Source organism: Armigeres subalbatus, chromosome 3 (genome assembly GCF_024139115.2).
Source record: "Armigeres subalbatus isolate Guangzhou_Male chromosome 3, GZ_Asu_2, whole genome shotgun sequence".
NCBI classification, from domain to species: Eukaryota; Metazoa; Arthropoda; class Insecta; order Diptera; family Culicidae; genus Armigeres; species Armigeres subalbatus.
The window spans coordinates 124,497,482-124,569,570 of NC_085141.1; the positions used below are offsets into that span (position 1 = coordinate 124,497,482).

Below are 72,089 nucleotides of genomic sequence, written 5' to 3' on the forward strand. Positions count from 1 at the left end.
GTTATTAGCTGGGGCTGCAGTATCTATCCTTAGATACGGCGGCCCAGCTTGGGCCTCGGCGCTTAGCGTCGAACGTAACCTGCAGAAGCTGGAGAGTGTACACAGGCTAGCGTGTCTCAGTGTGATAAGTGCCTACCGCACGGTATCACGGGATGCTGCTTGTGTGATTGCGTGTATGTTACCCATTGGACTAGTCATACGGGAAGACGAGGAGAGTTTCGACATGCGCGGAACCAGAGGAGCCCGTAAAGACATTAGAGTCACCTCGACTATCAAGTAGCAACGGAACTGGGATAACTCTTCTAAGGGTAGGTGGACCCATCGGCTGATACCTAGCGTATCAAGATGAGTTAATAGGAGGCATGGGGAAGTTCACTTCCATCTGACACAGTTCCTGTCAGGCCATGGCTGCTTTAGGTGGCCCCTACATAGGTTTGGGCATACGGACTCTCCCGTATGCCCAGGGGTCGACGAAACTTTCGAGCACGTACTATTCGTATGTCCTCGTTTCGTCGATGTTAGGATCGGAATGCTTGAGGTGTGCGGGAGGGACACTACTCCGGATGATCTTATCCAGAGGATGTGGCAAGAGGTTGAAAAGTGGAACGCGGTCTTGGCCGCTACCACTCAGATTGCCAGCATCTTTCAGCGCAATTGGCGCGCCGAGCAGCAGTCGGATAGCGCCGACTAGTGGGTGAGGTACCAGCGAGTAGTCAGTTAAGTAGTAGAGAAACTAGTGGGTAGCTAGTTACGAGGTAGAGGAACTACCCACAAGATAGTTGAGATTTGAAGCTAGTAAGTAGCTAGTATGTGGGCGTGCGTTGTCGCACGGACCCCTCCCAGAAGTAATGCCGCAAGACTGTTCCGGGGAGACTCAGGGTCTGTGAACAGGGTGGTTTTAGCGGGTCGGCAGTAGCTAAACCCCGTTCACCGGTAGCCTACCGGTGTCTGGATGCAGATTTCCACCCTACTGAAAAAAAAAGACCAACAACATGACTACTGCAAAAAATCACTTTTTGGGTCTCTCCTTTGTGAGCGGCTTTTATACTGCCCCTTTCATTTCAACTGTAACCGAACCATCACTAGAGGTCGTTCCACTTCATCCCGCACTAGTTATCACGGTCAAGGATTATAGCTCTCTTGAATTCTCCATCACTTCAACGGCATACTATTTTTGGAAAGCAGATCATCATATTAGGCCAGCAGTATTATCTAATTTCTTCTTCTTCTTCTTATTGGCATTACATACCCACACTGTGACAGAGCCCCCTCGCAGCTTGGAGTTCATTAAGCACTTCCACAGTTATTAACTGTGAGGTTTCTAAGCCAAGTTACTATTTTTGCATTCGTATATCATGAGGCTAACACGATGATACTTTTATGTCCAGGGAAGTCAAGACAATTTCCGATTCAAAAATTGTCAAAACCGGCACCGGGAATCGAACCCAGCTACCCTACGCATGGTCTTGCTTTGTAGCCGCGCGTCTTACTACACGGCTAAGGAGGGCCCCTATTATCTTTTTTAGATTGGGAGCATATTCTGGATCCTGACGACTTCAATCGCGCAGCACAAACTTTCTCGTACGTAATCTGACCGAATAGGTCATTTGGCCGAATTGGTCATTTGACCAAATAGGTACTTTGACGTCTCGCTTCCACTTTTAAATCACCATTTCTCACTTCCCACTGCAAAAGTGGGAGATAAGAAGCTAGAAATGATGAGTGAGAAGAAAGGCGTCTCCTTTCTTACTTCGCTCTTCCCACTTTTCACAGTGAAAAGTAAGAAATGATTAGTGAGAAGTAAGAAGTGATACGTCTTCTCACTGTTCATTTATCACTTCTCAAAAGTGCGACATTTCACTTCTCATTAATCATTTCTTACTTATCACTTCTCACTGTGAAAAATGAGCAGTGTGAAGTGCGATGTCTCACTACTTACTTCAAACCTATCACTTTTCACAGTTTACATTTAGAAGTGAGAAAAGATGATAATTGATAATGTTAAATGAACATTTTGCCAAATGATTTAATAATTTGTTTGGCCAAAAGGCGTATTCGGCCAAATGACTTATTCAGCGAACTGACCTATTCGGCAAACTGACCTATTCGACTAAATGACCTATTCGGCCAAATGACCTATTCAGCTAAATTACCTATTCGGCCAAATGACTTATTCGGTCAAATTACCTATTCGGTCAAATGACATATTAGCCAAATGACCTATTCGGCGCACTGAGCATGACCTAGACCTATTCATAAAAATGACTTGTGGCCTAGTGGCTTTCGGCCAAGTGGCATTTGACCGAATAGTTTTCGGTCAAACGTCCCTTTCCTATCAAAAAGCAACCATTCAAGATACCGATCTCCGGGATTTCAAAGAAAATGTTTCATTTCTGAGTAGGGACACGGCAGGTATTTTCGTCTGTTCGTCATAGTCTCGAAAACCAATAAAAGAGACGCTTTTTTGTAAAACTTATACGTACCAAATCGTAAGCTCAGGAGAAACGTTCTGCTATAGTGGAATTCTAGCAAATGTACGTTGCTTTCGTTGGTTTTAGCCCATACGACGATGGACAGAAATACCTGCAGTGTCCCTATCAGCAGTTATGTTACATGAGTGTAAGTCCAATGCTAATTTTAATTCAAATCAGAAAATAAAATCCCGAGAAGATATAAGGATAAGTGCAATTGAAATGAAGTAACAATAAGAATATTGGGCTTTCGAAAATTGTACCAATCTTAGAAGAATTCAGGGGTATAAAAAAACTACCAAGATGCTGACATGCGGTCTGAGATCATTAAAACATCTTTCAATCTAAATGCAAACACAATATGAACACAGCTGAACAAAAGTAAGTTTGGAAAACAAATCTGAATTCAAATTATTTTTGGAATTAATTCAAAAACTTTACACTAATGAGATCGCTTTACCAGTTTCTGCAGGATTAACAAATATTTTGGGTTTCTAACTATTTACATATATTTTCTTGCTATTCTCCTAAGCTTCTTGAGGGATTCAACTCCATGGAAAAGGATAATTCTATTCACACATGAGAATCATACGAATTATTTAATGTTTACCTAGAATATGGGAGTTCATTCTAATATCATTGCTGTTTTCCTAGCCGTGTAGTCACTTTTTCGTTATTCTGACGATTCCGGACCTCCCAAAGTACATACACACAGACAACAAGTATACACTCAACAGCACTAAAGTACCTCAATGGAACACAAGTGGTAAGTGTCATGTATATATGTATGGATAAAGATTTCCTGTTTTTCCTTGCAACTGGATTTAGAATTTTTGACATTTTAATTTGTTTGCGGCTCTAACGACTCTATTACACACTTGATGCGAACAAACGGGAATATATCTCTGTTTTTTGGAAAGGAAAAACTACACTCAAGATGCACACTCACGCAGCAATTTTGCAATTGAACATCGGAAAACTTACAACTAAAACACACAATTAACATTAGGCTTCTCAAGATTACGTTTTCTAGTTCTTCTTCTCGGTTTATTCTAGTTCATAAACTACCAAAGCAAAATAGATATTTCATGATATTTACTGCATCAGGCTTCGTACTATTTCCACTTGGTTCCAACATTTCTACTGCTATCGGCTTGGAATGATGCTACGTGTCCGACACAACCTCTTCCTCTAACCATTATTGCGATGCTAAGAGTTTCGGTGCCTTTTCCCGAAACGAAATGAATACTTAAAAAGACTTGGAAATATTTGCTTATACCAGAGTAAATGAAGTCTTTTGGTTTCTTGATTATTAAAACAATTTAAATACCTATTAGCTTCGATTCCTTTGTGTTTGCTGACAACTGCTTCGGAATTACTTTCAAATTATCCATTCTATAGAGTACTGATATAGATATTCGATAGTCTACTAGCCACAGTTCCGATTAGTTAAAACTGAAATGCATCTAATACCTAATGTACCTTCCTATCCGACGCTGGTGCTGCCCAGATCTTTGATTGCTTGCAGGATACGTTTCACGTGACCCACCTTGGTGACTCCGAGATCCTTCAAATCTCGCCGAGCCAACGTGAGCAGCTCCTTACCCCGTATGTCATTCTTAATGAAACTATCCACGTACTCTGTCATCTGCATGGCTTCCAACCATGTTACCACTTCGCCCACTCCCCAGTTATTGACCAGATCGGCGTTCGTTTTGACTTTTCCACCGCCGACTCCGGAGCCGCCTGGACCGTGGTGACCACGGAAACGCAACCAGAATGGTTTCTGCTTCTTACGATGATGGTCGACGTCCTCGTTCGGAGCCAACACGTTCAGATACACCTTCGTATCGCCGTCACTGGTTTGCTGCAAACTGCACTTACCCAGCTCCATTTCCATGTTGGCGAGCGATACGCTCAGTTTCGTTTCCAGATCTTCCCGCAGAATCAGGCTGTGGCTACGCTCCCGCAGCAGGTCACAAGTGTTCTCGTACAGCTGTCGGGCCGCGCGGACCTGTCCGGAAATAGATATGTGGTTAGCTCACGGATGTTGAACTATGGCTGTGTTCTACAGAACTGAGGAAGGTTTGTTAAACCAAAAGTCATTTGCCAATCAGACGTATGACCGAAGAAGCTATTTAGCCGAACAAATCATTTGGCGAAAAGAGAGGCTTGGCTGAAAATGTCCAAACAGGTCCTACGGCCGAAATTGTTGTTTTGGTGGAATAACAAATTTCGGCCAAATGACTTTCGGAAAAAAGGACCTTGTCCACATTGCTCACCAATTCAGTTAGCTGTCGTCTCAAATCCGGCCCGTCGATGATCTTACCACCCGGATGGATCGATTCCAATGCGTCGGCCGTTTTGGTTGCCACCGTGTACAGATCCGGTTGGAGCGAAGGGTGCGATATAATCAAAAACTTGACCCACTTCACCAACGTACTAACACACTCGATAAAGTTAAGCAAAAGATACGTCTCCCGTTCGTTGAACAAATCGTCCGATACGGATACGAGCTGCTCCGAAGACGTCGTCGACGGCTGTTCGCGAGCTATAGAAATACTGTGCTGGCGCTGTTTCTCCTGCCAGCTCTTCAGTGACATCTCTAAGCAGCGATTGCGGCACAACATTTGAACTCGATTTTTGTGAATGATACGAATCATTCCAGGTGGCTGCAACCATGCCTCTCCATCCACTTGTATAGGAACGCATTCCTCACCTAGAATAGTAAACAATGTGTAAATAACAAAATTGATAAAAATCCTTACAAAACTAACCTAAAATGTTAATCTGTACGCTTTGGCACTGCGCAATCCGGTGGTGCTGGAGATTGATCAACCGAGATGCAGCCATCTGAACCGAACCGAAAACGGCCACCACCTCCAGAATACGATCGTCAAAGCTTTGCACAAGGAAACAATCGTCCTCCTTTTTCGTTCCCCAGAAGTTCGTACCGCCCATAAAGCTCGGAATGTTCAGAATCACAATACCCTGCAGCGATGGCAACGGAATACGCTGGCCATCGCACTCGAGCTGAACCTTCTGCTCGAGATTTTTGTACGTCTTCTGAAGCCACTGCTTCGATCCCAGCACTCCGTACCACATGTAGTTCTTGGCCCGGGATCTACACTTCTCCGGATGTTCCTCTCGTTTGTTATGGAAGTCCAAGGAAATCTTCGCATCAATCCCGATGCCAAAGTAGTTATTCATGACGGCCTTCTCCGAGTAGCCTTCCATCAGTGTTTCATCGGGATCCATCAGAGGGCTTACAGCCGCGCACAAGGTATCGGCGTTCGCTAACAAACACTTCGAAATGAATCCCGTTCCACTACTCACGTTTGGCCAAGATGGTAACCGCACCAGTGGATTGATTATCGGCAACTTCTTAACTTTCTCCTCCTTCTCATCCTTTTTCTTTTTCTCCTCTTCTTTACTCTCAGAGTCACGATCGAAGTTGAACAAACCCAGATTAGAGCTAAACATATTGCTTTTCGAGCTACCCAGCGCTTCCGGTTTAAAAAGCAAACTTCCGCTGCTGATTCGCCGCGTCGCGGCCGGTGAGCAGTTCAGGAAGCGAATGTGCTCCGAGTCCAGTCCTAGCAAATTCGGATTGTTGCCCGAATGCCGCCGGTTAACGTTGATTTCCCGCGGTGCCAGGGTGTTCGGCGTGTGACTCGAGTGCCGCCGTATTTCCGGCACCCGCAGCGATCGTAGTTCGTCGCTCATCGCCGGCGATGGTGGTTCGACGACTACGTTGATTGTCGGAATTCCTGTCATGTATAGTGATTGCTCATCGTCGTTGGGTTCGTCCTTGATCTCTTCGTCTTCCGAGTGACCTCCGGCGGCGCCTTCAGTGTCTTGGTCATCGTCCGATTGTTCTTCCTTGTCGTCGAAGTCTGTCAAACTATCCTCATCCACGTTGGTACACGCTGAGCTAAGTATTCTGTACTGAACGGTGTCTGTGTCGGAGGCAGATACGTCCGATGGAGACCCATGTGGCTGCAGATAATGTTTTGCCAACATCTTTGTGTTTTCGTACTCGTTTTCTTGTGCTTTGTAAGCCTGACTCGCTAAGCTTCTTGAAGGTATTCCTGCACCCGACGGGCGTTTGAAACTCTTCCTAGCGATGTCATTTCCTTCGACAAATTTGGCCAGACTGCAGTAACGAGGTTCGCGTACTTTCTGGTCATCACACCGGTTGTCGATGTCGAACACCCGATTCTCAAAACCACACTGCTCCGCTTCGATCACTCCCTTTCGTTGTTGTTGCTGCTGCTGCTGTTGTTTGTTCTTGAAGCTACGCCGCTTGGTATGATCCAGCGTACAGAGGGTCGTTGTGTCTTCGGTGATGGTGTTGTCCATCAGGGCTCCCAGCAGTTCCTGACCCAATACCGAGCTGATGTCATCCATCAGACTTTCGCCATGCAGCGCTTCGGTGGTGTCACTCGTTTCCGGGGAGTCGATGTGGCTGAAGCGATCCGTGTCTAGATCCTGTTGAAGAATGAGAAGAAAACATCGATTGGAGATAAACGAGATATATGATAGATTAACCGCGCTTCAATCGAATCCGGGCTCACCTGTATCAATTCGGCAGTCGGTATTTGGGAGTTGCCCTCGGACGGGCGGTCCAAAATTTCGGAAGTCACACTGCATTCCTCGTTACTGATGGCCGATAGCACATCGCTAGCTTCTCCTGGTGCTTCGTCCGACGATGACCGTTCCTGCAGAAAATTTCAAATTTTTAATTTTGTTTACTGGTCAATTCAATAAAGCAATCTTACCGGTAGATCTGTATCGATGATCGTTATGTTGTCGCTAAAGTACATATTTTCTGGCGGTTTCTCCAGGGATGGCAAGCAGATACTCGGTACCTGCAACATATTGGAACTCTTCTGTTCGACTACTTTCCCATTCCCATGTTCAGAATGTTGCTGCTGTTGCTGCTGAATACGGTACAAGTTCCGCTCGTATACCTCAATCGGTTGGAAGTGCATATACTCCGCAGGATCGCTCCTCTGCTGCTGGAGCTGTTGTTGGCGCTGCTCGATGCCTTTCTTGAATGGTTTAAACCCTAAGCGTTCGAATGCGCTACTCGCATCTTGGTCGAACTTTACAGTCTTTGTGTCGGATTCGAACGAAAAGTCGTACGGAGCCGTCGTTGATTGCGAGTCCGAAGTGGTCGTTGTGGTCGATTTCTGGTTCAACGTGTCGTCCTTATCGTCCCTAATATGATTGTCTACGTTTTCTTCGATGTTGGCGAGGCTTGCTAATGCAGCGTTCAGTGCGTCGTACTTCTCCGTGTGGATGCTGTTTTCCTCTAGTTCTTCGATGCTGGAGATTCTGTAGTTTTCCGGGATGCCGGAGCTCCGACGGCTACTACCATCGGCGAACTGCTTCGGGACCGGCAGGTTAACATTGCTCAGGAAATGCTCGTCCATGGAGTCACGCCGCAGGTCCGGCAACGGTGATATGCATGTAAGTCGCGAGGTGGATACCGATGGCGAGATCGATGATGATGGTGCCGATACTGGGATGGGTGAATTACCGGGGGATGTATCTGCTTGAGGGAATTAGAACCATAAATGCATAAATGTTAGATGGAAATAGTCACAGAAGGTACCTTTCGGGTTCATGGAAATCGATAGTCGCTTCGGGGGCACGTAAAGCAAGCTAGTTTCGCTGTACTTCATTACGTCATGTATGGCACGCTTAAGACTATTGGCCCGGCACATGACTGCCTCCTTCTCCGATCGGCTATCAAGTCTACTTATGCGTTCCCTGGAATTCAGTTTGTCTTTTTCCTGTTTTTCTATCGTTCTATGTGAAGGGAAATCACTGTGGAAAAAATAGATCATTACTCAATATTTCGTGGCATTTGTAGCGAACACTCACGTATCTATTGGTCTTGCAGAGGCACTTTTTTGAGCAATTTCTTTAAGTGTTCGGATTAATTCGTCGTCACCGTGAAGACCAGCTTCTTCTTCCTTCAGAGTATCTAATAACATACCTAATTTTTGTCTGTGCGTACATGGAGAAGAAGTCTTATTTTAACAAGTGTTTTCAAACGAACAGCCCTTACTACTTACCTTAAAATATCACATTTTATGCTTAATTGCTCCTCATCGGAGCTGTTTTCTATTACTCTAGTGATAAAGTCGTTGACCGTTTTGACCAGATCCCGTGTCGATTGTAGCATGGTTTGCGTGTCGTCGTTGGTGACAATTGACTGTAGGTGGCTGAGAACTTCATCCTCGTACTGGAACAGAACCGGGTCCGGGTGATGCGAAATCGACATCTTCGGGGTTCGGGTTGGAACTGGTGGCGCAATGCCAATGTCCCGCTCGAACACCATTACGCTCCACCTGGAAAACATAGACAATTTACTTAGGTTAAAATTAAGGGCCTTCCGTAGTCGTGCGGAAATATACTCGGCTACAAAGCAAGACCACGGCAATGGAAAATGCTGGGCACGGCAAATGCTGGGTAAAGCGTACCATTGCGTACCTGAAGGAATAAAATAGACCCCATCTCGCGGTCCTTAGCCTCTTACCCAGCAAGTCCTATCCCTACCTCCCCGTGGTGCTGGCCAGGATACGAGCAACCTTAGGGAAGATCGGGTAACCAACCCCGGTGGGAACTATGGTCGTATGCTGACAGGGAAGGGGGGATTGCTCCTCTCCGGAGGTGCAAATCTTATTGAGCGTCTGTTCTCCATGTTAGTGGCGGCTGATCATCGTCCGAGTGCCAGCGAGGGACTCTAAGTGAAACTGTGCACCATGGTTCACCGGAAATAAGGAGGAATGGTCCCCCGGAAATTTAGGGGGCTTGGTGTCAGGCCCTGCAAGCCAGCAAAAAAAAACTCACGCAACGAACAATCAACAAGAGAGTACGGACCGGAACCATCGGCGAAGACCACTGCGACGAAAAGGGACTAGCGATTGGAAACTCGGTTTGTGGAACTGCAAATCTCTCAACTTCGTCGGGAGCACACGCATACTCGCCGATGTGCTCAAGGACCGTGGATTCGGCATCGTAGCGCTGTAGGAGGTTTGTTGGAAGGGATCAATGGGAACATTTAGAGGTAATCATACCATCTGTCAGAGCTGCGGCAACACACACGAGTTGGGAACAGCTTGCATAGTGATGGGCGACATGCAAAGGCGCGTTATCGGGTGGTGGCCGATCAATGAAAGAATGTGCAGGTTGAGGATCAAAGGCCGGTTCTTTAACTTCAGCATAATCAACGTCCATAGCCCACACTCCGGAAGCACTGATGATGATAAGGACGCATTCTACGCGCAACTGGAACGTGAGTACGATAGCTGCCCAAGACACGACGTCAAAATCATCATAGGAGATTTGAACGCTCAGCTTGGCCAAGAGGAGTTTAGACCGACTATTGGAAAGTTCAGCGCTCACCGGCTGACGAACAAAAACGGCATACGAATAATTGATTTCGCCGCCTCCAAGAATATGGCCATTCGCAGCACCTACTTCCAACACAGCCTTCCGTATCGGTACACCTGGAGATCACCACTGCAGACTGAATCACAAATCGACCACGTTCTGATTGATGTACGGCACTTCTCCGACATTATCGACGTCAGGACATATCGTGGCGCTAACATCGACTCTGACCACTATCTGGTGATGGTTAAACTGCGCCCAAAACTATCCGTCATCAACAATGTTCGGTACCGACGACCGCCGCGGTACGAACTAGAGCGACTGAAGCAAACTGATGTCACCACTGCATACGCGCAGCATCTCGAGGCAGCGTTGCCGGAAGAGGGTGAGCTCGATGGGGCCCCCTTTGAGGACTGCTGGAATACAGACAAAGCAGCCATTAACGACGCAGCGGAGAACAACGTCGGGTATATGGGTCGAAGTCGACGGAACGATTGGTTCGACAAAGAGTGCAGACAGATTCTGGAGAAGAAGGACGCAGCGCGAGCTGTCGCACTGCAGCAAGGTACCCGGCAGAACGTGGAACGTTATAGACGGAAGCGGAGACAGTAGACCCGCCTTTTCAGGAGAAGAAACGCCGCCTGGAAGAAGCGGAGTGCGAGGAGATGGAACAGCTGTGCCGTTCTAAAAAAACACGCAAGTTCTATCAGAAGCTCAACGCATCCAGCAAAGGCTTCGTGCCGCGAGCCGAAATGTGTCGGGATAAGGATGGGAGCATCTTGACGGACGAACGTATGGTGATCGAAAGGTGGAAGCAGCACTACGAGGAACATTTGAATGGCGCTGAGAGTACAGGCAGTGAAAGTCAAGGCAGCGGAGGAGATGACTACGTCAGTTCAGCGGACGATGGAAGCCAACCAGCCCCTACCTTGAGGGAAGTTAAGGATGCCATTCAACAGCTAAAGACCAATAAAGCAGCTGGTAAGAATGGTATCGGAGCTGAGCTCATCAAGATGGCTCCGGAAAAGCTGTCCACTTGCCTGCACAAACTGACAGGCAGTGTAACGATAGACGGGGATACCTTCGAGGTGGACGAGGAATTCGTCTACCTTGGATCCTTGCTAACGGCTGATAACAATGTTAGCCTTGAAATACGAAGGCGCATCATTTGTGGAAGTCGGGCCTACTACGGGCTCCAGAAGAAACTGCTCATATTTCTTCTTCTCCTACTTCAGGATCTTCTGTGGTTCCATCAGGCTCATTTCTGAAGCGTTATGCATTCAATTCATTTTGGACAATTTCTTGGGGTGATAGTCATCGAGATATGAGGCCGCCAGGATTGCCTATTCTGAATATATGACACAAAATCCATCCATATGTGCCTGGCAGTGTCCACAGTTATTGCATAAGGATATACGCAGACGCCGCGGGGGTCAAAGAGTTTGGCGATGAGCGATAGGATAGGACGGCTCTAAGTGAGTGGAATATCCGAAGTAATCTATATCATTTGGTCGAAAGACATTTCGTCGAATGACATTTAGTCGAATGACATTTGGTCGAAAGGACATTTCGTCGAATGGACATTTGGTCGAAGGGACATTTAGTCGAAAATGAATTTTCAATCCACTAGAGACGTATAACAGTTGGTCGAAAGGACACTACGTCGAATGGACATTTGGTCGAAATCAGAATTTAGAATGAAGAATCTTGGTACATTTGGTCGAAAAGGCCATTTAGTCGAAAGCGGATTTTCGAATCAACAATCTTGGTACATTTATTCCAATGAAGTTCCGTCGAATGGATATTTGCAAAAAGGAACTTTACTCAATAACAATTAAAAAATAAATGATTTATTGCAGTGTTTCTAATAATCACATAATTATTGCTCCAATTGTCCAAAGAATGATGGGTTCATAAAAAGAATAAATGATACGAAAACGGTGAATATGCCGAAAATATTGCCGACTGGATATTGACTTTGGTGAACCCCTCCAACCGACTAACATGAATCTATACCCTATATAGTCGAATGATGTTTTGTCATAAGACATGACGTCAAATAGACATTAGGTCACAGAGAACAGACAAGGAAGCTAGAATAAAATTTCTTGCAAAACATGTGACAACAAATAAACCGATCCTCAACGCCATTGACGTCGACATTGCAAGTCATAATCTCATTTTGACGACATGATGTCGCTGGTATACTCTTGCATGCATATTGACACTAGCGCACAGTGGCATTTTTAAATGATGCTAGCGTCAACAATGCACGTGAAAACGGCGACATTCCAAATCATTTCAAACTTAACAGTAAAAAGTTATCACAATATAGCGTGTGCAGCTTCAACGTCTGTTCTCTGTGATTAGGTTATATGACCATTTGGTCGAAATTGAATTTTCGGACAACAATTAACGAATTATGTTTGGAAGACAATTTTATACTGAACTGATTATTGTTTAATTGTTGTATAATTGGTGTATAAACATAAATTATTGTGTATCATTTGACCAAATGTCATTCGATTAAATGCCAAACAACGAAATGTTCCAAAGCCGACTTCGATGAAGTATTGCCAAAATAACATTGATATTGTTAATTTTTGACCAAGTGCCGAAAACTAGAATTGAGAATACAGTCGACTCGAAAAATAGAATAGAGAATACAGTCGAGAATACAGCCGACAGTCTCAATGTTATATAACTCGATATCTCTCCCTATGACGATGGTTTCCTAAGTCTCTTCAATCTACATTCATTCGGACTTTCTACGTCTCGATAACCTCCCTATCTCTCTATCTCTCTAAATCGATATCTCTCTATTTTGATGTGTTCTGATCATATTTTGTTTAGGATTATGTTTAAATTTTTAGGCTACTAGACCATCTCTGGACAATAAGAAACACATCCACAACAGGAAACTACATTTGTTTTGTTGTCGTTTTTCATAGCAACTAGCTTTTTTGTCTCGAGTAACCATTTCAATTTTCCTTCCATACCTCAATATCTCCCTATCTTCTATCTCGATGGTTCCTATTTATCTATTACCGACTAAACACTTTTAACATTCGACTGAATTTCTATTCGACTAAATATCCTTTCGACTAAATGTCCATTCGACTAAATGTCCATTCGACCAAATGTCCTTTCGACTAAATGTCATTCGACTAAACGTCATTCGACGAAATATCATTCGACGAACTATCCCAAAGCCTATCCGAATCTATACAATTTCATCGAAAGACATTTCGTCGAATGACATTTAGTCGATTGACATTTGGTCGAAAGGACATTACGTCGAATGAACATTTGGTCGAAGGGACATTTAGTGTCGAAAATGTTTTTTTAATCTTTCGTCGAATGACGTTTGGTCGAAAGGACACTCTTTGAATGGACAATTAGTCGAAATCAGATTTTAGAATGAGGAATCTTCGTACATTTGGTCGAATGACGTTTGGTCGAAAGCGTATTTTTGAATTAAATATGTTGGTACATTTAGTCTAATAACGTTCCGTAGAATGGCTATTTAAAATAAAAAAACGAACAGTGGGTAATGTCTGTGACATAACCGCTTAGTGGACGTAGGACTTGACCATGCCTTTCAGATACATAATATGTCACAATTTCTCACATCAACTATTTTGGGTAAATAATCGGCGTTGCATACCATTCCTTGGCAAAATCTTCTCATCAAACCGACACAGAAATCAAATCTACCTCGAACAAGAATCATGCACTTTTCTTTTATACCTTATTTTGAATCTTCTCTGCTTCCCAGTCAACACAAAATCGTATACGCTACAATATACAATGCTAAGGTGGAGGCGATATACGTACATATTGTATGGGGAAGTACCTATATGGCCTCCACTTTAGCATCTTATGTGACATCATATACGATCTTGTGCTGGCTGGGTTCCCAATTGGTGGGCCAATCAGCCAGTGTCTTGTATCCCGCTTCTTTGTCAGCCAAAGCGTCATCATCATCAACGCGTTCGAGAAGGGCTTCTTCTTTTTTACGCTTGTTGCTCGCTGCTGGCGTCTATTTCCTAACGGGACTTTTCGCTTGATACAGGCCAATAAGCCGGGCAAGCGAGCTTAGAATTGCAGTTCAGGTGAGAAGTACGTGTTCTTTTCTGAGACAACATTGTTAGTAGTAGATGGAAGGAAACACCCGGACATGGGATTTCGGGTGATAAGATTTAGAATTGGTAACATGGGACGATCATTCAGTCACGTTCGCTTTGTGTGCGGTCAGTATCAAACAATGTTTATCTAGATATTTCTTGATCAATGCCAAAAAATCCAACATTTGATGAAAAATCGATTGATAGTTTATTAATGTTTGAGCTGTTATCGGTGTTTTTTTAAATCCAAATATCCAAATATTATGTGAGAGATTTGGACATCTTATGTTTTTTTTAGGCATGGTCAAGCGAAGTGCTTCGTCCACTTCGCGGTTAAATCAGAAAAATTATCCACCGTAGGTTTTGACGCTTTTATGAAAATCACGCATAAAATTTTATCACTAGAATATTGGATTTGTCACCCAAGTACAATTTCTATCCCGAAGGGTATTGAAAGCATTGATATTGATCTCTATTATTGGCTCTCTGAAGAACCGTTTGTTTTTTGGACATACATGCTGCATCATGTGGCTTTTCTTCAGCCTGTCTCGGCTCATCACCGATGCCGGCCGGTCTCGGCTCGACTCTGCTGCTGCTGCCGGTATCTGCTCAGCATTGCTGCTTTGTCGGGTCTGTAGGGTGGACTGCTGCTGTACTGGCTAGATTTCGGCTGATGATGGTGGCTTCGATGGTGTCGAGCCGAAAAAGCGGTCGGTGCAGACTTCATTCCCTTCTAAAAGGTGTGAGTGCTGTTCAATTAATGATGCGGTTGCTTCGCTTGTCCCGGTCAGAATGAAAGGAAAAAATCGTGTTGCGCTATTTTATGCCTTCTCGGCAGACCCAGCGGAAGCTCATTTGCTGGTGTCTGCACCAATCAGAACGTGGTAATGGAATGATGCAAGAATTATGCGGTACCCATATTTATAGGTTCCCTTGATCTCAATGTTTTTCATTGAAAACAGTTTCATGCCTATTGAAACAAGTTTTTCGGGTCTTATCAAGCATGGACATGGAAGGCATACTTGAAATCTGTCGATTGAGGGGCTTACCGCAGAAATTCGTCCATTGAGACGAACGCTATTAACGTTTAAAATCTTTCAACACAGCGTAACGCGGTCGATTTGAATATTTTGAAATGACACCCGGTATAGTAAAGAGAGACGTAAGTCCTACGTCAAAACTTTAGTCAATAACAATTAAAAAATAAATGATTTATTGCGGTGTTTGTAAAAGTCACATAATTATTGCTCCAATATTGTCCAAAGAATGATGGGTTCATAAATAGAATAAATGAGTCCATATTGAAGGGACAGTGGACTCATGGTAATATCGTAGGGGCCCGGGAAGGGGCACCTAACATAGCTCTGGTCCTCACAAGTTCCAATACTCACGCTTCCACGGGTCTTCCGATGACAATTGACCGCCAGCTAAGGGTTGCGTACTTAGCTGGTAGATTAGTCTGGGCACTGTTGTCCTTCTCTAGTCTCCTGACATCAACTAGAGTGAGAGGGTGCGTCCTGTGGGGTCTGCCTAGGATGTGGTGGGGTTCGACAGTGGGCTCTGTTGAACTTCTATAAAAAGCTGCATGTGCGGATTCGTCGGCAGGAGGAGAGAGTTGGACGACGATTCAACACACGCCGACTGGAAGATGCCACGGTGAAACGGTCCTTCGTTGAAGAACTGGAGACGCGTGCTGCAGATATTCCGGAAGGTCGAGAACAATCTGGGCGAACTGCGCACCCAGAGAACACAATGGATCACCGATGAGACCTGGAGGAAGATAGAGGAGCGAAGAGAAGCCAAAGCCGCGATAGAGCGATCAAAAATCAGAGGAGCCAAAGTCTTAGCCCGTCAACGATACGCGGCTGTTGAGAAGGAAGTAAAACGCTCATGTCGACGGGACAAGCGAGCGTGGGCAGACTCTCTGGTCGACGAAAGAGAGACAGCCGACGCAACCGGGGGCATTCGCCTCATCTACGATGTCTCACGACGCTTAAGCGGGGCGAAGATGAATACAAAGATGCCTGTGAAAGACGCGAATGATCAGTTATTGACCGACCCAACTAACCAGCTGAAACGCTGGTTCGAGCACTTCAAACAACTTTTTCAAGTGCCAGCCAGGCCATCACCACCTCGGCATGATCTGCCTAGGATCCGACGTATAAAACGCGTCAATACAGAAGCTCCATCGCTACAAGAAATTAAAACAGCCATCCAAAGCATGAAATCGAATAAATCCCCAGGGGTCGATCGCAAATCAGCCGAGATGACCCCATGACATCCGCTCAACTACTGCATCGTTTATTTCGTAATATCTGGGACACCGCAACTTTCCCGGTCGACTGGATGCAAGGTATCTTAGTGAAGGTGCCCAAAAAGAGTGACCTGACTGTATGCGATAACTGGCGAGGCATTATGTTGCTGTGAACCGTACTCAAAGTTCTATGCAAAATTATCCTAGCCCGGATTCAGGAGAAGATCGATGTGACTCTCCAGCGGCAGCAGGCCGGATTCCGTGCCGGAAGATCCTGTGTGGACCATATAGTCACGCTCCGCATCATTCTGGAGCAGGTCAACAATTCCAAGAGTTCTTTTACTTGATTTTCATTGACTATGAAAAAAGCTTTCGACCGTCTCAATCACGAGAATATGTGGGGCGCCCTGAGACACAAGGGGTTCCTGAGAAAATCATTGGCCTCATCGAAGCTCAGTTCGAGGCCTTTTCGTGTAGAGTGCTGCACAATGGGGTCCTGTCCGACCCAATCCGGGTCGTAGCTGGTGTGAGGCAAGGATGTATTCTATCACCGTTACTGTTCCTCATCATAATCGACGAGATTCTGGTAGATGCGATTGACCGTGAACCAAACCGCGGGCTGTTATGGCAGCCTATAACCATGGAGCACCTAAACGACTTCGAATTGGCTGATGACGTTGCACTCCTCGCGCAACGGCGCTCTGATATGCATAGTAAGCTCAACGACCTAGCCGAGCGTTCCTCTTCGGCAGGTTTAGTCATCAACGTCAACAAAACCAAATCGTTGGATGTAAACACGGTGACTCCTTTCAGTTTCACAGTAGCCGGGCAACCAGAGGAGAATGTTGAAAGCATCCAATATCTTGGTAGCCAAATGGCGTCAGACGGCGGTACCAAGATTTACATAGGCTCACGGATCATGAAAGCAAGGGCTGCCTTTGCGAGTTTAAGAAATATCTGGAAAACAGGCAGATAAGTGAACGCACCAAAATACGAATTTTTAACTCTAACGTGAAATCTGTGCTGTTATACGCTAGCGAAACATGGTGTGTATCAGAGGAAAAAAACTAAACGGCTGCAGGTGCTTATTAACAGATGGCTGCGGTATATAATTCGGGCCTGGTGGCCTCACAATTGGATCTCAAACAACGAGCTCCATCGTCGTTGTCACCAGAGGCCGATAGCAACAGAAATTCGGGATCGGAAGTGGGGCTGGGTCGGCCACACTCTACGTAGGGGCGGAAACGAAATCTGTAAACAAGCATTAGACCCCGGGCAGAGGCCATGAACAGAATAACAAAACATGATATGGACTTGATTGATATAAGAGATAAAAGAACAGGCAACAATATCAAAAATTTGCACCGAAATATCATTTAAATAACAAGATATGCTATGGATAAGAACAAACTAATGGCACTTGATATTGATCACTTATTACAAATAACATATATTGATATCCCTATGATATTTTAGTGCAAAATATTGATATTGTCGTCTGATCTTTTATCTCTTATATCAATCATATCCATATCTCATTTTGCTATCTTATCAACATTTGATATTATTGAGCTATTTTCGTCTACTCGGGACTGGAACCCAGCGGGACATCGCAGTAGAGGCAGACCCAGAGGCTCATGGCGGCGAAGCCTCAATAAAGAAATAAAAGAAGTCGCCCGAAATCTACCCTGGCAACAGGTTAAAGCGATAGCCGGGCAACGCTCAGAGATCTTTCATTTCGGCCCTTTTTTTTTTTTTTTTTTTTTTTTTTCACAAGGGAGAATGCATTTACACACTAACCCAGTACACGTGCATTGTAGTTGCCAAACTACCACACGGAAGTGTACTGGAGTGTCGGACTCGACCATACCGGTAATACCGACTAAACTCCCTTGGGCTCCACCATCGTTTCCCCAGGAACTACCTCGCAGTACTACTTCTGGGGGACGGCAGTACTAAGCGTACTCGCTCATTATCGCTCACACAGGCACTCGTCCCACGCGAGACTGACTTGGGTGCTCGCTCTATCGCACCCTCAAACACACCCTACATACTCTTTTGCACCTCTGTCATGCCGTGCAGGTCTAACTTGTGTGTCCACCCCTCTCGTGCCATGTGGGTCTAACCTGTGCGCTCACCCAAACCCTTGATTCATGCTCATACGCTCCATGCTTGCACACACATTAACGCTCCTATGGGTCTGACTTGTGTGCCCACCCTTCTCATGCCGTGCGGGACTAACTTTTGTGCCCACCCTTCTCATGCCGTGCAGGACTAATTCTATGCCCACCTTTATCGTACCATGTGAGACTGCTCACCTCTTTCATTCAGTTCGCGCTGACACATACTACTCGAGTCATTCGACCTAACACTCCCTCTGGCATCCCTTGTGGGACTCTTCGCTTAGGTTCCCACTTCTGACATACCATGTGAGTCTGACTCACCTCATTCATGCCATATGAGACTAGCTCAACACGACTCAACTCATTCCTTTCGTACCATGTGAGACTGACTTGGATGCTCCCCACACTCCTCTGCCACGCCACGGGGTATCAGTAGTCGTAGGAACCAACATTCCTGCGCTACTCCCAGCGCGGCGTGTGCAGTCCATACATACACCTATTCATTCACCCTTCTGCCATGCTTCGAGGTGACGATCTCGGTTGCCACCCGCTGCGCCATTACCTCTGCATGGGCAGACCATTCACACACTTCTTCGCGTTCGGCACTTTCGTTAGTCATGCTTGTCGATTGTTGCTCGGCGCGCCAGATTCTCTGCAAGCTGCAGGCAATCTGAGTGGTTGCAGTCGAGACTGCGTTCCACTTCTCCACCGCTTGACACATCCTTTGGACAAGATTATCCGAAGTTGTGTCCCGGCCGCAAACGTCTAGCATTGCTCTTCTTTCGACGTCGAAACGAGGACATACGAACAGTATGTGCTCTGCAGTTTCGTCAACACCTGGGCAGTCAGGGCAGACGGGGACCTCCGCGTGTCCAAACCTGTGGTGGTACTGTCGGAAACAGCCATGGCCTGACAGGAATTGTGTCAGATGGAAGTGAACCTCCCATGGGGTCTCCCCACCCAGCTTGATATGTTAGGAATCAGCCGGTGGGTCCACCTACCTTTCGAGGAGTTATCCCACTCGCGCTGCCATCTGGCAACCGAAGTCACCCTGGTACGCTCGCGGGCTCCTCTGGTGCCACGTAGGTCAAAACACTCCTCGTCCTCCCGGATGACCAGCCCGACTGGCATCATACTCGCTATCACGCAGGATGCGTCGCGCGATACCGTGCGGTAGGCCGATATCACCCTGAGACACATCAAGCGGTAGGTGCTCTCCAGTTTCTGCAGGTAACTGGTTACCCCCAGTGCTTTTGCCCAGGACGGGCCGCCGTACCTAAGAATAGATGCGGCAACGCCTGCCAGTAGCCTACGTCTACTGGCGCACACCTTGGAGCTGTTGGACATCATCCTCGATAATGCCGCCACAGCAGTCGAAGCCTTCTTGCACGCATATTCGACATGGCTACCGAAGGTAAGCTTGTCGTCTATGATGACCCCAAGAATCTTCAGACTCCGCTTTGAAGTGATCGCGACGTCTCCCACGTGTACAACTGCATGTTGTGCCGACTTACGGTTGCTGACGATAACCACCTCCGTCTTATGTTGAGCGAGCTCAAGGCCTCTCGCACTCATCCAGTCCGCCACAGTGCTGATCGCGTGTTCTGCGGTTAGCTCTACTTCGGGATTGACTCCCCGTAGACCTCTAAGGGTTACATCGTCAGCAAAGCCGACGATCTTCACACCAGGAGGGAACTTTAGCTTCAGAACCCCGGACCCAGGATTGACCCTTGCGGGACTCCTGCGGTAATAGGAACACTTTTCTGACCGGCATCGGTCTCGTATAGCAGCACACGGTTCTGGAAGTAGCATTCCAAGATCCGGTACAGTCCCACCGGCAGGCTAAGCCGGTGTAACGAGAGCGCGATGGCATCCCAGCTTGCGCTCTTGAATGCGTTCTTCACGTCCAGTGTCACCAACGCACAGTATCGAATTCCTCGCCTTTTCCGTTGGATCGCTACCTCTGCAGTTTTGAGGACTGAATTGATAGCGTCCACCGTGGACTACCCTTCCGAAAACCAAACTGGTTACTCGACAGGCCATCCGTACCCTCTGCATGCAGGGGTGAGCCTGTTGAGGATGATCCTCTCGAGCAGTTTACCCGTCGTGTCGATCAGGCAAATTGGTCTGTACGCCGATGGGTCACCCGGAGGCTTCCGGCCTTCGGCAGCAGTACCAACTTCTGCCTTTTCCATCTCTCAGGGAAACAACACTCATCCAGGCATCTCTGCATAGCTAGCCTGAACATGTTCGGGTTCGCTATGATCGCTGCCTTAAGTGCACTGTTTGTAACTCCATCGGGGCCTGGAGCTTTGTTCATCGCAAGGGTGTTAGCCACTGCGAGTAACTCTTCGTTCGTCACCGGAGCCACCATTTCGGCCACACTCCCAGCGCCTTGCAGCGCAGGAGGAGGCCAGGGACTTGTGGCTCGGGACGGAAGAGTACTTCGATAATCCTCGCCAACCGGTCCGGTGACCGTTCGGGGGGTGAAGAGCCCCCTTTGGTCTTGGCCATCACGATCCTATAGGCGTCACCCCACGGATTCGCATTGGCACCCTCGCACAGGTTGTCGAAGCACGCTCTCTTGCTGCTCTTGATGGCCTTGTTAAGGGCCAGTCTCGCAGCTTGAAACACTTCCCGTCGGCCCTTTGTACCACCGGATGTGTACAGGATCCATAAGTAAGTAAGTAAGAATAGAATATCCTTGGGAAGTTGTTTGAAGTTACCATAACAGTAACCCAGAAAATATTTTTAAATATGGCTTAATTTGCTTCCATGAGTCGATGTCGAGTCATAGAACATCGACTAGTGGAGGTTTGACTGTGACATTCCCGACGAGAATATTACCGACTATATATTGACCCCCTCTAACCCCCCGAACCCCTCTAACCGACTACGATGCATCTATACCACCTGGTCAAAAGAAATTCAGTCGAATGATGTTTCTTCATTAGACAGATTAGATCATATGACCATTTGGTCGGAATTGAATTTTCGGCCAATAATTAACGAATTATGATTGGAAGACAATTTCATTCTGAACTAATTATTGTATACATGTTGAGTGAAAGAAAGAGTTTCAATGAAAAGAATAAGAAACCATTTCCATTCGTCCAAATGTCCCTTCGACTAAACGTCTTTTCGACGAAATGTCATTTGACCAAATGTCATTAGACTAAATGTCAATAAATGAAATATTCCAAAGCTGATTACGATGAAGCATTGGCAAAATAATATTGATATCATTGGTTTTTGATAATGTGCTGGAAATAGAATAGAGGGTATTTCACCATCAGTACCTAATATTTTGCTATTTCTGTAGGTTTTCAATTTTTCCATAATCCACCAGGATCTTCAGAAGTTTCTGTTAGCTCAGGTGAAAATTCCTCATTGGCATTCGTATTCGTTTCTTCCGCTGCTGATTGAATTTCCTCACACCCACTGAAATCCTCTATTCAGTTTATCCATGTATCTTGTGGATTATTTATTCAAATCTAACCAAAAATCTATTGATGAATTATCCATTTAACTAATTACCTATTACCGACTAAACACTTTCAACATTCGACTAAATGTTCTTTCGTCTAAATGTTTATTGGACCAAATGTCATTCAACTAAATGTCCCTTCGACCAAATGTACTTTCGACTAAATGTCATTCGACGAACTGTTCCAAAACCATGTTATCTATATTGACCTCTTCGAGGGGGGGGTCCGTAGAGTAGTTGTCTACACGTCTGACTCTGAATCAGATGGTCATGGGTTCGATTCCCACCCCCTCCACACAACCCCAAATATTGGGATAAAAGTCTACACGACTATAAAAGAAAGCCAAGTCTACGGACGTAAAAATAAAAATAATTATAAGTCGCTTTGTGACACATCGACAAAACTGCCGATAAAGAAGAATGCAATGATTGTAAACTCCACGGAGTATAAATAGAAATAGGTTGGACATATGGCCTGCGATGCCAGTCCAGTTAGGTTGGGTGTGTGCGCAAAAGAATAGCACCACCCAAAAACAGAACGAAGAAGAAGAAGAAGAAGAAGACCTCTTCGAGAATTACCCTTGCTGCGAAGTGGGAAATGAAATGGGATTCTTCATAAATAGCATACTGCTGAAGCGTGTGACTTGCTAGGAAGAGATCTGGGTTTGTTCCAGAAAACGTCGGAATGCTATGTTTTAATACTCCACCCAGTTTGGAAAGCGCGTATTTGCTTTTGGATGGGAAGGATTTTTCTGGAAAATACATTTTCGCTTCCGAATAATGGTGGTTTGGGAATCCCACCTCTTCGCATGGCCAGAACCGCTCTATTATTTTTCCTAGCCTGAATATGACTCAAAAAGCCGGCCTACATGAAGGGATTTGGTGGAAAACAAGCCATCACAGATTATCCAAATGGGTACCGTGGGGGTACCGAAATCCATCCACCTTATAAGATATCAATAAATTTAAAAGGGTTTAAGGCATATTTAGTTTATAAACTATTTATCTTATCTGGTTCATATGCTCGACAGCAACCTTTTTGGTCATTGAAATTGAAAAGAGGCTTTGAAATTTAAATAACTAAAATTAAAAACAAATCGCTCCCCATCAAACGTGAAGTTTCAGGTGTTTACCTTAAAAAGCCTCAAAAGCATTTGGAATAGAATTTCAAATAGCTATGCATATATGTAGTAAGATCAGCGGAATAAACATCTAAGTGAACGTTTCTCAAGATGCGTATTGAACTATTTGCATTAGTAGTTAAGTTAATCGATCTGACTCAATTCGAATATTTTGACAAAAAATAACTGTTCGGATTTCGATTCTATGATTCGAAATCCGTCCACAGTGAACCCATTAAAAATCGTCATAGCTCTACATAAACTTTCCTCCATGATATGCCAGATTTTATTAATTTACAAGGGTGCACATGACATGACCTATGAAGTGATAAAACCTACATAATCATTTATCTAAGCTAAAGAGAAACTGTATGGATCTGAAAAAAACAAACTACCAGTGACATAGTCAAACTATGTAGCCCCACTCTTGAACAAAGGCATCGTCTTCTGCAGATGTGACTGGTTTGATTTTAATTATGTCCACCACGAAAACCTCAGACGCTAATAATGTCCCACGCTTGGACCTTTCTTCTTGAACCACTGAAAAAACTCAAACCTAATCACTCCTGCGATTTCAATCTCAATATAAAATAATGAGGACAAGCATATGTCCTGAAAAGGGTTACGCTTCTGTATTTGATTCCATGAATTATGTTAACAAGCAATTACTATTTTTATAAGTTGGTTTCCATCGCTCTGATAATCCATCGTGCGTTCAGGCTACAGTACACAGGATTGCAGGGAAAACCAACTCTCACGTGCTTGACAGCACAGCCCAGCACCGTTCCCTTCTTTCGCATTTTATATGCACGGATGTGGAAAGCTTGCGAAATGGCAAAGGCTCATCTATTTTGCATCAGCACATCCCCAGTAAATGGATTGCTCGAAAAACGGTAAGGTCGGTAGCACGCCGTCATATACCCACCGATACAAATTTGCAAACCTGGCATGGTACGCTTCGGTAGATAGGTGGGTACCCATCTTCCCTGATACCATCGCCGCCGTGCCGTGCCAAGCGAGATGAAAGAAAATCAAAAGCAAAACTCACCTATCCAGCATCTTGGTGCTTGACTTTTCGTACCGCTCGAGCAGCTGCGGCAGATGTGCGTCGTCATCGCAGGAGCTGCCCCAGCCCAGAACCCGGGCGAGGTCATTCCCAGTGCCCAGGGGAAGCACGGCTATTTGGCATTGTTTCTGCAAAAAGAATAAAACGAATCATAATAAGGTGCTGCCCTGGATGGCTTTAATTCATTTTGGGTGATGGTCACTGTGTAATGTTTGTGGTTCCTAGGAGTCGTTCGATTACTTAGTATATCTGCGTTCTTACTATCCCTATACAAGTTTGAAGAAAACGTTTTAGCTATGAGATAAATGCAATGAGCATTGTAAAATAAAAGAAAACGATCCGATTTCTGTTCGGATATACATTATATCATTTAAAGAGAGTAGATAGCAGAGTTGATAGCAATTACTACACCCAACCGGGGATTGTGAGATTTACAAATATTGTATGAGACCTTAAAACTCAACAAGTTCTTCTAACAATATTTGTTTGTGAACTTACACTTTTTGTATAAGAATCTAGAAATTTCACAATCCAAGTTAGAGGTTTTGGTAGGTTCTTATACAGAATTATTAGAAAGAATGGGAAATGTTCTGAGTTTTTGACAAACAAACAAATATGAAAACTCACAAAATTGAGAAAATTTTCTATAAACATAAACGTTGCAAAGAATGAGACATGTATGGAAAAGTTGCACAACTTTAAATTTGATTTTTTCTTTTGAGATTTTTTTATTACTTTTTATTTTTAGTTAATAGATTTTTTTAACGTTTTCATGAAAAATATATTTGTACATTTTGGTTTTATTTATGGAAAGTTTATATTTATTCTATGGAACTCTTTGTTGTTGTACTTTGAAACGGAATTGGCTGCCGAACCTAAAAACACTAATGGTCTACAGTCCCTCGAATCAAATAATCAACCTGATTTGAATCTGCCTCGCCCCATTCCAGAAAAGACACGTGACGAATTAAATTTCCACGCAAAGTACAAGGAACCGCGCGATTATGACCCACTATGGCGCTGGAAAGGGAGGTGGATATGGAAACGGGACTGGTCGGAGTTTGATGCATGCATTCGTCGACAGAAGCAGAAAAAACAGACAGATCGCGTGATAAGCAGAAACATAAACGGAATTATTGTAACAATAAGACTGATCAACACCACCATACTACCCACCGTGGCGCAGTGACAAACAAAACAGCCATACACCTATACTTCCGCGCGATAGAGAGCTGCTCGCGGCGGCTAAGGAACACTTTTCGCGACCGCCAGCACCATCAAGCCAACACCCGTACCGCCCAACCATCGCTTTTCGGAGAGGAGAGGTGTTAAATCCATACTTTGCTGCTAACCATTCAAGAACAACCAACGCAATATCTCCATCGCCGAGGCCCTGTGTCTGTCAGTGTTTTGCCAGAATTGACGAACTCCTTAGAGGAAAGCAATGGTTCTTCATGCTCCTGCCAACAGACGGGTTTTAAAGGAATTGACGCAGTCAGGAGATGCAGAATGTGACCAACAAATAGTACTTCCGATCAACTTAACGCACTCATTGGAGGAAGTCGTAGAAAATTGTAATGGTATTGACGAACTACCAAAAACTTCATCAAACGCACAGGCAACAGAACTACTTGTATACTGTCAGAACTTCAATCGTATGAAAAGTGCTATCAAAATGAACGAAATACATAAACAAATTTTGAGTTCCTCTTTCTCGGTTATTTTAGGAACTGAAACAAGTTGGTCAGAAAGCGTTAAAAGCGAGGAAGTGGTAGTGATTATAATGTTTTTAGAGATGACCGAGATCTCGTCTTAGCGCAAAGAATGTCTGGCGTAGGTGTTCTCATCGCAAACTCCTCAAGGCCTAATTCGGAGCTCATTGATTCTACAAAATTTAATGAATTTATGCATGTGTGGGTAAAACGCATATTGATGGTGAAACTCACATTTTTGCAACAGTGTACTTTCCTCCAGATCAAGCTTGTAAATCCTCATATGAAAAGTTCTTCCATAATGCCGATGAAATTATTTCCCATTTTCCTCCTGAATTCAAAGTTCACATTTACGGCGATTTCAACCAACGTAATGCAGACTTCATTCCAGATTCTGAGAATGAAAGTATTTTGCTGCCAGTTGTCGGTGAAAATGAGACTTTACAATTTATTTTTGAAAAACTGCATGTTTAGGCTTGAATCAAATCAATCATGTGAAAAATCGACAAAATTGCTATTTGGACTTTTATTCACAAACACTCTCGATGATTTCTGTGTAAATGAGTCTCTATCGCCGTTATGGAAAAATGAAGCATTTCACACAGCAATAGAATACTCTGTATTTGTGCATCGGAACCATGATCCTTATGGCTATGATTTCGAAAATATTCTCGATTATAAAAATGCAAATTTTGACAACATTAAACAAAAATTGAACAGAGCTAATTGGCAACAAATTTTACAAAATCAAACTGACATTGAATGTGCTGTTACAGACTTTTATGCAATTTTATTAGACATTGTTCGGAATGAAGTACCATTCGTGAGGAAACGTCGCAATTATAACTCAAAAACCCAATATGGTTCAACAAACAAATCAAAATTTGAAAAACCGAAAGCAAAAGGCTCATAAACTTTATAAACAATACACAAGTCAAGAAAATTTAGAAAACTATTTGAATATTTGCGATCAACTTAGTTTAGCCATGTCTTCGGCTCTTAAGGAGTATAATGCTAAAACCGAAAATGAAATCAAATCATGTCCAAAAAACTTTTCAAGTATGCCAAAACCAAGCTAAAATCCAGCAATTTTCCATCGAAAATGGCTTTAGACGAAAAATCAGGAGACAATGCTGATGAAATTTGTATTTTTTTGCAACATTTTTTCAAGAGACATATACCGAATATTCCGAAAATGATCGTGATTATGAATATTTTCACATTTTCCTGACTATTTAAGCAGTGTTGGTGTAAACCAAATTAATGCAACGGAGATTTTGGCAGCTCTACAGAATTTAGATGTCTCAAAAGGATCCGGACCAGATGGAATTCCACCTATGTTTTGAAAAAGTCGGCGAGCGAATTTACGACACCTTTATTTTGGTTATTCAAGCTATCTTTAGAAACCAGTAGCTTTCCAAAAGAATGGAAGAAGTCTTTTCTAATACCAATTTTTAAATCAGGGAAAAAATCTGATATTAGAAATTATCGTAGAGTAGCCATTATCTCATGTATTCCTAAACTTTTTGAATCAATCATCAATAGAAGGATGTTCAACCAAATAAAACATATAATAACAGATGCACAACACGGGTTCTTTAAAGGACGTTCGACTACAACCAATCTTTTAGAATTTGTAAATTACTCATTGAATGCTATGGACAAAGGTAGTCATGTTGAGGCGCTTTACACAGACTTTAGCAAAGCATTTGATAGACTCGATATTCCTATGATGATTTTCAAGCTTGAGAAATTGGGAATTGAGATGAGACTCCTTAAATGGATTAAATCGTATTTAACTGACCGCCAACAAATAGTACGATTTGAAGGAAACAGTCGCTTCCAGTCAATGTAACATCTGGAGTTCCCCAAAGGCTCGCATATAGGACCTCTTCTATTCATATTGTTTGTAAACGATATATCACTCATTCTTAAGCATCTTAAAATCCTTATTTATGCGGACGATATGAAACTATTTATGGAAATCAAAAATACTGTTGACAATGACATCTACTTGAACGAAATACGCATATTTGATAACTGGTGTAACAAAAGCTTACTACAACTTAATGTCAAGAAATGTAATTTGATCACTTTCAGTAGAAAACGGAGCACACCATCGATAACTGTAACTCTAGGAAATCAACCAGTACAAAAATGTGAAAGGGTTAGAGATTTGGGTGTAATCTTAGATGCTAAGCTAACCTTTACTGACCACTACAACACTATTATCCATAGAGCAACAAATATGCTCAGTTTTATTAAAAGATTTAGTTATAACTTTCAAGATCCTTATACAATTAAAACTTTGTACGTTGCGTATGTCAGATCAATTATAGAATATTGTAGCATTGTATGGTCTCCGTATATGAAATCACATGATGATCGAATAGAATCAATTCAAAAGCAATTCCTTTTATATGCCTTACGCAAATTAGGGTGGACAACATTCCCACTTCCGTCGTACGAGGCGCGATGTATGCTTATAGATATCCAATCATTAAAAAGCGTCGTGAATTTGCCATGATCTCATTTGTGAATGATATTGTTTCGCACCGCATTGATTCCACCAAACTATTGTCTTGTTTAAATTTTACACTCCTACTCGGCAATTGAGAAATCGAAACTTGTTTGCCACCTGTCATCATCGAACAAATTATGCAAAATTTAGTCCAATGAATCAAATGATGTCTGTTTACAATCAGTATTGTGAAGCAATTGATTTAGCCATGCCTCGTATGAGCCTAAGAAAATATTTTAGGAACATTAGTTACAATAGAACATAGTTATAAGTTTTTTAATGTAGTCTACATTATGTTTGACGAAATAAATAAATAAATTAAGTTTTATTAAAGAGATTTTTTGCTTCCTACGTTGTAGGACTTACTACCTCACTGCCCCAAATGCCATTATCACGAAGGCTACTACTATTACTAAAAAAGGCCATTACTCCGAAAACAGTTCGAATCTGTGGCATTTCATTATTATGCTCAACACCAACAGATATCGATTAATCAATAAATGACGATAAGACAGACAGAGGGGATAATGCCTTCAAAATGGATACATCTGCTCCGTATAAGGTACATTTTATTCGATTTTATCAAGTTGTCGACCCGACTTTATCACGTCCCGATTTCGTCACGTTTTTGACCCGATTTTGTTTGAAGGAATTTCTCCGGTAGGAATTACTCCGGAAGTTCCTCAAGGAATCCTTAGGAAGTTCCTTCAGTAATTTCTGCGGAGGTTCCTCCAGGTATTCCTACGGAAGTTCCTCCAGGAAATCCTGCGAAAGTACCTCCAGAAATTCCTGCTGAAGTTTTTCCAGGAACTCCCGCGGAAGTTCCTTGGGGAATTTCTGTGAAAGTTCGCTCAGCAATTTTTCAGGAAGTTCTCTAGGATTTCCTCCCCATATTCCTCCAGGACTACTTTCGGAAGTTTCTCCAAGAATTCCTGTGGAAGATCCTCCAGGGGTTGTTGCAGAAGTTCCTCCAAGAATACCTCCAGAAGTCCTTCAGAAAATTCCTCCGATAGTCAAGGAATTCTTACGGAAGTTCCTTCAGGAAATCCTGCGGAATTTCCTCCAGAAATTTCCCTGCTAAAGTTCTACGAGGAATTCATACGGAAATTCCACCAGGAATTGCTCCGGAAGTTCATCCAGGAATTCCTTAGGAAGTTCCTTCAGGAATTTTTCCTAAAGTTCCTCCAGCAATTTCTCCGGACGTTTCTCCAGGAATTTCTCGGGAAGTTTCCTCCGGTAGTTCCTCAAGGAATTCTGCGGATGTTCCTTCAGGAATTACTCCCGAAGGTCCTCCAGGAGTTCCTTCAGGAATTCATGTGGAAGATCCTACAGGAGTTCCAGCGGATGATCCTCATGGAATTCCTGTAGAGCTTCCTCTAGGATTTGCTGCTGAAGTTCAAGCAAGAATACCTCCAGTTCCTACAAGAATACCTCCAGAAAATTCCTCCACGACTTTCTCCAGAAGTTCTTCCAGCAAATAGGAATAGCAAAGAGGAATTCCTGGAGGAGCTTCCGTAGAAATTCCTGGAGGACCTTCGGGAGCAATTCCTGAAGAAACTTCCGAGAAAATTACTGGAGGAACTTCCAGAGAAATTCCTGGAGGAACTATCGTATGAATTCTTGGAGGAACTACCAGGAGAAATTCCTGGAGGAATTCTCGGAGGAGCTTCCAGAGAAATTCCTGGAGGAACATCCGGAGAAATTCGTGGACGAACTTCCGGAGAAATTCTTGGAGGAACTTCCGTATAAATTTCTGGGGGAACTTCCGAAAAAATTCCTGGAGGAACTTCCGGGGGAATTCGTGGAGGAACTTCTGAAGCAATTCCTGGACGAACTTCCGCAGGAATTCCTGGAAGAACTTCAGCAGGAATTTCTGAAGGAACTTCTGCAGGAATTTCTGGAGTAACTTCCGCAGGATTTCCTGAAGGAACATCCGTAGGAGTTCCTGGAGGAACTTCCACAGAAATTACGGGAGGAACTTCCCGAGGAATTCTGGGAGGGCCTTCGGGAGGAATTCCTGGAGGAACTTCCGGAAAAATTCCTGGAGGACCTTTGGAAGCAATTCATGGAGGAACTTCCGTAGAAAGAACTGGAGCAACTTCCTGAGGAATTCTGAAAGGAATTTCCAGAGGAATTCCTGGAGAAACTTCCGGAGAAATTCCTGGAAGAACTTACGGAACAATTCTTGGGAGAACTCCCAGAGGAATTCCTGGAAGAACTTCTGGAACAATTCCTGGAGGAACTTCCGCAGGAATTCCTGTAAGAACTTCTGTAAGAACTTCCGGAGGAATGCTTGGAGGAACTATCGGAGGAATTTCCTGGAGGACTTCTAGAGGTATTCTTGGAGGAACTTCTGCAATAAATCTTAGAGGAAATTTCACAGGAATTCCAAGAACGTCTTCCGCTGGAACTCCTGGAGGATCTTCCACAGGAATTTCTGGAGGAACTTTCGAAGAAACTCCTGGAGGAACAAACGGAGGTAATCCTGAAAAATTCATGAGCGAACTTCCGGAGCAGTTCCTGGTAGAACTTCCTGCAGGAATTCCTGGAGGAGCTACCGCAAGAATCACTGAAGCATATTTCACAGGAATTCCTTAAGCAAGGAACTTCCGCAGAAATTACTCGGGGAACTACCTGAGAAAATTTTGGAGGATTAACCGGAGAAATTCTTGGAGAAACTTCCGGAGAAATTCCTGGAGGAACTTCTGGAGCACTTCCTGGAGGAGCTTCCAGAGGACTTCCTGAAGGAACTTCGAGAGAAAATCCTTGAGAAACTTCGGGAGTTATTCCTGGAGGAACTTCCGCAGGAATTCCTGGATGAACTTCCGTGGGAATTCCTGGAGGAACTTCCTCTGGAATTCCTGGAGGAGCTTCCGCAGGAATTCCTGGGGCAACTTCGGAAGGAATTATTGGAGGACCTTTTGCAGGAATTTCTGGAAGAATTTTCAATTCCAAAGGAAATTAATTTGATTTTTTTAAATTTTAACATTTTAAAATTTCAAAATTTTTTTAATTTTAATTGTTAAATTCAAAATTAAACAAATTGAAGCAATTAAATTTTTGAATTTTCAAATCCTTAAATTTAAAAATTTTTAAATTCAAATTTAAAAATTTTAAAATTTTTAAATTCAAATTTAAAAATTTAAAAATTTTAAATTTTAAAATTTTCTATTTTTCAAATTTTTAATTTTTTGATTTTTAAAATTTAAAAGTTTTTTTTAATAAACTTTAAAATTTTTAAACTTTTAATTAACTTTGTTTTATTTTTGAATCTTTAAATTTTTAAATTTATGAATTTTCAAATCTCCAATTTTTTTTATTATTAAATTTTCAAATTATTAATAACAAATTAAAAATCTTTAAAATTTTTGTATTTTCGATCTGAAATAAGCAATTTCATAGATTTATTAAATTCTCGAATGTTTAATTTTGACTATTATTTGTTTTCAAATTTTTAAACTCCTAAATTTTAAATTCCATAGAATAGAAAAACTTCAAATTCTGTTTTTATTTTTTTAGCTCTTATAGGCATGACGAGCAATCTGCTAAAAGCAAGATTGTCCGGTCACAGGAGTGACCAAAACAAACTTGAGGAATTGCTCTACTCTGGACACACACACGAGGACGATACAGTAAAAACGCTCAGGGAAAAAACTGCGCTCATCACACACTGCATTAACTACGACTACCGCTTCGACCTCACCAAACCTACAATAATCGACGAAACACAGAAAAAGACAATTCCTGGAGATGGTATGGATACACAACCAAGAAACAAGTATTAACAAACGAACAGACACAGAAGGACTATATACGAATTCCTCTGAAATTATAAACAAAATACACGCAGAAACACAATATTACAAAGTAACAAACAGTAAACAGTACAGATTATAAACAGTGAAATAGTGAGGACAAATAGGCGAAAATTACCCAAATGACACGTTAGTAACAACATCTATTAAATTATTACATTACACTAATCAATCCTATACAAACAGTGATACGAAACCGAAGACCCACAGACGGATTTATGTTAAGACAAACAATTTTGACAAAAAAACAGACCACTGGTAAGTTAACGAACATACAAATTATGAACAATTATAATACACCTAATTTGTATAGTTCTCTCATTGAAGAAGGCATAATATAATTGCTGAAACGTCGGACAGTAGTGAAACCCTGTTTTGACTCCGAAACTATCGAAATTACAGTCGATCCATCATCGACTCTAGTAACATTAATGGATTTGTTGTGGTTTTATAATACAAAGTGTGATAAAAGAAGAGAGTTTTGAAACCAATTATGTTACTTGGGGTCAGTCTATCTAATTAATCAAATTATACCAACTTGGATTTTTTTAATTTCGTTTCGTTCCCAAGTAACATTTTAGGTTTTATAACGCTCTTGAAGGCCATAATTTACTCTTCAAGAGTGTTATAAAACCAGCATAAAACCAAAATGTTACTAGGGTTTCGCCAGGAAAAGTGTGTTATCGCATACTCTTACTTCAAATACAATGATGAATACCACCTTTGCATAATATGCTTCAATAATTTACAGACTGGCAGTCGAATTCTTTAAATTTAACAAAATGTTTATTACGAATCCTCTTTTGCCATCATAGACATAAATCAGTCCAATCCGTCATTTAATATGCATACCTGAAAGCAATTGAGCATATCTTGTACGTCCTTCAGCTAAAAAAATGCATCGAGGAAAATAATATTACCATTGAGAAGCGCTAGATGAAAACAAAAAGCCTTACTTTGTATGATAGAGGCTGACATGTGCTCGTCACATCTAATCAAATGAAAGGCACAGTCAAACCATTTGATATGGGTATCATCTGGTGCGCGCCGTCAAAGTTCAGCCTAGGCAAAAGCCGATGACCCTCTTGAAGGTTTTCCTACTTGAAATCGGATGCCCGGAAAAAAAGTTGAACACTTGTTCGTCTAACCTCATTCAACTTCGGAAAAAGTTACCCATCGCCAGCAGCGCTATCGCCTAATTCCAGGGATTGAACTTATCATTTCATTATCATTTAGTATTCAGCCAATAACTCGTTCCAGAGGCGGAATTCCGAAAAGTGTTGTATGGCGGACTTCTAGCGCTGATTCCCCTCTACAACTTTGTCTAAGGGTACATTGCTCTATGTCTAATATAAACAGCGTGAAACGCTAGAAACACTCAATATACTAAATGATAATAAGTGTTATTATCATTTAGTATATAAAATGATACTAGCGTTTCCCGCGGTGAATATTAGACATAGAGTAATATACCCTTAGACAAATTTGTAGAGGGGAATCAGCGCTAGAAGTCCGTCATACAACACTTTTCGGAATTCCGCCTCTGGAATGAGTTATTGGCTGAATACTAAATGATAATGAAATGATAAGTTCATTCCCTGCCTAATTCTAAATCCGCTTAAAACTTCTGCCAGTTCCAGCAATCGTGCCACAATATCTATGGGATTATCTCTGTCACGAATGGCCACGAACGGTGGCTAATGTGGGATCCATCCCAATGAGAAATAAGTCCTAGCAACTCCATAATCAGAGATCGGCGGAGGGAAAAACTGTCGAAATGGCAACGTATGAAAAGGTCTGAAATAGTGGAAATAATACTGGCATCACTTGACCTTTAAGCTTGCCTCTTTTGGTTGAAAAATGTAAACATGTCGAATTGGAACCGCCTTTTATGGTTTTTCGATTGGAACCAAGATGGCGTCTTCGCCTATCTCTTATTATAGTATAAGTCCCGCTTTTCCGCAATCAAATGTCCTTTGGCAGCTTCTGAGTATCCGACCAGAGCTCACCGACCAATAACAAGCATTTCGAATGCAAAGTTTACCTATCTGGCGATTTTCGCAGAAAACTTCATTCAAATTGGAGTGCTTCTCTTCATCCGTCCCTTCATGACCACCATGGAAATCACGGCGGTGGGGGGTGTCTGTGTGTGACTATGAACTAGACACCACAAATTGATGGAACAATAAAGCTTCGTCTGCTCGTTTTGTAACCATTAGTATTCAGTGTGGGCTGTGAAACAGTAACTGTAGCCCATTTACCGCTGCTTAGGGAATACTCTGTGGATACCGAGAAAAAAGATTCTTTTTTTCCCACCCATAAACGACTATTTCACCTTTACCACAGAGGGATTTATGATTACATACATCGTCATTGTTCTGCTTCTGGATCAACGGCCCTTTTGAAACTTTCCCTGCCTTTCAACTTTGTGTTCCTTTTAGAATTTTTCTTAGTTTTGTATAAAATTAAGGCTTAATACATCATTGTGTTGCATGAAATTTTGTATCAAGTGGTATGTTAAAAGACACACCATAATCAGCATTAACACCATAAGAGAATGTTTCCTAACAGGCTTAGGTCGAGCATCGATAGGAAATCCTTCGTTTTTATTGCACTGCTAACTGGAAACTTCTTCACAATGCCATTCAAGCCTAGAAAAGATATAACAGCTGTGCGCTCACTATGGTCAGTACTATTAGCAGCAACATCCTCATCCATTTTTCACGTGTCCATGAATGAAGCTCGAACAAAGACGCCAGAAGCTGCATACTGACGCTATTTATGAACCTTTGACCTAAGTGTCATTCAATGTCCTGATGGGTTGGGTGACTATAAATAGCAGAGGTATTATCGTCGCATCGTTCGTCTGTCTTTCGATCAAGACCAGAAGTGATGAAGATAGAAAAAAATATTCATCTGGAAATCCTAAGTAGAAGCATGGCAAATGAGACTCTCTCCGTAGTCTGTGTCGCAATGGGCAGTCTTGATCTACACTATAAATATTGCTCTTTAATTTTGTATCTCTTTGATGTCCATATGTTTAATAATAATTTGGTAAGTAGAACTACACTGATTCTCAGTTATCATCTACGCAGTGACTGGCTGAGATTATGGTTATGGAAGAAGTGTTTCGTTGCCTACCCTATATATATTCATTCTGCTGGTTGTCGTTGGCGGTGCTAAAATTGTAGTTTTGAATAGCTCAACCTCTTAAAATGTTCATTTTGACTGCAAAATTAGTGTTTCAAAATTTGAGCTCGATATTATCAATTTTCCACCTTATCGGCCGCGACGATTTGAAATCGTCGCAAAGCAAATTGACGCCAAAATCGTCACCAGCAGAAATGTTCATAAGATCTGTCAAATCAACTGTGAACAAAATTGTATATACTTAATAATCACATTATTTCTCAAAATTAAGCCCTGTTTTTCATGCAGATTAACATGATTTACTAATTAAACTAACACAGTTTTAGAATAAAGGTGTTGGCGACGATTTTGAAGGTGCCTAAAAAATGGTCGGCGCGTTTTGTTACCAAAGAAACAGTCAATACGTGGACCCTAAGTGGTCCGTTAAGTTTTTCGGTGATAGGTCATTTGGCAGAACGTCGTTTGGCATAAGGCCGTTTGGCATAATGTCGTTTGGCATAATGGCCGTTTGGCATAATTGCCGTTTGGCATAATAGCCGTTTGGCACAATGGCCGTTTGTCACAATGGTCATTTGACATAATTGTTATGTAATCACCGCATTCGGAACTTATGCATCATATGTGCAATTATTTATAATTCTTATCGCTCGAACATTATAAGAGAGATTCTTTGAATTGTTTTGTTTTGAAATAAAGATTGTAACAAATCACTGATCGAATGAACATTGGTAAACTCTATGAAATTTTTATTATATGCCTTTTCCATATGACACCCTTTTACCTCTGGGTCAGTAGCAAAATCGTCGTTAACTAAGACAAACTAAAAAACCCAGATTAATCCACCTAGCGGTGATGGTGCCTTTCTCGACCTTCGTAAAATGTGTGTGCTTGAAAAAAGATGAGCTAGTGGCTAGGAGTAAAAAAGACAAATTTCTTTGTCCGTTCTATGAAAATCAGATTATTTATGGCAAAGATATTGTAGATCCAGTTGAAAACCGAAAATCATATTTTGTCCCATTTCCGGATGTCGCAACTGCATCGCGAGTGGTGCCCGACTATGGCACAGTTGCGCACTACTCGCGATGCAGTTGCAACAGCCTGAAATGCGAGAAAATGCGATTTCATGGGACCTCAGTTCGGTTTGCAGCTTGATCTACAATATGCTAATAAGAATTTCGACATTTTTGTTTCCTTTTCCAATCTTTTGACGTACATAACCCTGTTTTATTTCACCCAGTCATATATTTTAAGGATATCACTTTTGGATGTTAGTTGAACTGAAGCTCCGACTACACAAAAGAAAACGAAAATGTCATTACCATCACGCGAGCGGAGGGCAATATTTGTTATGATATAAATCTCCTGACTGTCTTTCTGCCAAACTCCCGTATGAGGTGGGAGGGACAGAGACATCATCTCAGTTCGTCGAGCTGAATCGATTGGTATATAACAATCTGGGTCTTCCGGCCTTGTGTCAAAGTTTGGTTTTGGAGCGAACATACAGCCTTTTCGTATAAAAAGGCTAAAATGGTGTTTCGGCCATAACTTCCGATCCCATAGTTCGATCTAGCCAATTTTCAATAGGAAACAATGGGACAGGATTCTGCGTCGAATGCAACTTGTTTCGTGTGAATCGATTAAGGTTAGGTGTCCGAAAAATAGGTGACATTTTTTGTGATTTTTATGAAAAAAGGTATTTTGGTCATAACTTCCAATCCCATAGTCCGACCTGTCCAATTTTTAATAGGAAACAATGGGAAAGGATTTTGCGTCGAATGCAATTTGTTGCGAGCAAATCGGTGAAGAAAAATGAGTGACATTTCTTACGCAATATTTTCGTATGAATTTGTATTTTGGCCATAACTCTCGATCCCATAGTCTGATCGGGCCAATTTCAAATAGGAAATAATGAGACAGGATTCTGCGTCGAATGCAACTTGTTGCGAAACAAATCAGTTGAGGATAAGTGCCCGAAAAATGAGTGACATTTTTACACGATTTTTCGTATGATTTTGTGTTTTGGCCATAACTTTTGATCCCATAGTCCGATCTGGCCAATTTCAAATAGGAAACAATGGGACAGGATTCTGCGTCGAATGCAACCTGTTGCGAGCAAATCGGTTGAGGATAAGTGCCCGAAAAATGAGTGACATTTTTTACGCGATTTTTTTAAAAGAAATTGTATTTTGGCCATAACTCTCGATCCCATGGTCCGATCGGGCCAATTTCTAATAGGAAACAATGGGACAGGATTCTGCGTCGAATGCAACTTGTTGCGAGCAAATCGGTTGAGGATAAGTGCCCGAAAAATGAGTGACATTTTTTGAGTAGTTTTGCGCACACACACACACACACACACACACACACATACACACACACACACACACACACACACACACACACACACACACACACACACACATACATCACCTCGATTCGTCGAACTGAGTCGATTGGTATATAACACTATGGGTCTCCGGGCCTTCTATAAAAAGTTTGTTTTTGGAGCGATCATATAGCCTTTACCGTATACTTAGTATACGAGAAAGGCAAAAACAGAAACTCGAATAGTAAAATTGTAAGTGCTCAAGAACAAAAACTATTTTATTAGTTATTTCTGCAGGGGATATAATCATCTCTTTGAAGCACACTTTTTTATATCTTTTTGCCTTTCTCGTATACTAAGTATACGGTAAAGGCTATATGATCGCTCCAAAAACAAACTTTTTATAGAAGGCCCGGAGACCCATAGTGTTATATACCAATCGACTCAGTTCGACGAATTGAGGTGATGTCTGTGTGTGTGTGTGTGTGTGTGTGTGTGTGTGTGTGTGTGTGTGTGTGTGTGTGTGTGTGTGTGTGTGTGTGTGTGTGTGTGTGTGTGTGTGTGTGTGTGTATGTGTGTTTGTATGTGTGTGTGTGTGCAAACTACTAAAAAATGTCACTCATTTTCGGGCACTTACCTCAACTGATTTGCTCGCAACAAGTTGCATTCGACGCAGAATCCTGTCCCATTGTTTCCTATTTGAAATTGGCCAGATCGGACCATGGGATCGAGAGTTATGGCCAAAATACAAATTCATACGAAAAATCGCGTAAAAAATGTCACCATTTTTCGGGCACTTATCCTCAACTGATTTGCTTTGCAACAAGTTGCATTCGACGCAGAATCCTGTCCCATTGTTTCCTATTTGAAATTGGCCAGATCGGAGTATGGGATCAGAAGTTATGGCCAAAATACAAATTCATACAAAAAAACCGCGTAAAAAATGTCACTCATTTTTCGGGCACTTATCCTCAACTGATTTGCTCGCAACAAGTTGCATTCGACGCAGAATCCTGTCCCATTATTTCCTATTTGAAATTGGCCAGATCGGACTATGGGATCGAGAGTTATGGCCAAAATACAAATTCATACGAAAAAATCGCGTAAAAAATGTCACTCATTTTTCGGGCACTTATCCTCAACCGATTTGCTTGCAACAAGTTGCAATCGACGCAGAATCCTATCCCATTGTTTCCTATTTGAAATTGGCCAGATCGGACTATGGGATCAGAAGTTACGGCCAAAAAACAAATTCATACGAAAAAATCGCGCAGAAAATCGCACTCATTGTTCGGGCACTTACCCTCAACCGATTTGCTCGCAACAAGTTGCATTCGACGCAGAATCCTGTCCCATTGTTTCCTATTTGAAATTGGCCAGATCGGACTATGGGATCAAAAGTTATGGCCAAAATACAAATTCATACGAAAAAATCGCGTAAAAAATGTCACTCATTTTTCGGGCACTTATCCTCAACCGATTTGCTTGCAACAAGTTGCATTCGACGCAGAATCCTGTCTCATTGTTTCCTATTTGAAATTGGCCAGATCGGACTATGGAATCAGAAGTTATGGCCAAAATACAAATTCATACGAAAAAATCGCGTAAAAATGTCACTCATTTTCGGGCACTTACCCTCAACCGATTTGCTCGCAACAAGTTGCATTCGACGCAGAATCCTGTCCCATTGTTTCCTATTTGAGATTGGCCAGATCGGACTATGGGATCAAAGTTATGGTCAAAATACAAATTCATACGAAAAAATCGCGTAAAAATGTCACTCATTTTTCGGGCACTTATCCTCAACCGATTTGCTTGCAACAAGTTGCATTCGACGCAAAATCCTGTCCCATTGTTTCCTATTTGAAATTGGCCAGATCAGACTATGGAATCAGAAGTTATGGCCAAAATACAAATTCATACGAAAAAATCGCGTAAAAAATGTCACTCATTTTTCGGGCACTTATCCTCAACCGATTTGCTTGCAACAAGTTGCAATCGACGCAGAATCCTATCCCATTGTTTCCTATTTGAAATTGGCCAGATCGGACTATGGGATCAGAAGTTACGGCCAAAAAACAAATTCATACGAAAAAATCGCGAAAAAAATGTCACTCATTTTTCGGGCACTTACCCTCAACCGATTTGCTCGCAACAAGTTGCATTCGACGCAGAATCCTGTCCCATTGTTTCCTATTTGAAATTGGCCAGATCGGACTATGGGATCAGAAGTTATGGCCAAAACACAAAATCATACGAAAAAATCGTGTAAAAAATGTCACTCATTTTTCGGGCACTTATCCTCAACCGATTTGCTCGCAACAAGTTGCATTCGACGCAGAATCCTGTCGCATTGTTTCCTATTTGAAATTGGCCAGATCGGACTATGGGATCAAAAGTTAAGGCCAAAATACAAATTCATACAAAAAAATCGCGTAAAAAATGTCACTCATTTTTCGGGCACTTATCCTCAACCGATTTGCTCGCAACAAGTTGCATTCGACGCAGAATCCTATCCCATTGTTTCCTATTTGAAATTGGCCAGATCGGACTATGGAATCAAAAGTTATGGCCAAAACACAAAATCATACGAAAAAATCGCGTAAAAAATGTCACTCATTTTTCGGGCACTTATCCTCAACTGATTTGCTCGCAACAAGTTGCATTCGACGCAGAATCCTGTCCCATTATTTCCTATTTGAAATTGGCCAGATCGGACTATGGGATCGAGAGTTATGGCCAAAATACAAATTCATACAAAAATATTGCGTAAGAAATGTCACTCATTTTTCAGGCACTTATTCTCAACCGATTTGCTCGCAACAAATTGCATTCGACGCAAAATCCTTTCCCATTGTTTCCTATTGAAAATTGGACAGGTCGGACTATGGGATCTGAAGTTATGACCAAAATACCTTTTTTCATAAAAAATCACAAAAAATGTCACCTATTTTTCGTCCACCTAACCTTAATCGATTCACACGCAACAAGTTGCATTCGACGCAGAATCCTGTCCCATTGTTTCCTATTGAAAATTGGCTAGATCGGACTATGGGATCGAAAGTTATGACCAAAATACAAAATCATACGAAAAAATCGCCTAAAAATGTCACTCATTTTTCGGGCACTTATCCACAACCGATTTGCTCGCAACAAGTTGCATTCGACGCAGAATCCTGTCCTATTGTTTCCTATTTGAATTTGGCCAGATCGGACTATGGGATCGAAAGTTATGGCCAAAATACAAATTCATACGAAAAAATCGCGTAAAAAATGTCACTCATTTTTCGGGCACATATCCTTATCCGATTTGTTCACAACAAGTTGCATTCGACGCAGAATGTCTCATATTTTCTTATTGAAAATTGGCCAGATCGGACTATGGGCTTAGATGTTACCCGAGCAGCACACATGTTGCTCATAGGTCATAGTAACTTAAATATAACCAGACTCAGTCACAACTATAGATAGTAGAATCTATAGATGAGCGAAAGCATAGCTGAGTCGATTTTTTTGCCCGTGCACAAGCGCATATGACGTCACAGCCCTTAACGTTTCCATTGAAATCGTGACGTCATGCTCGTTTGGAGACACGTTTGACAGCTCGTTTGGAGACAGAGGATTTATCTTCGCTCATCTATATATTCCACTATCTATAGTCACAACTAAGTTGCAGCAACCAGATTTTCATGGCATGTGCTGCTTGGGATGGTCAAATTACTATTTATTGCGAAAAAGAGTTCGAAAAAGTCTAGCTCACTTTTTTAGCACTTAGACTTCATCTATTGACGCTCGCAACAGATTGCATTCGACGCAGAATCTCGTCCCATTGTTTTCTATTGAAAATTGGCTAGATCGGACTATGGGATCGGAAATTATGGCTGAAACACCATTTTTGCCTTTTTCTACGAAAAGGCTGTATGTTCGCTCCAAAACCAAACTTTTACAGAAGGCCTGGAGACTCATAGTGTTATATACGTATAAGCTCGATGAACTGCGATGATGTCTCTTTGTGTGTGTGTGCGCACCAAAAGTGCGAAAAGTTTAGCTCACTTTTTGGAACTTATCCTCAACCGATTTAATTCCAACTATAGATAGTAGAATAGATAGATGAGCGAAAGCATGGCTGAGTCGATTTTTCTGCCCGTGCACACGCACATATGACGTCACAGCCCTTAACGTTTCCATTGAAATCGTGACGTCATGCTCGTTTGGAGACACGTTTCACAGTTCGTTTGGAGACAGAGGATTTATCTTCACTCACATACATATTCCACTATCTATAATTCCAACAAGTTTCATTCGACGCGGAATCCTGTCGTATTGTTTTCTATTGAAAATTTGGACCATGGGCACAGAAATTATGGCCAAAATATACTATGTGTTATAAAAAAGCGAGTAAAAAAGTCTAGCTGACTTTTAATGGACTCACCCTCAACCGAGTAACACAACAAATTGCATTAGATGCGGAATCCTGTTCTATTTAGAAAGTTGGCCAGATTGGACTATTACCTTTGAAATTATGGCCAAAATACTTTTTGCCTTTCTTGTGCAACAAAGTTTTACCGAAAGGCTATACTTTCTATCCGACAACGAACTATCGTGTGCTTCCACACAGATACACTTCCCTTCCCCTTCTTACGGGAGTTTGGTAGAAAGACGGTCATGAGATTTATATCATAACAAATATTGCCCTCCGCTCGCTTGATGGGAATGACATTTTCGTTTTCTTTTTGTGTAGTCGGAGCTTCAGTGCAATTTACATCCAAAAGTGATATCCTTAAAATATATGACTGGGTAAAATAAAACAGGGGTATGTACGTCAAAAAGATTGGAAAAGGAAACAAAAATGTCGAAATTCTTATTAGCATATTGTAGATCAAACCGAACCGAGGTTTCGCGACAATCGCATTTTCTCGCATTTCCGGATGTTGCAACTGCATCGCGAGTAGTGCGCAACTGTGCCATAGTCGGGCACCACTCGCGATGCAGTCGCGACATCCGGGAATGGGACAAAATATTATTTTCGGTTTTCAACTGGATCTACAATATCTTTGCCATAAATAATCTGATTTTCATAGAACGGACAAAGAAATTTGTCTTTTTACTCCTAGCTACTAGCTCATCTATTTTCAAGCACACACATTTTACGAAGGTCGAGAAAGGCACCATCACCGCTAGGTGGATTAATCTGGGTTTTTTTTTAAATCCTAAAATTAAGTTCAACACCGTTGATCCAGCAAATGGAAAAAGATGATATAGTTCCTTCTTTCAATTCAAGCATTTGCTCGGTTCAATGCAAGGGGAGATATGATCCCTTCTTTGAAAGGATACATTTGTCAGGTTCAAGCAAACGAAAATATAATCCATTCTTCATAATAAATCCTTTTAAAAATTCGTGTTTTTTTCCTCTCTCTGATTCTTTATTTAAAAGCATGCATCAGTCCTGTCTAGGAAGAGAACATATTGCCTAGTACATAGTTTCCCAAAGTGATGAGTCGTGACTCCCCAGGCTGTGTAAATCTTATGGACGGGGACTGCGACACCCCCCCCCTCTTTTTGGAAGCTATGCCTTTTTAGAAGGCCTGGAGTTCCATCATGCTATATACCAATAGACTCAGCTTGACAAATAAAAGAGATGTCTGAGCGTGTATGTATGAGCATTTTCATGCCACATGAGAGGATACGAATTCCTTTCCTAATAATGTGCAAGTGTTCTGACGAACCCTTGCATGAAAACCAAAACTAAGCATATGCGGTATTTCGAAAAATTTCGTTTCAGGTGGTTCGAAACGAAATTCCGCGGAATTTCGCGGAATTTAAGCATGGCGAAATCTGATTTCTCGATTTCGTTTCGTTTCGTAAAATTACAAAAATTTCGCTAGAAAAAACTAGCTTCTAACGAAATTTAACGGAATTCCGCGGAATTTCGAAACAAATTTAAACTTAAACCATACTTTATATTATCAAAAATTTTGGCTGCGCCGCTGAACATAGACATAATACAATATTCCTATTAACGCTTACTGCATAACCTCATTCTTTGTCGACAAATTCGTATGTAGTTTTCTTCTATATGAATGCGGAAACGATCATGTGGATGCTGGTCATGGGACGGCAGCTAGTCCGGGAGTACGCGAAGTGAAAAAAATCTACCTCGCGTAGCAGAAATTTGTTTAACCAGTGTGCAATCGATCGTGTTGATGCTGATCACGCAAACAAGTGTGGGAGAACGTGAAGTGATAAAACTAATGTCTGCATCGAAGAGCACAAAATTATTTAGTGCGGAATCGATCGTGTTGTAGAAGATTATTAAACGAAACACATTGATCTTGCGTTGGATTGATTTGAAACACAGTTTTCGTCTTCTTGTTTTCAAAATAACTTCGTAATACATATTTTGTCACTTACCAAGGGGTTTCACACGAATTACCTTCTAAACTAACCAACGATTCCTTTCCCGTAGCGCTCACGGAGAAGCAGAGCATTCCTTGGTCTTTTATAACAATGAGTGTTAAACTAACTTTCCTCTCCTAATCCTAAATTGACTATAAGCACGTGACCAGCATGATTATTGGTCATGAATTGGAAACACCGAAGCAAGTAGGGTAACCGTACCCTAAATGGAGGTAGCACCAATAGTGGAGGTAGTGGGGTTTTAATACGATTTATCAAATTTATACACTTTAAGATGGTTTCAGTTGATAGGGTGTGCTATCATATTGAAAACAATGATTTTCCTTAACAAAATTGACTCCCTTGTACCTATAGTGGTGCAACTGTACCAATAGTGGCGAGTTTCAAAAGAAACCAATGGATAGCACCACTATAAGAACCAAAATTATTTTTTACCGCCCCTAAAGGAACAGTGTACCCATAGTGGTGCAAGCGAAATTTGGTAATTGTTGATGTTAAATGCCATCTATCTCATTTTTATTAGCAAATTTATTAGTTTATCTATTGACTAAGATATCAAAGCTGTAAATTTCCCATAATTATCAATTTTTCAAAAATATTTTGTTTTGTGGATCTACTAATACCTCCACTATTGGTACCGTTACCCTATACAATAAGAATAACTTTTTTGTATCCCAAGAATATTATTTAATTGGTGAGCTGTGCAGTGTGCATACTTGCTGTTTCTTGACCAATCATGATTAGAAACTACGATGTGTACAGTTAATCATGCTAATAAGCTCTTCTTTGACTATTTGCACAATATGTAAGCAGAGCCGTAGCGTGGACTGCAAACGGCCTTGGCGAAACCATGATTTGGCGCTCCTCTAAAATTTAACAATAATTTGACAATTTGAAATGCATCAACAGTAAAACAAGAAGGTGCTGGGTCATTGGGCCGAAGGCCATTATTAGGTCATTAAGCCGAATGGTCATTAGGCCGAACGGTCATTAGGCGGAATGAAAACTGGGGAGTAAGAAATGAGTAGTACGCAATGAGGAAGAAGTAGAAAGGGAGAAGGGAAAAGGAGGAAGAAAGAAGAACGAAGAAGGAAGAAGGAAGAACGAAGAAGGAAGAAGGAAGAAGGAAGAAGGAAGTAGGAATAAGGAAGAAGGAAGAAGGAAGAAGGAAGAAGGAAGAAGGAAGAAGGAAGAAGGAAGAAGGAAGAAGGAAGAAGGAAGAAGGAAGAAGGAAGAAGGAAGAAGGAAGAAGGAAGAAGGAAGAAGGAAGAAGGAAGAAGGAAGAAGGAAGAAGGAAGAAGGAAGAAGGAAGAAGGAAGAAGGAAGAAGGAAGAAGGAAGTAGGAAGAAAGAAGAAGGAAGAAGGAAGAAGGAAGAAGGAAGAAGGAAGAAGGAAGAAGGAAGAAGGAAGAAGGAAGGAAGAAGAAGGAAGGAGGAAGAAGGAAGAAGGAAGAAGGAAGAAGAAATAAGGAAAAAGGAAAAAGGAAGAAGGAAGAAGGAAGAAGAAAGAAAAAAGAAAAAAGAAGAAAGAAGAAATAAGAAATAAGGAAGAAGGAAAAAGGAAGAAGGAAGAAGGAAGAAAAAAGAAGAAAGAAGAAATGAGGAAAAAGGAAAAAGGAAGAAGGAAGAAGGAAGAAGAAAGAAGAAAAAGGAAGAAGGAAGAAGGAAATGGGAAGAAGAAAGAAGGGAGGAAGAAGAAGAAGAAGAAGAAAAAAACAGAAGGAAGAAGGAAGAACGAAGCAGGCAGAAGGAAGAAGAAAGAAGGAAGAAGAAGGGAGGAAGGAGGAAAAAAGAAGGAGGAAGAATGATGCAAGAAGAAGGAAGACGGAAGACGAAAGAAGGAAGAAGATAGAAGAAAGAAGGAAGAAGAAAGAAAGAAGCATGAAGAAAGAAGAAGATAGAAGAAAGAAGGAAGAAGAAAGAAAGAAGCATGAAGTAAGAAGATAGAAGAAGGATGATGGAAGGAGGAAGAAGAAAGAAGGAAGGAGAAAAAAGGAAGAAGGAAGAAGGAAGAAGGAAGAAGGAAGAAGAAAGAAGGAAGAAGGAAAAAGGAAGGAGGAAGAAGGAAGGGGAAAGAAGGAAGAAGGAAGAAGGGAGAAGGTAGAAGCCAGAAGAAAGAAGGAAGAGGGAAACAGGAAGAAGGAAGAAGGAAGGAGGAGAACGAAAAAGGAAGCAGGAAGAAGGAAGAAGTTAAAAGGAAGAAGGAAGAAGGAAGAAGAAAGAAGGAAGATTGGAGAAGGAATAGGGAAGAAGGAAGAAGCCAGAAGAAAGAAGTAAGAAGGAAAAAGGAAGAAGGAAGAAGAAAGAAGGAAGAAGGAAGAAGGAAGGAGGAAGAAGGAAGGAGGAAGAAGGAAGAAAGAAGAAGGAAGAAGGAAGAAGCCAGAAAAAAGAAGGAAGGAGGAAAAAGGAAGAAGGATGAAGGAAAGAGGAAGAAAGAAAAAGGAAGAAGCCAGAAGAAAGAAGGAAGAAGGAAAAAGGAAGAAGGAAAGAGGAAGAAAGAAAAAGGAAGAAGGAAGAAAACATCCATTTAAGATTTGTTTCTATTTGGTGATACTTTTTTTTTATTATTTCACAAGTTATTTAAGCGACCTTCCAGAGCGATGCTGGAAGTTCATTAAAAAGGTTAAGGTTTTTTTCAGAGCCTACGCACTGCTAGGTCTAGTTGGGTCAATAAAATTCAGCTCTGAAATGCGTCGGTCGATTATCGGAATCGTTATCGGACCTATTCGCGTCAAGGAAAATCCAATTCTGGAGTGGGTCTGACAGTGTTTTGAAACCGCTTCTGGGCCTAACAGAGTTAATAAAATTTCACTCTGGGGTGAGATGTTTGAAGGTCAGAGTTTCTACCGGATCTAGTCGAATCAGGGAAAACCATATTTTGGAGTTGGTTTGTTGGTGGCCGGGAGTTGCCATTGAACCTATTTGGATCAAGTAAAATGTAGCTTTGGACCACTGAACCCAGTTAGGACAAATTAAATAAAAAATAACGGGATGGTGTGTAGATTGGTTGGTGGTCGAAATCGCCAACGGATCTGTTTGGATCAAGGAAAATTTAACTCAGGACTGTGTCTGTAGATAGTTTGAAGTCACTTCCTGTACATATTTGTGTTGATAAAATTCAACTATGCAGTGGGTTGTTCAATGGTCGGAATTGCCGTCCACCTCAGGACCAATATACATTTGATTATAATAAGAAAAAATGAAAAAAAAAACAAAAAACGGGAAATTTACCTGAAATATAAATTACACAAAAATCCATACCACTACTTCCGGATATAAGAACAAAAGGCACTTCTAAATTTTGTCAATCGGTTTATTATGAATGTAACCTTTTAAAGATGTCCACTTAAAAAAGCTGAATAAATTCAAACCAATGAATTTGAGTGTGAATTGTCCTTTTTTTAGTTAATTAAGTTATTTATTTATCTCATATATTATTCATTGCATAGTGTGCTACACCCAAAATTCGGACCACAATACAATAAAGTTTTAAAGCTTAGCAAAGCTGCTAGTTTCGGTTAATCCGTTTGAATTGCGAAAGCTCCATAAAAATGTCCACTTCGTTGTAGCCCTCGTTGTAAGTCTGGCATAAACGAGAAAGAGGTGCAGTTTTTCCCAGGTTTGTCCTTGATCTAGGGATGTACAATAGATCCAACTGACGTAGACCATGCGTGGGAAACCAAAACTAGAGGTCACTAGTAATGCTGCAGTGTATAGAACCATGTACAAATCGATGAAACGTAGACACATCAAGGACGCGCCGACTATCAGTTAATGATGTGATCTGCATGCGACTTATTCTTCTCTGACATGGTTCATAAGGGTAATAGAATTTTCTATACAAAATACGCTTGAATGTATGCTGCACTGCTTTAATAAGTTCTACATTTCGCGAATAGTCACTGCTATCAAACATTATGGCTCCGGAAATTCCTCGGTGGCCCTAATATGTCATAGCTAAAATTTTAAATAATCCGGTTCATACAATGTTGATAATCAAAATCCATGATTGTCAAATAACTTGTCAAATATTATATATTTGTTTTTGTCTTTTCTCTACTGACCTCTTGTAGCCGGTTTCGGAGAAATCGGATTAGTCCCTGAGAAATCGGATTAGCAGTCAAAACTAAAACAAATCCATATAACATGTTGATGTGGAAAAAAGGCAATATTTTTGGCTTGCTCTAGATAATTCCACATATCTCTCACTTGTCATAAGACATATCTCTACCATTGTACCAACCCTAAACTAAATAAATTGGTCTTTTGCTTATAGCGTAATCCTTGATTTCGGCGCCCCCTAAAGACTGGCGCCCTTGGCGGAGGCCAACCTGGCCAACCGCACGCTACGGCGCTGTATGTAAGGAACATTGCAGATTTGTGGGCATTTCTAGATCTTCGCATGGAATTTGCAAAAATAAAATCCAGAACGGGTTGAAAGATAATTAAAATTGCTGAAAGTTCTTTACTTAAGATTGCTTTCAGCTTATACTGGCCATAATGGCTGTTCTCATATGTCAAGGACACACAGATAATAGCTCAGTTTGTCGAGCTGATTGTATATAAGACTATGGGTCTGTCAAATTCAATCGGAAATACATATCTTCGTATATTTTAGAAAGGTGAACAGGATTCTTCTAGTGCGCAAATGTATGCTTTCTATGTAGACGAAGAATAAAAAGGAATACATTTTGGCTGATACGCTCTGTCAAATGTTGGTCTAGTAATATCAATTCTCTTTCTGCGTATACGCCTGGCAGATGTAGATACATAATTAAGTATCCCACTAAATAAAAATTAAATCTTAGCATTCATTTTCTAATCTTGACTAAGTCAGTACTTAGTCCACGCTGACAAGGCAATTTGAAGTATACTTTAGCATAAATACATAATTCTTAAGTGAACTAAGTATTTAAACGAAAGTTGAATCCGTATATGAAAAAACCCCACAATTTCTTTATTTTTATATACCTACTAGTTGACCCGGCAGACGTTGTCCTGCATAGTAGGCGAGAATGTGCGTTCCGTACTGCCCATGCAAAGTTCGCATAGAAATCACAATTTTAGTTTTTCACGATTTGCTCAACTTTACTTGTAATTTTCGCATTAGGAAATATCATATAAACCCGTCGGAAAATATAACGAATGTTTCTGCTGAAGAAATGAAAAAAATCCATCCAGCCGTTTTCGAGTTATGCGGATACGAACACAGACCATTTCATTTTTATATATAAGATTGATATAAAACTGATATAAAATTGATCAGATTTGGGAGCACATGCTCCACGATGAATTTCTTTGAAAGCAGCACAAATGCTGGGGTATTGTGTTATCGCCAATGGCATATGCGGCGAGAATGTGGCAATTCATCACAGATTGACTTTTCTTTTATTTGGTCGCAAAACAGTTATTCGACTTCGAAAAAATGAAATCAGAATTGCGTACATAATGTAAAAACAATTTAAAAAAAAATTCCGCGGAAAAAAAAATAAAATTTCGTTTCGTTTCGAAAAATTTCGAATTAAATGAACCTTGATTTCGTATCGTTTCGAAGTATCGAAAGAAATCTTTATTTCGTTTCGTTTCGATCCGAATCAACATAGACATTTTAAATTTCGTTTCGTTTCGTTTCGTTTGGAAAAAGTGTGTTATCGCATACCCTTAACCAAAACTTGCTGGTAAATGTCAACATTTGGAACTTTCTTGTTTTTACCGGAGGCTTCTTTATTGCTAGCCAGCTGACTAGTCGAGCTTCGTAAAATTAATTAGTTACCGTCGTCGGGAGACAATGGGTCAAATGGGGGTGAGAATGGGTTATTGTTTCAACTACTTAGAATGCTTGTAGAATGGATTGAATGTATCTGAGGGCAAGAAGACTTAAATATAAGAGACCATTTTGAACGATTTTGCTCTACGACCTCCAGGGTGCTGGTTCTCACCCCCCAGACCCATTGTCACCCCCGGTAGCGGTAGCACAATGATCTATTTTGTATTCACAATTTAAGTTTTAATGTTTTCTCTGCGATTTGATTTCGTTTGGCAGAGTAAACTTCTTTTTTCACATTCCAAGTTGGGTTCCATTTGCTGTTTGCCATTTGCGAGAAAATTTTATACACTTACTTACTCAATAACTCACTTTTACTCATGCACTCCCAGTTACTCACTTTCTCACTCTTACTAACTCACTTACTCTTTCTCCCTCACTCCCTCTTAGTCACTCACTCGCTCTTACATACTTACTCACTCTTGCTCACTCGCTAGTTCATACCACTCACTCACTTTTGCTCATTCTATCTTACTCATTCTCTCACTCTCACTCACTCAATTTTACTCATGCACGCATTCTTACTCACTTACTCACTCGCTGCCTTTTACTCACTCCCTCACTCTTATTCACCCACTCACTTCCACTCCCTCGTTCACTCTTGCTCACTCACTCACTCTTACTCACTCACTCACTTTTACTCACTTACTCTTACTCGCTCACTCTTACTCATCCACTCAACCACTCGTCGATTCCAAGACCACGCTTCATCCATAATCCGTTGCTTTTACTACAGTAACAAAGAAACAACTTCAACCTTGTTGCCGTTGTAGCCATGCTGACGTGGACCGCAGATGCCTCCGGCTCTCTGTATTGTGCATGAGAACGTGCTGCATAATATCCCCTTACCCTTCGGGACTATTGGAGGGTGTGGGTGTGGGGTGTAGAACGGGATTTGATAGGATAAGGGCCGAAAACATCGTAAATAAAGACAATAATAGTTATAAACTTTTATCAAGTCATTTTTTTTATTGATGTGATGTATAAACTTGAAATAATGACTAATTCTATATACAGTTGCAACTGGGCGCGTTTTAACTGAACTATTTTTTTAACTGGGCCAAAGCCCAGTTAAAAGCAGTTATCCGTCAAAAACAACAACAAAGACTCGGTGACGAGGGACTCTGAATGGTATATTTTTAAGCTTCATGTAAAACACTATCACAACAATGCATTGCGAATTCTCTCGTCAGCCTAGTTAAAAAGCGGCGTTCGTTAACTGGGCTGGTGTTTTAGCCCAGTTAGCGAACGGTTGCTGTACTATGACTAAAAATATATTAGGGGTAATAGCACTCGGGGTAGTGAATCATTCGAGGTAGTGGCCTTCGGGGTAATATTATTATGGGTAATGGAAATATGGGTAGTGTCGTAGAGTCATGTTTTATATGTGCCTTTTCACCTACCATTTTTGCCTGGCAGAAGACAAGGGAGGATATGATTACATCATGGAAATCTGTAAATATTCGACAGCACTGGATGAAGGTGATGTTTTTTTATTTCATTTTTTTTTTATTTTCTTCCTTGAAATTGATCTCGACATTCCCGGAGAAGGAGAGGAGTAAACAAAAGAACTCACATCACCCAGTGCGCCACGAACATGAAATTCACCACATTCACCCAGCAAATGACAAAAAATCACCAGGCGTTTAAATGGGCCACTCACATTCATGCGGTAACGCACGAACTGAACAACCTGTCAGAGCGACTTGTGTTGGGATGAATAGTAAATTGAATGGTTGGTGCTGGAATGATTGTTTGGCTGCCCTACAGTCGCACGCACGACGGTGGCGATGAGATTGACCGGAGAATATGCTGAGAGAATATGCATGTTTTTAATTGCATTGACGTTGATATATTTCAGCCCTGATTCCATGTATCAATTCGGATATTTGATCGCTTTTGGTCACGGAAAGGTATGATTCCTTCTTACAATGAATTCGATTGACTGACAGAAGATGTGATTGCTTCATTCGATTCAAGCATTTGCTCGATTTTATGCAACTGAAGACATGATCCCTTCTTTCAACGGGTCCATTTTCCCGGCAAAAGGCAAAGGATATGACTCCTTCTTTCGACTTAGCCATTTGCTCGGTTTAAGGCAAGTGGAGATATGAACCCTTCTTTGATAGATGCATTTGACCGGCCTGTTGATATACATATAAATAAATAAATTCTCGTTGACTCTGTCGAGAAGGCAGCAGGGGCCGTCGGAAGCATGGGTCTTTTCCAGGTATCCAACTGTTTTCGAGCTCAAGGCTGCGGTGATCTTATGGCGGAAGGATACTACGCTGGCGTGCGCCAATATCCGCAGGTGTCGATTATAGGTGGCCCGAGACCAGTCGAACTGCTCGGTTGTAGACCGAAACTAGGAAACATGTGACTTCGGGCAGCTTGATGGATGTGAGAACGAGTCCTTTCAATAGGCGACTTGTAATAACCGCATCCGAATACTCCGGTTTCCTCTTTCACGGTTTTCTATGTTTTATTTCCGAGTTGTACTCGGAAGGAGCGGTTGAGTAGGAAGTTCTTAATGAACATGAGGAGGTTAACCGAAGCCGGGGGTCCATGTACGGTTGTATGCACGAGAGATGTCTACGGGTACGAGCTCAGCGTGCTTGTCTTGGGCCTTCGTTTCTTTCAAGACCTAGCCGAGGGGGGCAATATAGGTTCCGGTACGGCGGCTGGAGCGGAAAGCATGTTACCGGTGGTCAAGCTTTCATGTGATCTCGAGGAAGTGAGCTAGGCGTCGGTTTACCATCCGCTCCATAATTTTGGAGCCGACGTTTGTAAGCGCTATGAGACGGTAGCTTCCCGCCTCGTTCGGTGGGCCTTGACTTTTTGGTTATGGCACTACCAAGCCAGACTTTCACTCCGCAGGGAATGTGCCGCTTTTTGTTAATTGCCTCCAAGAAGGCGGCCTTGATTCTTGGGGACAAGTTTCTATACATTAGGTACCCGGTGCAGTCAGGGCCGGCAGGCGCGTGTCATCGGCTGGGAGTTGTGTTTTGGCTTTCTTTATCGGTCGTTGAGCCGGGGTTTTTCCACTTTTTTGGTGTTATCACTTCATCAATGGACCACTTTGCATATCGTGTTGGGACTGGTTCTGGGAATGGTGCTCTCTACCACGAGGAAGATGGCGTCGGAGATTTTGATGATGGATGGTTTTGTGCGAAGGGGCAGCTCGCGTTCGATCTCCCGCTGAAAACTACCCCAGTCCGTTTATCTATATATCCACCGTGGTCGGCGGGTGATATTGGTGAGGCGCTGTCGAAAGCCACGAGGATTGGCGAATGGTCGCTACCTCTGGGGTCCCCGTCGGAGGACCAGAGAAGCCTACCAACTATGCCGCTCGAGGCCATGGAGATATCGACAGCAGACACAGTGAACCCTCGGCGGCAGATTGGAGTGCCGTCGTTTACAATTACGCATTCAGCGTCGGCAGCGGCGTCAAAGACTATCTTACCTCTAGCGTTGTTTGTACGGCTGCCCCAGGACTGGTGGTGGCCGTTTATGTCTCCTAGGATGATCGCGGGGGTAGAGAGGTTTTCAAGAACAGAACCAATCTATTTCTGAGGTTTGGGAGCTTGCCGCTGGGGATGTACACCGATACGATGGTTACCGGCAGTGGCTATACCAGAGCATAAATTATTCATCTTCATGAAGCAACTTCAGTCCGAATTTCGACAAACATCGCATGATTATTCAAAACATAGAATGACATAGTCAAACGACTGCTCCACCAACTCATTCATTCGACTGTCACTGAGTGTGCTTACGATGTGCAGAAAAAACAAAATTAGCATTGATTATATTGATGCTTACCGTTAAAAGGGCCTCGCGGATGCAAATCGGATTCAGTTCTGTGTGATAAATTACTTTACTCAATAAAAACGTGTTCAGATTTCAGATAATTTATCGATTTGTAGAATGTGCAACAATATTCAATGACTAATTTTCAACTGAATATTGACAGTCCAGAGCCGAAAATGAATATGCCTGGAAGTGAGCTGACAAGTGAAGAAAGTTGGTCTTCACCAAAAAAATTCGATTATTTTACACTCTGGGCTATACTATCTTTACCCTGACGACGGGGAAGTCGACGTCGACAGAGATTTCCATTGGCAGAAATTTCTGGCAGGATTCCTACAGCAGCGGATCGGTATACAGGGTGTTCAAAAAGCTCGAATACAAATGTTGGATCATTGTGTTTGTAAGCCCAATGTACATAATCTGTATTAGTATTGGTGTAAGCGTTATACGCTAACGGATGTATGTGGTGTTGACATTCTGTTACTTGATGTTTGATTATTACGTGCGTTGAAAATGTATTGGGGCATCGTAAATAGCCGTTTTTGAAGGTCAAAATCATTGCGGCGTACTACAAAACTGAAGTTGATGCTCCCAGTGGCCCGGTGCTAAGACGGAGATGAGCCCTACATGTTCCAATAGGGTGTGCTCCCCCCAGAGCTCTTCCGGGGGCAGGTCCCTCGCCTGGGGCCGCTGTTGTTGATGGGTTGGAGGTCACGGCCGGAGGACCGAACAAGATGATAACGTCGGGGATATACCTTGTCCTATGTAGCTCGTCCTACTGGTCGGTTGTTAGAGTATCCGCAGGGTGCTCCGCGTGGCTTAACTGTTGTTTGTGTTGTTGTCGTGTGGTGGTAGGTTTGTAATTGGTATTGTTTGAGTACTCGGCTCGGCTTGCACATCATTGTTGGAGGTTTGTCTATTAAAGTAAGGAAATTGTATGGGAGAGGGTTTGGGTAGGTACATGACTTTTTTGGGGTCATCAGAGGCAAACAGAGCCCATACAACTACTTACTGGGCTGTTCTACCTGGCACACGCATCGTCTGTGGGGCTCCAGTTGAGGAATTGCCACTCTCGCTGGAGTCTTTTGGGGCGCGATCACGCTTCAAGATTTGCGTTGGTGTAACGACCAATAATTGGAATTATTCTTCGCTGAAATCGTCGTTGGGATTTCAAATGCTTGTTGCGTCCACCTTGATCGTGTTTGCTTTGCCGGCCTGCTTGGTCTTCTTGGAGTCCTTGTTGTTGTTTTTTTTTTTTATAAGGGCGCGCAGCTTCTCCGTACGGTTCCCAACTCCCGACGTTTCTTTGGTCTTGGACGCTGCGCTGGCAGAATGCAGATCCTTGACCATTTTTCGCAAATCTTCGATCTCCTGGTCCTTGTTTTGACTGGTTACATGAGCGAAGGAACCGGGTTGTCCGGAGCCGGAGCGAGATTAGCAGATATTCCTTGCCGGGCCGTATGGGATGCCTTGGTCCATGCGGATTCTTTAGATTTCGACCTCCTTGAAGTATTCCGGTCATCTTCTGCTGAATTTGCAGAATGATCGGAGCATTGTGGGCGGTTGGTGGGCTCGTAGGTCGTCGTTGAGGCGTCCGTGGGGTGGTGCTTCGAGCAGCTGCCGCATAATTGTTCTTGGACACCTCCTCGCCGGTGTGTTCAAAGTTCCTACACCGGAAACACCTCATGGGATTGGAGTAGTAGTTCCTGGTTGAGCATCTGAATAATCGTTGGTGTGCTGGCCAACTTACCGTCGGGGAGTCGCTTTTTGATCCGATGTAGCTCCTTCATACTTTGCTCCTTCAGTTGACTCAGAAGGTAGTCGTCCGGAAAATCCTTGGCGTCCATCTTCGAGACCACGCATCTGACAGAGTTCAGTTGAGGGTGTTCAATTACCGGGTCTCTTGGGTCTTCTAGGTGGAAGGGGTGATCTGAGGCCACCGCCATGTCAAACCTACACGGGTGGATTTCGAAGCGTGCTCGTCAAATCAAGCTACGCGAAAAGTTCGACGCCGTGAAAAATGTACCGAGACGAAAGTTTTACTGTGCCGCTGCCGTTACTAGCAGCTTTCTCACTCGCGAAAAAATTAACTACTTACACTCCAACCGCGCAAGATTATATCGCACTGTTTTGACGTTTTTCCGACCGTGCGTCTCCACCGCACCGATACGGATGAAACAAGTTCGTCTCACTCCCACCGCGCGAGTCACAATGTCGACCACCCTTACGAGATGGTTCGTTTCAAGGCTCCCCCAGACCTAAGCGATTTCATCGTCGCGACGGCAACAACTAGTCGCCGCGATTCTATCGAAGGGACGCTGCATGCAATGTTCTATTTGCGCTTCCATACCAACGGCGGCAATATCACTGTCGCCAAGCGATAGAATCGCGTCGCAACTGTCGCGTCGCGTGTGTTTGGGGGAACTTTCAAGGTTCCCCCTAACACACGCGACGCGATTCTATCGATTGGCGATAGCGATTCTGGTACCATTGGTATGGAAGCGTAAATATAACATTACCTGCAGAGACCTAACGATAGAATCGCGGCGACTAGTTAGGGGAAGAGGCCCCAAAACGCCACTTTTCGTGACGGTTTCAAATTTGAATCTGCACAATTCCCGAACATAGTCATAGTTCGATACAGTAGGAATAATTTGCGATTTTATGTTGCAGTAATGTTTATCTGCTATAGATTTTGATCTTCTCTACCGTTTAAACGATCAAAAGGATATCAATCAAGATCAACCCAAGATGAATACACCACTAGGTGTTCCAATCTCCCAAATTCACGATTCAGCCATCTTGGATTTTAGTATTGAAGAGCCAATCAGTTTGTTGTCGTTTTGCACTGAAAATGCATTTTTCACCCTCGCCTTCTTCTCTTCCATAAGCTTGGCAGGTTGGAGCACCTAGTAGTGTATTCATCTTGAATCAACCTGAACTATCAAAATCAGGCGATTTCACAACAACAAAATTAGTAATCGATAACTAATTTTGTTGTTGTGAAATCGCCTAGTTTGGATAATTCAGGCTGCTCTCAAGATTTGCTCGGGTGACCTCTCTGTCTTACTGAAGGACGTAATTCTGCGTCAAATTAATAAAGTTGCTGGGCAGGACGACATCCCGGTCGATAATTCCGATCTGTGACAGTGGTTCTCAGTGCATCAAAGATTTGTGAACAGAACAGCAAATATTATCGTTCAAGCATAGGGGAGCGGAAAAGTCAAAATTTTAATCACTCCAAACTCATGCACAAACCATTGACATAGGTAATCAAATGAATTATCTTATAATCTGTTTTACTTAGTTTACGTCAGGCGGTATTATCTTGTATATAACCCTTCTGCCTTCGCTAGGAGTGAAAGATGATGGATTTTCCGTACGGATAAGGTAGCAAATCGTGCAAATTATCTGAATCGCAAAGTTTGTTTGAAGTGCTTTTCAAGAAAATATCACCGGAATGTGACTGGAATGAGTTCAGATCATAGTGTACGTTTTTTATATCTTGCCAGGTGATAAGTTCGTTTATTTAAATTATCATTCACAAAACAGGGAATCAATATTCGAGCAACTCCTACCAATATACCCTTTGTCATCAACAGAGTTTTTTTTACTGACAAATGCACCTCGCAACAAGCCTTTATCAGAACTCGAACACAATATGGCATGAATCATTTACCATGCATGCTCTGATATTTCCGAGAATTCGATGCTATTTTTGTATTCAGAGTTATATTCTCGAATATTTCCATAAAAGCAAAAACAACGATAGCATAGAACTGACATTTGCTGCAGAGATAATGCAAAATAATGTGATGAAAATTTAGCAACAAAAAAGTCTTCTTTTTTGTTGCTGAAATTCTGTTTTCGTATCTTTGTCAATATATAAAAACAAAGCTTTGTCGTTGGTTCTCTTTTGTCGCTTATTTCGCATGCGCATCCAAGAAAAAATGATTCCCTGTTCACGAGTATTTAGAGAATTAAAATTTGATATGACCGGAATTGACTCCATGGATGCATTAGCTCATTACCCTACTAAAATAATGAAAACAGGAACTTTGCCGATGTGACAAAGAATGTTTAGAAAATTCATATAAAATTGTTCAAAATTTCATCATTGCTTCCTAACAATTGGAAGGGAAATAAAACTTTTCATAAAATACGCATCGTAAAAATGTAGCTTATGGTTCGTCCAATTCTATGCCAGTTTCTGTTTTTCTGCCTGATACTGCCACTATAACACATTTTTTAACTTTGATTTTTCAATAGCCGTAGGCGGCAACATCCTATTTCGTTTCGCAAAAATTGAACTTAAATACGTGAAGGAACGATTCAGATAATAAAACTTGTTTTCAGGCTAAACTTTCTACAAAAGAAGTGCATAGTCGGTACTCACCGTCATGTTTAATTGATCGATTTCGCTGAGCACCCAACCGACGAGCCATCCCGGAACAGATCAATATCCGGAAGGGTCAAAGTGGCGAAACAGTCGCAAGCCCAGGCAGGCCCTTGATATGAGATCAAAACCTGCGCCGGGTTCAGCGCCTGAAGCGTCAGAAACTTGACGCCCTGATTGTCACCGTTTGGAGTTAACGAACACCAACAGCGGCGAGAAGCTACCGTGCGGTTTGCAAACGTCCCATGCGTCGTCGATTCCGATCGAGTGTAGCGAAATCGGCGGGACCACCGAAACCCGCGCTGGTCCCAGAGGCACCACCATGGCCTGTGGTCGGCAGGCAGTGTGAACTGTGGAGCGCACAGAGGCAGCGCCAATCCTGCAAGCCATTACCGATCCGCACGTTTTGTCGCACAATGCATTTGGCCGACACTGGAAGGTTACCCTCCATCCATTGGTGAGGCATGACAATGTTCTGGAAGCGAGTCAAAATAGATACACTTATTGGAATCTATATTTTCGAAATAACACACAATGTTGCCTTACCCCATCCATATCCTCGATGATATCTTCACCAAGCGAGCGTGGTCCATTTCGTTGGCTATCGCCTTGGCAGCCATCGTTTTGAACCTTACATTTGCACACCTCACAGGATAACCCGTGCGATGTAACTCCGGACAAAGCCTCGCGACAGACATTGCAGCGTTGGCCGGGCGTGGGATGTTGCATACCTTTCAGGGGAGAAGGAACATCATTAGCTGACAGTTCGTTTGTCGCAGCGTATTCTCCAGAAATCAATTACCAATTGTGATGTCGAGAGAAAGTCATGCTGATCGGTGGCCCTGGTTCGAAAAACTCCGTGATGGAGCGGCCTTGAGCGCTGTGCAACCAGTCTTCCATTTCGCGACGATTTTCGGCACACAGCACCAGAGATCGTGTTGGGGTAATTAGCTGGAAGAGGAAAAGGAACTATTGTATTATTTTCTACAAAAGACGCGAGTAAAACTTAGGGAAATGTTTTCTAACCCAAATCGAGCTGGAACTATCAGCGAGTACCAACAGGACCTTGATTTAAGATAACAAATGTAATAAAGAATGCATCGCTGCAGGTGCATTGGAGATGTACCTTAATTTTGATAAATTTGAACTAAATATTAAAACATTTAGGAGATGCACTTACGGAAAAACAGATTTCAGTGCTTTTTTAGAAAAATTCTTCTGTTGTATTTAAAAAAAATGCTTGTGGTTTTCGGACGGTGTATAATCAGAGCGTTAATGAATAAGCTTCAATGAATGATTAAATTGGTTACGATTAAATCATTCAATTCTATGATTGATTATGATTAATGATTTAAATATTTTTTCACAATGATTAACGATTATTATTAATGAATAAAACGTTTGGAGTATGATCAACGTTACTGATCGTGATTAAATTTTGACATAATATGTTTATGACTAATGATTAATTATTATGAATAATCAAATTGAATGATTTGCATAATGATCAATATAACCTTTCTTCCAAATTGGGTTATTGAAAGGTATAAAATTATATGATTATGATTAAAGATTGATGAATAAAAGCGATGTAGGTATACCATGAATAAAATTGATGATTAATGAATAAACTCAAAACAGTTATGAATATAATGAGTGATTAATGATTGAATGTAAAAATCTATGATTAGTGATTAGTGATTAATGATTAAATCATATTTTTGTATGATTATGATTAATAAATAAATAATGATTAAATAACCGTTTTACATATTGATTAAATCTATGATTAATCACTAATGCTCTGCGTATAATCAAATATACAATATTAACAATATGATTCACTCTCAAATTTTGGCGACACCAGCGCCAACTCGCACAAAGGATCGATACACGTAAATCGAACTCAAAAATATGACGATCGTTTTACACACTTCAAATATCATCATGAAAAAATAGGGATGCTTGATGTTTTTTTTAAACTTAATTATGTTTTCAATGCAAACGGAAAATCAAATGTTGTTTGTAGTTTAACTAATAACTAACATCTAAGACGATCCCCACCGATGTAGATCCAAATGAGTGTCTAGTATAGGAACGAAATGCGTTCATATTTTATTTATGCACTTGTTCTCGCACCGGTTGTTTCTATAAGGTTGTTGAATGCAATCGCTTCGAACCGGTGGTGAATATCCGGTTGCTATTGAGGCAAACACGGAAATAAATAAAATCAGGAAAAATATTATTTATTTCAAATCTTTCAGACGCGCTCAACTTTTGTAATATAAACACCGACGAACCGACGTGTCACCCATGGAAAATAATTCAAATTTGCTGCCCGACGCCATGATGAAAATCATCGAACACTAGTGCCACCACCATAATGGCTCGCGAAGTTTTCGTAGCTCAGCCACCAACCTGCGTGTATTAACATTGCAGCGGGTTGTGTCTTAGCTCATTTGACAGGAGCGATCGCCCGCAAAAGCGAATGGCCGTTAAAATGTGGGACAATCAGAGGCGTAGTGACACGTCGTTCGTCGGTGATATAAATATGTGCGTAATGCATTTTGTGATTATCAGATTAGCTAGACACACATCTGCTAGGTGGCGCTAACTTATATGCAATAATTTAGTGATTGGATATCTCGAGATCTATAAAACTTAGAAAGATTTTGTCTCCTACAAAGTTGTTCGGGTATCCATAACATTTAGACTAGTTTAGTTTGGAATTCATACGCATAGCGCGCTAGTGTATGAGAATTACCTTTAGGTTAAATTTTCTGAATCCGTTAGAGTTGAAAAGTGCCATCTTCTACAAAGTTATCCGAATAATCTATTAGGTTGGTTATTATGTAAGATTTAAAGGTAGTCAAACCTGGGTGGTGCGATAGAATCGATTTGGTAGTCAAACTGAAGCCAAAATTTGCTATTGTGCGGAGCCAAACATTGAAGATTGTGGTTATGTTCGTTTCTGATCTAATATTGAGAAGTATTTTATTATTTGGTGAAAAATAAAAATTAACTTTTTGAGTTTTGTATCCTTTGTAACAAATATTCTCACATTATATTTCAGTGGAAAATAAGTAGGAATGCAACTAAAAAGCACTCGTTACGAAATTTCTTGAGATTCAGCAGCTGATTGTAGCATGAATGTATAAACAATCGTTAAGTCATGTAGAGTCTAGCGCATTTGTGCGCCCTCATTAAGCGTGGAAAGAAATTCGAAGAGCGGAAATGTTTGACAGCCGAGTAACTGCAAAATAATTTTGTTTATAGGAGTGATTTCAAAATATCCCTCTACTGCAGGCGCAGAAAAGCGGTTCTATCCCAGCACCCAGAGTCAAACCAAGTTTTGTTTGAAACCCCAATAGTCGTTGGCGCTCGAGTTGAGTCGAATCGAGTCAAGTACGAGGTTGGAGATGCCTTACTGTAGAAGTCGAAATAAGTATCTGTCAAAGGTACAACAAAGTGGTGGAATTAAATGGAATTGTACGAACTCGTCTTATGGCAAGTAAAGGGCTCCCACAATGATGAGCGCAGCGGCGCGTTTTGACAGTTAACCCATGTATTTTCTGTCAAAACCTGCCGCTCGCTCACCAGTACACTCTTTGTAGAATACGGCAATATTCATGAAAATTCAGATTTGAGATATTTAAACTATCAGTTTATTTCTTATACACTAGCGCCGCTAAGATTGTTTTAAAACTAAACTTGCTTGCATCATGACGTTTCACCACCCGACAACTTTGAGGAATACGGCAATATTCTAAAAATTCAGTTTTCGAAATATCTAACCAGCATAATGGTTTGACCACGAACAACTTTGTAGAAGGCGGGTATTCTAAAATTACATATTTTGAGATACCTGACCTATCAGGTTATTTCAATACACTAGTGCCAAGCGTTTGTATTATTAACTAAACTTGCTCGTCATGATGGTTTTAATCTTGGTTTAATCATCCGAACAACTTTGCAGAAGACGGCAATATTCTTAAGATTTCAACTATCGACATATCTAACCTTTTAGGTTATTTCAAATTCACTAGCGCCGCCAAGCGGTTGTATTTCAAATTAAACTTGTTTTCGTCATGATGGTTTTGACCTCCCGAATAACTTTGTAGAAGACGCCAATATTCTAAAAATTCCAGATTTCGATTAACTAACCTATCAGGTTATTTCATATGCACTAGCGCCGCCAATCAGTTGAAATCAAACTAAACGTGCCTCCATCACAATGGTTTTGATGATGAATAACCGAAGAGTTTTTCAGAGGCGGCACATTTTTATTTATGCGTTACTCTTTATTTCCGTGTGATGGTTTGGCAACGGTTGGCAGGTCGCCAAATTTGCCAACTCGCTATTCACCGAAGGTTGCGTTTACATTTCCCAAACCCGTTTACCAACGACCGGTGCGAGTTCGCGTCATGATAGAGGTTGCTATTTTGGCTTTATTTACGCACTGGTGGGGATCGTCTAATACGGGACATCAGGTCGAAGAACCGATTTAAAATTCATGCAACCCCTCCCTCTGAGAAATCTGGTCCGACAGGAGCTTGACGTCAAAGCCCGATCAGTGAGATAGGGCCTGATCTGAGAGTGAGCAGAGCAAGAGGATCAGCCTTACATCTCGCGATTCTGCACCGTTTGCGTCGAGCCTCTGACTTCGAACATGCGAAATGGCTTTGACGTTTCAGCCTGATATGGGTCCGACGTCCTGCTATGGAACGTCAAGCCTCATCAAGCTCTTGATTTGGGGTCTTCTTCTTTGTTTTGTATTTTCTTTATTCTTTCTTGTTGTTTGGAATGAAAATGAATTTTTTAATACTTAATTTTTTATTTACTTTATTATTTTTTACTTACAAATTGAAAAGAAATAATGTTTTAAATAACAAGTTTCCTTCGTTCGTTTGCGTTCCCTTTTGACGATCCATCGGTGCTCCTGCTGCTTCCGGAATATGGAAAGGAACGGGCTTCGGAAAACACTCCGCGAACTTAAGATGCTTCTGCTAGTGTTTTAGAAAGACGGAAGTATGGCTATGGGAAGTTTGGATTCCCTTACTAAAAAGGCAGATTCCTTGAAAAGATTCACAAGAATTTTGATCCTAATTCGTTTTGGAGTTCCCGGACAACTGCTTCGGTCCATCGCAAATTCCTCCGGGAATTTTGAAGGCAACCCTCGAGAGTTCTCATGGATTTTACTGAATTCCATCGTCATTTTTTCTGATATTCTACGGGCATTCTTTGAAGAAAAGTTCGGTATCCATAGGAAATTCCAAGGAAATTCTACTTTAATCGGAAATATCTTCGAGAATACCTCCAAAATCCTTCCAGGTATCCTTCGGATTTATTTTGAGCAATTTCCAGTATTCTTTGGGAATTTCTTCGAAATTCCTCTGGAAATACACATCTTAGAAAAAATGCTTCAGTAATTCCTTCAGAATGCTTTGAAAATGCGCAGTAAAACCTCCGAGAATGCTTTGAAGAACCGACGAACATTGTAGACGAGAAATGAGCCAGGAATTTTTCAGGTTCCTCTGGGAGTTCCTCCGAGATTGTCTCAGGACTTCCACCGAGAATTACTACGAGAATTGTTCAATGACTTCCTCAATTCCTTCAGTGCATTCTTCAGGAATTCTCTCGGGAAGTCCTCCGGATATTCATCAAGAATTTCTCCAGAAATAAATTCGAAATTTATCAAGAATTTATCAAAATAAATTCGAGAATTTCTCCAGAAATTGTTCGAGAATTCCTCCGAATCTCTCCTGGAATTCCTTCAAAGTTCCTCTAGGAATTCCTCCACGATTTCTTAGGGAGCTCCTCCAGGAATTCGTCTGGTTTTCCTCTAAGAATTCCTCCGGATATTTCTGAAATCTATCTGAAAATTTATCTGAAAACTCCTTCGTGATTTTCAATGAGGTTTCTCCGGAACTTGTTCATGAATTGCTTCTTGAATTCTTCAGGAAATGTATCAGGAATATCTCTAGAATTTATGTGAATTCAAAGAATTCTTCCATGAATTTTTGGGAATTCCCAAGAGTTCTTCGAGTATTCCTCGGAACTCCTCGAGAATTTATCTGTAGAATTCTTTCGGAATTCCTTCGAAATTTTCTCAGGACTTCCCCGAAAATTTATCCTGGAATTCTTTAGGAATTTCTCGAAATTCCTCCGGAGTACCTACGAATGTTTCTCTTGAAACTCCTCCAAGAATTTCTCCGAAAGATTCGTCTTTGAAATCCTCCGGATATTCCTCCAAAGTTTCTCTGGAAATTCCTCTGAAGTTCATTTAAATTCCTCTGAGAATCTTCGGAGATTCCTTTGAAATTCCTCAGAATTCCTCTGAAATCTCTAGGAATTCCTTCAGAATTTCCTCCGGGAACTCCTCTGGGAATTCTTCCGGGAATTCCATGGGAATTCCTCTGCAATTCAGAGGAATTCCTCCGGGAACCTCGAAATCCTCTGAGGAATTCCTCCAGGAATTCCTCTGGGTACCTCAGGAAAACCTCCAGGAATTCCTCTGGGATATTCCTCCGGATATTCCTCCGAAAGTTTCTCTGGAAATTCCTCTGAAAGTTCATTTAGAAATTCCTCTGAGAATCTTCGGAGATTCCTAGGAATTCCTTCGAATTCCTCTGAAATTCTCTAGGAATTCCTTCAGTAATTTCCTCCGGGAACTCATCAATTCTTCGAATTCCACTGGAATTCCTCTGGAAATTCCTCCGGAACTTCCTCTGGGAATTCCTCTGCAGTTCACGAGAATTCTTCAATTCCTGGGATTCCTCGGGAATTCCTCTGGGAATTCCTCTGGGAATTCCTGAGGATTCCTCCAGGAATTCCTCTGGGGAATTCCTCGGGAATTCCTCTGGGAATTCCTCGAATTCCTCATTCCTCTGGGAATTCTCCGAATCCTCTAGAATTCTCAGTCAGATTCTCGAATTCCTCGGGAATTCCTCAGAGTCCTCAAATTCCTCAGAATCGAGATTCTCCAGGAATCCTCCGGAATTCACTGGGAATTCCTCCAGAATTCAAAATTCTCCAGGAATTCCACTGAGTCCTCAGAATTCACTGAAATTCCTCCAGGAATTCCCAGAATCCCTCCGGGAATTCACTGAATTCCTCAGGAATTCCACTGGAATTCTCGGGAATTCCACTGGGAATCCTGGGAATTCACCTGAATTCAGGGAATTCCACGAATCCTCAGAACCACAAATTCCTCCAGGAATTCCACTGGGAATTCCTCAAATTCACTGAGAATTCTCAGGAATTCACTGGGAATTCTCGGAATTCCATGGGATATCCTCCAGGAATAACATGGGAATTCTCCAGGAATCTGAATTCCTCCGGGAATAACACTGGGAATTCCTCCAGGAATTCCACTGAATTCCTCTGGGAATTCCTGAGAATTCCTCCGGGAATTCCTCTGGGAATTCCTCTGGGAATTCCTCCGGGATTTCTCTGGGAATTCCTCCAGGGGATTTCTCTGGGAATTCATCCGGGAATTCACTGGAATTCCTCCGGGAATTCCTCTGGGAATTCCTCTAGAACTCCTCTAAATTCCTCTAGGAACTCTTGGGAATTCCTCTGGGAATACCTCAGGAATTCCTCTGGGAATCCTCCGAGAATTCTCTCTGGGAATCCTCCAGGAATTCCTCTGGAAATCCTCCAGGAATTCCTCTAGGAACTCCTCCGGGAATTCCTGTGAGATACCTCAGGAATTCCTCGGGAATTCGTCTGGGAATTCCTGGGGTCCTCAGGATAACACTGGGAATTCCTCGGGAATAACAGGAATTCTCAGGAATTCCTGGGAATTCCTCCAGGAACTCCATCGGGAATTCCTCTGGGAATTCCTCTTGAAATTCCTCCAGGAATTCCTCGAGAATTCCTCCGGGAATTCCTCCGAATTCCTCTAGAATTCCACCAGGAGATTCCTCAGGAATTCCACCGGGGAATTCCTCTGGGAATTCTCGGGGATTTCTCTGGGAATACCTAGTTTGTCTGGGAATTCCTCGAGAATTCCTAATTCCTCGTAGAATTCCTCGAATTCTCTGGAATTCCTCGAGATCCTCTGGGAATTCCTCCGGGAATCCTCTAGGAATTCCTCCGAATCTCTGAATTCTCAAATTCCTCCGGAATTCCTCGAATTCTCTGAATTCTCTGGGAATTCCTCTGGGAACTCCTTGGAATTCTGGAATTTTTCTGGGAATTCCGGAATTCCTCTGGAATCTCAGAATTCCTCTGGATTCCTGAATTCCTCCAGGAATTCTCTGGGCCTCTGAATTCCTCCGAATTCCTCTGAGAATTCCTTCAGAATTCCTCTGGGAATTTCTCTGGGAATTCTCCAGGTCATCTGGAATTCCTCTGGGAGTACCCATAGGAATCCACGAAGGAATATTCAGAGAATTCCGGAAGAATTCTTAGAATTTCCGGAGAAATTGAAGTAATTTATGGAGAAATTCCTGAAGATTTGCTGAAGAATTCAGGGTGAATTTCAAGGAAATCCTGGAGAAATCGTGGTGGAATTCCCAGAGAATTCTCAGAAGAATACCAGAAGAATTTGCAAAAATACCCGGAAGAACTTCGAATCTAAAGAAATTCCTCATTGTTATCTTGGAGGACTACCGTTGAAACTCCAGGAGAATTTCCAGAGGAATACCCTGAAGAATTCTGGAGGGTTCCTGAGAAATCGTGGAGGAATTCCTGGGGAGATTCCGGAGTAATTTTAGGAAGAATTTCTGGAGGAATTCTTGGATTATTTAGAGGAATTCCCAGATAAATACCTCGAGGAATTCCGATAGAATTGCTAGAAAATTCTTGAAGGATTTGGAGGAATTTATGGGGAATTGCCGGAAGTCCAGAAGAATATCTCGGAGAATTAGAGGAACACCTGGAAAAATTCATGGAGGATTTCCGTAAGAATTACTGGAGAAATTCCTAGACGAATAAATGAAAAATTCGAAAATTCCGGGTGAAGTCCTGGAGTAATTCCCAGAGGAATAACCGGTGTGTTATAAAGGAATTCTAGGAAGAAGACCTGGACAAAATTCAGAAGAATTCCAAGAAGACGTTTTCCAGGAATTCTCGGATTAATTTCAGTGGAATTCTGAAAACTCCTCAAGGTACGGGAAGTCCTGGAGTAATTGCGGAGTAATTTCAGAGGAGTTCCAAGAGGAATTCACGGAGCCATTCTTAAGCTTTCGGAGTAATTTCCAGAGGTCACGGAGCTATTTTCAACGGAATATCTGGAGGAGTGAATAGGGAAGAATTCGTGGAAGAAATAATGAAGGAATTTAAAAATTCTTCGAGAAATTCCTGGGGATATCGTGGAAAATCTCGGAGGAACTTCCGGAGGAATTCCCAGAGGATAATTCCGGAAGAACTTGGAGTAATTCCGGGGGTCCTGGAGTAATGCCGGAGTAATTTCCATTTAGTCGTCAGAGGAATCTCGGAGGAGTTCTTAGAGGAGGTTTTCCCAGAGGACTTGTCGTAGGAATTATCAGGAGAATTGCCACAAATTTTGGAAGAATTCCTTGAAGTATCTCGTTGGATTTCCTGGATGAATTCTCGTTGGAACTCCGTTGAATATTCAGAGAAGTCTCAGAGGAATCCTCCATGGAGAAATTCCGGAGAAATTTTCGGAATTCTGAAGAAATTTCCAGAAGAATTCTGGAGGAATTTTGATGAATCGCAAACGAATCCTCCGCGGTGGAATATTCAGAGATTCCTGAAAGAAATTGTCGAGTGAATTCCGAAGCAAAAGGAATTACCATTCTACTATCGGATGGAAAATTGTGCTGGTTGGCGACGTCCATCCAACGGAATAAAATCTTTTATGAATAATTACTCAGGCAGTTGTCGTTTTCCGCACTACAAAACTTCTAACGCATTAAACCGCAAATAGCTTATACGGCCTAAATCTGAATAAATAAAATTAATTGAATTATGAGATAATTTGAGTTTCCTACGTCATTTGTCAGAACATGCATTGCGGAATGAATCATTTGTTTGATTCCATCACCTTTGTCTTTCGATCCGATTTCTTCGTTAAACTCGTAAGAATCCGTTGATCAGAACCGAACCGAAGTCCACGCATCTGGATAAGACTAAATACATAAGTCAACCTGAAGTTCGATGGAATTCTACAAACTGCTCATGGTTTTGTACTTTCCATGTCCACTGTTTTCGTCTTGCTCCTCTTCAGATGCTTGTTTACCCACAGCCATATGATCGATATGCTCGTGGTTGAAAATGCTATCAAAACCACGGAGATCTAGCTTATCAACAGGGCGGTGGTTTCTCTCTAACCGAGTCAGCTTCGTCCTCATATTTAAATGGTGAAAGTGGATTTCGGTCGTGATCTGAACAGATTATTTCTCGAAAAATCATTCTGAAAAGCATAAATTGACTTTCGATGAAATGTTTATTTAAATGTAAATATGAAACCTACCAGCACACTGGAAACTGTCTTTCAAGTAAAAACTCTGAATCCTCGCATACATCTCTCACTATCCTATTACTTAAGTGCTTAAGGGTCGATGACGCACGTCTCCTGGGCCATAAAGCTAATCCGAATATTATCCAGACTCTGAGATAACTTTTTGAATTTTATCATTTCATGAAAAAAAGTCTACTTACTCTGAGGAAGGTTTAGGCAGAGTTAGCCGTGCTGGTAAGAACCACTTCTTGGAAAACGCTCTGTTCCAAATAGGAACACACGCACTGGATCAGATCAGGCAGTCTTCAAGAAAACCAGAAAATCGTAAGAAATGTTGAACCGGATTCTCGTGCAACGAGAGCACATCAACAAAGGCTTCGATCAGATTTTTAATTGTCAAATTCTCAAAACAAAATCGATGTCATAAGCCAGAGCGAGTGCAACATTTCGAAATCGTTCGTTTCGAAATTATGTTGTTTTGTTCCTTTCTCTACAGCGTAAAATAAACATCAAACTTTTTCGATAAAAGAAGAAGTTGCATTTCGCCTGAGCTTGATCGATCGAGGGCGACGTTGAGAGGCTCAGCGTCGCCCTCGACTCAAGCCCTCTAAGAAATCTGAGTCCGACAGGAGCTTGACATCAAAGGAGGATCAGTGAGACAGATAGGTCTTTCTGCGTCTCGTGCGAATCGACACGAGTCGAGTCGTATCCGTCACCGATTCCGTAGTCAATGAAGTGACAGTTTCGATGTGGATGAACCTCGATGAACTCTCAGTATTCTGATAGTCGTTCTAGTCGACAAAAGTCTGATTGGACGAGAATTTCATGCGAGATTTGTCGTACGTCAGAAGCTACGAGAATGGTTCGAAACGAAAATCAGATCAATTCACCTATAATACTATTTGCTCTCGTGCAGTATAAAAGAAATAAAATAAGAACATTGGAAGGATAACTAATTTATTTCCATTAATTTACATCTGTTTACTTTGCTAATATGGGTGTGGGATCGGATGAGGAAAATTTGTCGATGGGCTGAGGACGAGAGTTCTTCGAAGGAGATTGAAGTGAACCGGCAATCGCATGATGGAGTTCTTAAATGGGTTTTTAAACTTTAGTTTGGATGTGGATATTACTTGTTGTAATGTTTATTTGTAATTTGAAAGCACATTTCTGAGATTGAGTTGCTCAAAAATTTGCATCACATCTAAACTAAACCGTTAATCTGGACAATAGAAAATTAGTTTTATTTGGGGTCATATTATTAAACTTAATAACTAATTACATATGAACTGGTTAATCAATTTTCATTGCCATAAAGGAAGGGTCTAGATGAAAATTCTTCTGAATTTCCGCGTGAAATTCTTAGAATTTCTTGAGTCTTTTTGTATTACCAGATAAATTCTCCGAATTATTTATCTTCTAAGGTAGTGAGCACGGAAAACTATTTTAGATTTTCATGGAAGTTTTATCCGAAGATCAAAGAAAAACTTTCTACTTTATTCCTAGATACTGAGCATGTTTAGCCGATTTTTTCTTTGTCAACAACCTCTCGTATTATTTATATATTATTCCAGAAATTCCATGCTCAGGGTTTCTACGGAAATTTATCCAGGAATTCTTCTATATCTTCCTTCAGAATTCCTTCTAAAATTCTTCCAGGGTTTCTTTGGAAATTGCTCGGAATCAACGAACATTCATATTCATCCATGAATTTTTTCAGCCTTCAGCGATTCCTCCATGGAAATTCTTTATATTTCTTAGGAATCTTTTGGTTTCAAGATAAATTCTTCTCCGGGAGATTTTTGTACGAATGGGTCTTCTTCTACTTCAATGGCTCTACATTCAAATAAGCTTGCCTTCCAACTAGTGTTCTATTAGCATTTCCACAATTGATGGATTTTTTTTGAGCTTTTAGTGGAATTTATTCACTTGTAATAATACGAGTTCTTACTATCCCATTCAATCCCACCACTTAATTGTACCTCGACCGAACAGTAAGGTCGTCTTCAGTGTCTCGTACTTGACTCAGTCAAGAATTCTTGAGGATTGTTGAATTATTATTTGGAGGAGTCTCTGGAGAATTCCTGGAACATATTCGAAAGAATTTTCGAACAATTTTCTGTCGGAAATTCTTCCATGGAGTCTTTCGGAAATTGCTCCAGAGATTCCTTCGAGAATTCCTCTGAAATCTTTCGAATTCCTCCAAGGATCCTTTCGAAAATTCTTTAAAGAATTCTGGACATTTATACCGGAAACGCTTTGGATTACTTCAAATTTGAAGATTCCTCCAGAATTCCTTCAAAATTCTTCAGAAATTCGTCCAGGAGTCCTTTTGAAAATAGCATAAAGGTTCCTTCGAAAATTCCTCAGAAATTCTATTGGAAGTTCTTCCAGGATTCTTCAGAATTTGTTTAAGGATTCCTTGGGTATTCTTTCAAAAATTCTAGCAATTCCTACGTAATTCCCTGTATCCCAACAAAAGTTCCTTTAAGAGTACGTTTTCTAATCAGCTTCACTGAGCTGCGTAAATAACCTAAAAAGAACTTACAGAGATACTCTCGAAATTTTCATGAATTCCTTTAGAAATTCTACCAAAATTCCTTTAAGAATTTTCGAAGAAGTTCCTATATGAATTTTAACGGATCACCTGGAAAATTTTTGGAGAAATCCTGGAGAAATTTCAAGCAAAATCCAGGAAGAAATTCTGAAGGAAATCCTGGAGTAATCTTGAAAGAAATTCCTGGAAGAATTTCTGACGGAATTCCTGGAGAATTTCAGGAAATAGAGAAATAGGGGTTATTCCAAAAGATAGCCGAAAAATCCTAGAGAAGTTCTTAAAAGGATTTCGAAGATTTCCCAGAATTCCTGTAGAATTTTCATGGAATTTCTAAGAATTTCATATTCTTGCAAGAATTTCCGGAGTAATTCCTGAAGGAATTTCCTAGAGAAATCCTGGAGGAATTTCCGAAGAAATACTGAAGAATTTTCAAAGAAACTGCTAAGGGCTGTACGTAAGCAGTTATGAGGAGGGTCTGCCATTTTCTTACGCTCCATAAATAAAAAATTTATATAGGAAAAATCTCACATAGGGAAAGAGGTTGAAAACCCCAGAAAATTACTTACGTAATTAATGGCCTAAAGGAATTGTCTAAGGAACTTGGAGGAATTTCAAAGGAGCTCCTGGAGGAATTTCAAAAAATCCTAGAGAAAACTCTGAAGGAATTTCGAAAATTCTGAAACAATTTTCAACGGAATTGACAACTCGAATTTCTGGAGAAATTTCCGGACGAAATGCTGGAGTATTTCAGATGCTGGAGTAATTCGGAGAAAATGCTGGAGATACTTGCAGGAGAATTTCTGGAGGGATTTCTGGAGGAACTCTGGAAAAAATTTGGCTTAATTCCTGGAGGAGCTTCTGAGGGAATTCCTGGAAGAACTTCCGGAGGAATTCATGAAGGACTTCGGAGAATTCCTGTAGAACTTCCAGGGAACTCTGTGGATTTCCTGGAGGAACTTCCGGAACAATTTCGAGAGGAACTTCCGAAAGAATTTCTGGAGGAACTTCCGGAGAATTCAAAGCAACTTCCGAAGGATTCGGAGGACCTTCTGAAGGATTTTCGAAGGAACAATTCTT

The 72,089-nt window shown here is 41.6% G+C and overlaps 1 protein-coding gene across 1 annotated transcript; it reads right to left on the minus strand.

Annotated features, from left to right (window-relative positions):
- Nucleotides 1–2,955: 2,955 nt before the first annotated feature.
- Nucleotides 2,956–58,926, minus strand: LOC134221962 (diacylglycerol kinase eta-like). Its single transcript, XM_062701123.1, is given in 20 exon segments — nt 2,956–4,485; nt 4,754–5,190; nt 5,249–6,962; nt 7,049–7,192; nt 7,253–8,028; nt 8,092–8,306; nt 8,364–8,489; nt 8,558–8,833; nt 24,039–24,184; nt 58,027–58,069; nt 58,071–58,101; nt 58,104–58,157; nt 58,160–58,212; nt 58,214–58,390; nt 58,392–58,413; nt 58,416–58,444; nt 58,446–58,501; nt 58,573–58,729; nt 58,731–58,757; nt 58,829–58,926. Coding segments are annotated over 20 exon segments (5,109 nt in total). The 3' UTR covers nt 2,956–3,957.
- Nucleotides 58,927–72,089: the final 13,163 nt, after the last annotated feature.